Source organism: Carassius auratus, chromosome 2 (assembly GCF_003368295.1).
Source record: "Carassius auratus strain Wakin chromosome 2, ASM336829v1, whole genome shotgun sequence".
Lineage (NCBI taxonomy): Eukaryota > Metazoa > Chordata > Actinopteri > Cypriniformes > Cyprinidae > Carassius > Carassius auratus.
Genome location: NC_039244.1, coordinates 9,176,677 through 9,248,765, shown reverse-complemented (window position 1 = coordinate 9,248,765; position 72,089 = coordinate 9,176,677). Strand labels below are relative to the sequence as shown.

Genomic DNA, 72,089 nt, shown 5'->3' with positions numbered 1-72,089 from the left:
GAGGTATTCCACAAGGAATTGCTTTGTCGCGTTCAGTGGTTCTGTTGCATGTGGAATGTCAATGTTTATTGTCTGCACTGCAGTATCTAGTATTTTGCATGCATATACTAATTGATGCCGCTCTAAGTGGGGTGGGGTCAGGGCGCCGCCGGGTGGAAAAAAAAAGTTGAAAAGTAAATTTAAATGTATACTAATGAGTGGGAAAAAGATGATGTTGATTTAAATTCTATAATTGTAACCTAATGTAAAACAAACAAATAAATGAATATCTCTCTCTCTCTCTCTCTCTCTCTCTCTCTCTCGCCTTCTCTCCCTCTTGCTTCAATGGAGGGACAGAAAGCTCTCGGACTAAATCTAAAATATCTTAAACTGTGTTCCGAAGATGAATGGAGGTCTTAAGGGTTTGGAATGACATGAGGGTGAGTTATTAATGATTATTGGATGAACTAACCCTTTAACTAAAGTCAAGCAGTTAGTTAGAAATCTACAGAAGGCCCTGATCCTTTTGCAAAATTTGCTTAAGTACATCAGACCAAGACAAACATCCCCCGAGATGGAGTCAAAAACTAACAATTGGAATTTGCATTAACTCAGGTGCCAAACCTGAGTGGTTTACAACTCAATGGGAACAGAAGGTAATTTACATGGAGGACCCTGGGAAAAGGCACTCCCATTACAGTAATCAAAATATATCTTAGGATCTGTATTATCTTTTAGTCTACTTTTGTAAGATTGAGACCATTGTACCAGTCGCCCTGAGACAATTCAAATGACACCAACCATGACTGTAAATATTAGGGGTGTCACGATTTCGATTTTAAATCGAAATCGATCAAAATTAAGTCACAGTCTCGAACTTCGAATTAAAAAATGGAATCGTCAATGCTGCCACGCCCCCATGTTGTATGACGGCAAATCAATGACAAAAATAACCGAGCATTCAACTGATGCTGGCGCGCGCGCTATATGGCTTCCGCGAGAGGAAAACTGAATCGGATGCGAAGAAACGGGAGCCCGCGAGCTCATTTCAAACTCTCGCGCGCGCGTGACATGTACTCTGCGCGCAATAAAAGCCCTCGCGTGCATGCGCATTCCCCACATCCTCGCGCTCGATCATCTCACCTCTGCTCGCGCTAACAATTTAATTTTTGTCAGTCGTGGGGCGGGGCTTGCTGTTTTAGTTGTTATCTCAAATGTCATTGGTTATTCCCCTTTTCCTAAAGTCAGTATTCGACGCCTGTTAGAAAATGAGTAATAATTCACTTGACTTGACCCATGACTTCATCAGTGGACCAGATACATGCGAGTAATCATTTCTTTTGCTTGTTTAATTTATTTTTGTCTTTAATGTAATTTAATGCATTGTTTATAGAGTAGATCTTTTGTAGATACTTGATTAACTGGAATTCTTCTGATTGCTAGTGATTGCAGTCTTGTAATAAGAGATACACATATGTTACAGACTGTAATGATGCACACACACACACACATACACACACATACTGTTCATACATACATAATATATATATATATATATATATATATATATATATATATATATATATATATATAAATAAATCTAAATGAATGACAGTGAAGTGTTTAACAAGTGTTTTATCTTTAATCTTTTAAATAGATACATCGTAATATTTGAAGGTTAGTTTAGTCATTTTTTATTGTTTTTGTTTGTTTTGTTATGAACTTGAATGTCATCTTTTGTGACTGCACTTACAAAAGAGAAACTGGATGGCAGTTTATTTTAAGTTTTCAATTGACTAAAGATATAAGTTATTGTTACATTATGTTGTTAATAAAAGTTTTAAATTTGACAGTGTAATGTGGTACATTGCAAACAAAGGTCAGATATTATATTACATAAAAGTCTAGTTTGAAAAATGACAATCTGTGCTTTAAAGAGAATAAATGTAAAAATCGAGAATCAAATCGAACCGTGACCTTAGAATCGAAAATGCAATCGAATCGAGGATTTGGAGAATCGTGACAGCCCTAGTAAATATCACTTTCATTAATGTAGAATATTACACTATTGACCATTCTGAGCGAGACCAAGTGGAGGGAGAATGGGTAAGGAAGGGGATGAGAAGGAACTGATAACATATGTGAGAGAGGCGTTTCCTGTTCCTCCACTCTGTGGGGTGTCTCGATGATGCCTGTGTATGTTTGTATTGTCTCTTTCTCGAGAGATCAAAAACTAAGTGCATTAGCATGGTTTAAATCATACTTATATGACCGCCATCAGTTCGTAGCAGTGAATGAAGATGTATCATATCAATCACAAGTGCAGTATGGAGTACCTCAAGGCTCAGTACTAGGGCCGCTACTCTTCACGCTTTATATGTTACCCTTGGGAGATATCATCAGGAAACATTGTGTTAGCTTTCACTGTTATGCTGATGATACTCAGCTCTATATTTCCTCGCAGCCCGGTGAAACACACCAATTTGAAAAACTAATGGAATGCATAGTCGATATAAAAAATTGGATGACGAGTAATTTCTTACTGCTAAATTCAGAAAAAAACAGAGTTGTTAATTATAGGGCCAACTAACTCTGCTTTTAATAACCTAGAACACTGTCTAAGACTTGCTAAGTGCTACTTGATCGCAATCTTTCCTTTGAAAGTCACGTTTATAGCATTTGTAAAACTGCATTTTTCCATCTCAAAAATATATGTAAATTACGGCCTATGCTCTCAATGTCAAATGCAGAAATGTTAATCCATGCATTTATGACTTCAAGGTTAGACTATTGTAATGCTTTATTGGGTGGTTGCTCTGCACGCTTAGTAAACAAACTACAGCTAGTCCAAAATGCAGCAGCAAGAGTTCTTACTAGAACCAGGAAGTATGACCATATTAGCCCGGTCCTGTCCACACTGCACTGGCTCCCTATCAAACATCGTATAGATTTTAAAATATTGCTTATTACTTATAAAGCCCTGAATGGTTTAGGACCTCAGTATTTGAATGAGCTCCTTTTACATTATACTCCTCTACATCCGCTACGTTCTCAAAGCTCAGGCAATTTGATAATACCTAGAATATCAAAATCAACTGCGGGTGGCAGATCCTTTTCCTATTTGGCGCCTAAACTCTGGCGCCTAAACTCAACTAACATTGTTCGGGAGGAAGACACACTCTTGCAGTTTAAATCTAGATTAAAGACCCATATCTTTAACCTGGCATACACATAACATACTAATATGCTTTTAATATCCAAATCCGTTAAAGGATTTTTATGCTGCATTAATTAGGTAAACCGGAACCGGAAACACTTCACATAACACCCTATGTACTTGCTACATCATTAGAAGAATGGCATCTACGCAAATATTTGTCTGTTTCTCTCTTGTTCCGAGGTCACCGTGGCCACCAGATCCAGTCTGTATCCAGATCAGAGGGTCACTGCAGTCGCCCGGATCCAGAACGTATCCAGACCAGATGGTGGATCAGCACCTAGAAAGGACCTCTACTGCCCAGAAAGACAGCGGAGACCAGGACAACTAGAGCCCCAGATACAGATCCCCTGTAAAGACCTTGTCTCAGAGGACCACCAGGACAAGACCACAGGAAACAGATGATTCTTCTGCACAATCTGGCTTTGCTGCAGCCTGGAATTGAACTACTGGTTTCGTCTGGTCAGAGGAGAACTGGCCCCGCAACTGAGCCTGGTTTCTCCCAAGGTTTTTTTCTCCATTCTGTCCCCGATGGAGTTTCAGTTCCTTGCCGCTGTCGCCTCTGGCTTGCTTAGTTGGGGTCACTTCATCTACAGCGATATCATTGACTTGATTGCAAATAAATGCACAGACACTATTTAACTGAACAGAGATGACATCACTGAATTTAATGATGAACTGCCTTAACTATCATTTTGCATTATTGAGACACTGTTTTCCAAATGAATGTTGTTCAGTGCTTTGACGCAATGTATTTTTGTTTAAAGCACTATATAAATAAAGGTGATTGATTGATTGATTGAGATCAAAGAACTGTTGCATTTTTGAGAAATGTGTTTCCCGCACTTTCTCTCAGTGAAATGTGGGAACATATGTCTATGTTAATGCACTGTGTGTCTTTTGAGTGTCTCAGAAGATCAAAGTGTCTGAGGTTCTTTAATTCTTACATGCTTGAGATCAGTTTTATAAGATCTGCCTTTTTAGAGACTGCCAATCAGGGCTGCAGCTGGCCAAATGGGTGCCCTAAGCAGAATTGTATTGTTGTGCACCCTCCCCCCAAAAATAAATAATAATAATAATAATAATAATAATATACATATATATATATATATATATATATATATATATTTCCAGAAACTCAATTTCTAAAGAAACACAAAAATGTATAAAATGCTCCATTACCTATCTTACATTATGGTCCCGTAGAAGCAGTTTTTGTAAAATAGACTAACGATTGCGTCATAAGCTGCTGTCTCCATTTCTTTTACTGTCTATGGTTTTGGACTAGTTTTGAGAAGCAAGTGGGCAGGATTTGTTTTGGCAACCTGGCAAATCCTGATCTGAACGCACGTGCTGGAGATGTACTTCTAATTACAGAACGCCTTTACTGACGAGATGCACATGAAAATCACATTTGATTTTCTGTACAGCCCTACCATCTAGTTAAAAAAGTTTGATGTAGGCGAATTCTGTTAAATAAAATATCTTGCTTGGCATTGAACTTTGAGCTTTAGAATTTTACAGATATTATTTATACAACTAACAACAACATTACACACTACCTAAAGTTTGAAACATGGGACCACGAGGAATGGGACCTTTATGTTTTTTTTGAGCAACTGTGATGGTGCTCCCCTATGAATTGGTGCCCTATGCAAACTGCTTAGGGAGCGGCGGTACTGCCGCTAATCAATCATCCATAAGCGATTATCGCCTGATTGTGTTTGGTATCCGATTAATTGAAGCATCCCTATAATGTTTGTATTTTAATAGTTATTGTGATTTATGAGGGTATTATTCAGTAATTAAATTCAATATATTGCATTTCAGACATCATGACATCAGACATCAGTTCTTCATTAAAACTTACAGACTGCTCCAGTTGGACTCTGCGGATTTATTCACACAGCCACTTGGCACATATAAGTGAAAGTGACGTGTCATTCAGCCAAGTATGGTGACCCATACTCAGAATTTGTGCTCTGCATTTAACCCATCCGAAGTGCACACACACAGAGCAGTGAACACACACACACACTGTAAACACACCCGGAGCAGTGGGCAGCCATTTTATGGGAGCAGTTGGGGGTTCGATGCCTTGCTCAAGGGCACATAAGTCGTGGTATTGAAGGTGGAGAGAGAACTGTACATGCACTCCCCCCCACCCAGGGGCGTAGCAAGCTTTTCAAAAGTGTGGGGGATGGATGTGGTTTGTTTATAAACAATAAAAATGATGAACACATTGACAGAGGGGTACAAAATGCAGGGCTCAAAGTTCTCTGGCACTGTGCGGGATTTCCGGCTTGCAGCGTTTGGCTGGGAAAAAAATAATCCTACATTAAAAAAAAGAAAAGAAAAAAAAAATCAGAAAAGGGGAGAAAAAAACGCAAAATCAGAAAAGGGGAGAAAAAAAACGCAAAATCAGAAAAGGAGAGAAAAAAACGCCCACACAAAGCTTTTTCTCTGGTGGTATAAATAATGTAACAATTTACTGTTTTTAAACATTAAAATAATATACACTTTAATTTCATAGTTCTTCAACAGGTATGCAAACAATATCCCAATAATAGCAATTAGCATTAGTCTAAAAAACGAAATATAATACCGAAAACACTCGACATGTCAACAAAACGATTAACAGAACATCTTCCCAAACACATATGAAGCTTATTTAAAAACCTCTAAAGCATAAACACTCATTCAAAGTACCTGGAAAAGGGAGATGTAAATAACCATAAGTTCCCGCCTCCTCAGCACGAGCTGACCGATAACACCCCAAGAGAGGCGGGCCTTAAGGCAAAACAGCCAATCATCAGCCGATCACACTCAAAGCCGGTGTCAAGTTTGAGAGGGAGGGGGAGGAGGCAGCCGCGGCGAGCGCAGACACAGAGCGGTCAGAGAAACGGAGGAACGACTGTAGTAAGGCGTTTGTGCAAAACTGCGGAAAAACTGCAGAAAATGTGCGGGTGTCGAACCCTCTCACCAGGAAAAGTGTGGGTGTTAAAACCCCCACATCCCCCACGGGTGCGACGCCCCTGCCCCCACCCACAATTCCTGCCGGCCCGGGACTCGAACTCACAACCTTTCGATTGGGAGTCCGACTCTCTAACCATTATGGAGGACTAAACCTGCAAAATCAATAAATAAATACATACATCTGTGTACAAATACACATATTCATGTTTAAATACATATATAAATAATTAAACGTGATGAAAGTAGTCAAATAAATACAATAATAATAATAATGAAAATGCTGAAAAAATAAATAAATAATGCTAAACTCATCCTAAGTGTTTTCTTTTTATCACTCATTTATTTCTGAATGTAGTTCCCAATTTATTTTTCCTCTGCACAACATGCTAATGAAAGGGTGTCAACCATGGACCTGGTCGTGTCATAGCTGGGGTCGTGGCTTTCTCTCTGACAGGAAGTGCATGGTGTAAATATAGTATAGTCCACTTAAAATCACTTTTGCAGTACAACAAAGCAAAATACATAGCAAAACGTATTGTCTGTAAAATATCTGTGATTTCATAAACGAGCCAACGGAATGGCCAGAGATGTTGCTTCGAGTTTCGCAAATCTAGGGACCGTCTCTAAAGTATGTCGACTGTCCCTTTGGTGCCACTTGTACAGAGTTTGGGAGCGTGGCTTGCGCTGCACAACCAGTCAAGCTGGCTCATTCGGATGGTCCGACTTCGTTACGTGATTCAGTTCGCCCGGCGACCTCCCAAGTTCAATGGCATCATCAAGACTTCGGTGGCAGTCCGGGACGCTTCTGTCTTGCCTGAGGAGATTGCTGTCCTGCTGGCAAAGGATGCAATTGAGGTTTTACAGCCCTTACTTCATCGTACCCAAGAAAAGCGGTGGATCCTATCCTGGATCTGCGAGTCTTGAATCGGGCCCTGCACAAGCTCTCGTTCAAGATGCTGACGCAGAAACGCATTCTCAAATGCATTTAGCCCCAGGACTGGTTTGCAGGGATCGACCTGAAAGACGCGTACTTTCATGTCTCGATCCTCCCTCGCCACAGACCGTTTCTGCGGTTTGCATTCGAGGGCCAGGCATGGCAGTACAAGGTCCTCCCTTTCGGGCTCTCCCTGTCTCCCCATGTCTTCACGAAGCTCGCGGAGGGCGCCCTTGCCCCACTCTGGGAAGTGGGCGTCAAGATCCTCAACTATCTTGATGTTTCTGCGCAGATACCCGCGATCCTGAAGGACGGCGAGAGCCCCAGAGCGGTCGTGCTTCACACCGGGGTTAACGACACCACGCTGCGGCAGACGGAGACGCTGAAGAGGGACTTCAGGAGCCTGATCGAGACGGTTCGCAGCACGACGCCCGTGGCGACGATCGTCGTGTCAGGACCACTGCCCACGTATCGACGAGGACACGAAAGGTTCAGTAGACTTTTTGCTTTAAATGAATGGTTGTTGTCATGGTGTAAAGAACAGAAACTGCTATTTGTTAATAACTGGAATCTTTTCTGGGAGCGTCCTAGACTGTTTCGCGCTGATGGATTACACCCCAGCAAAATCGGAGCGGAGCTGCTTTCTGACAACATCTCCAGGACACTTCGCTCCATGTGACTAGTAAGACAATTCTCAAATAACCATTATGATGAGTTTTGTTCTAACCGCTTAAACGCTAAAGGTACTTGCGCTGTAAAACCTATTAAGACTGTGTCTGTTCCCCGAATAGTGAGGTCAAAATATAAATATAATGTAGGATCTAAAAAAAATCTTATCGTAATTAAACCAGAAAAATGTAAAGTAAATGAACAAAAACAATTTTTAAAGTTTGGGCTCATAAATATTAGATCACTCGCACCAAAAGCAGTTATTGTAAATGAAATGATCACAGATAATAGTTTTTATTTACTCTGCTTGACTGAAACCTGGCTAAAACCAAATGATTATTTTGGTCTAAATGAGTCTACTCCACCAAACTACTGTTATAAGCATGAGCCCCGTCAGACTGGTCGTGACGGGGGTGTTGCAACAATATATAGTGATATTCTCAACGTTACCCAGAAAACAGGATACAGGTTTAACTCTTTTGAAATACTTCTGCTAAATGTTACTCTGTCAGACATGCAAAAGAAATCTAATGTATCTCTTGCTCTGGCTACTGTGTATAGACCATCAGGGCCGTATACAGAATTCCTGAAAGAAGATCGCATGGAATCGATCTTACTGCTATAGATATTGTACCTCAAAGTGATGATATTACAGACCATTTCCTTGTAAGATTCGCAAATAACCTGCCTGATCTATCTCAACTGCTAATTGTACCCAAAAATACACACGAATTAGACGAAATTACTGACAACATGGGCACTATTTTCTCTAATACATTAGAAGCTGTTGCCCCAATCAAATTGAAAAAAGTTAGAGAAAAACGTACTGTACCATGGTATAACAGTAATACTCACTCTCTCAAGAAATTAACTCGTAGTCTTGAACGCAAATGGAGAAAAACTAACTTAGAAGTTTTTAGAATTGCATGGAAAAACAGTATGTCCAGCTATAGACAGGCTTTAAAAACTGCTAGGGCAGAGCATATACACAAACTCATTGAAAATAACCAAAACAATCCAAGGTTTTTATTTAGCACAGTGGCTAAATTAACAAATTACCAGACGCCACCTGATTCAAATATTCCACCAACGTTAAATAGTAATGACTTTATGAATTTCTTCACTGATAAAATAGATAACATTAGAAATACAATAGCGAATGTAGATTCTACAGCGTCTAACACTTCAGTTTCATCCATCGCACCCAAAGATAAACTGCAGTGCTTTACAACCATAGGACAGGAAGAGCTAAATAAACTTATCACTGTATCTAAACCAACAACATGTTTATTAGATCCTGTACCCTCAAAATTACTGAAAGAGCTGTTACCTGTAGCAGAAGAAACGCTTCTCAATATCATAAACTCGTCGTTAACTTTAGGACATGTCCCAAAACCATTCAAGCTGGCGGTTATCAAGCCTCTTATTAAGAAACCAAAACTAGATCCTAGTGTACTGGCAAATTATAGGCCTATTTCAAATCTTCCATTTATGTCTAAAATTTTAGAGAAAGTTGTGTCTGCTCAATTGAGCACCTTCCTGCATAAAAATGATATGTATGAAGAATTTCAGTCAGGTTTTAGGCCCCATCATAGCACAGAAACTGCACTTGTTAAAATTACAAATGACCTGCTCCTTGCGTCAGACCAAGGCTGCATCTCATTTCTAGTCTTACTTGATCTTAGTGCTGCGTTCGACACCATAGATCATGACACACTCATAGATCGATTACAAAACTATACAGGTATTCAAGGGCAGGCTCTAAGATGGTTTAGATCCTACCTGTCCGATCGCTACCATTTTGTTTACTTAAATGGGGAGTCATCTCATTTATCATCAGTAAAATATGGAGTGCCACAAGGATCCGTCCTAGGTCCCCTTCTATTTTCAATATATATGTTGCCCCTTGGTAATATTATTAGAAAATACGGAATTAGCTTCCACTGTTATGCTGATGATACTCAGCTATATATCTCAACGAGACCAGATGAAACTTCCCAATTATCTAAGCTAACAGAGTGTGTTAAAAATGTAAAAGATTGGATGACACACAATTTTCTCCAATTAAATTCGGATAAGACAGAGATACTAATTATTGGACCAAAAAACACTACACAGAATCTTGTAGATTACAATCTGCAACTAGACGGATGTACTGTTACTTCCTCTACAGTCAGAAATCTGGGTGTTATATTAGACAGCAATTTGTCTTTTGAAAATCATATTTCCAATGTTACTAAAACTGCATTCTTCCATCTTAGAAACATGCCAAGCTACGAAACATGTTATCTGTTTCTGATGCAGAAAAGCTAGTTCATGCATTCATGACCTCTAGACTGGACTATTGTAATGCACTTCTAGGTGGTTGTCCTGCTTCGTCAATAAACAAGCTACAGGTAGTCCAAAATGCAGCAGCTAGAGTCCTTATGAGGTCAAGAAAATATGATCATATTACCCCAATTTTACAGTCTCTGCACTGGCTACCTATTAAGTTCCGTATCAGTTACAAATTATCATTACTTACTTATAAGGCCCTAAATGGTTTAGCTCCAGCGTACCTAACTAGCCTTCTACCACGTTACAACCCATCACGCACCCTAAGGTCACAAAACGCTGGACTTTTGGTCGTTCCTAGGATAGCAAAGTCCACTAAAGGAGGTAGAGCTTTCTCACATTTGGCTCCCAAACTCTGGAATAGCCTTCCTGATAATGTTCGGGGTTCAGACACACTCTCTCTGTTTAAATCTAGATTAAAAACACATCTCTTTCACAAAGCATTCGAATAATGTATCTTTTTAATTGTGAGTGTAGTTGCATCTGTTCAAAGTTGCATTTTTATTCATTAGCTTGGGTTAAACTAATTTTACTTTGTTGGATCAGCAGCTATGCTAATGATGTCTGTATTTTGTTTCTATGTTTCGCGAACACCTGAGAAGAGATGATGCTGACCCTCAGAGGACCCCAGATGATGCTAACCTTGAATCAACAAACAGAACTAACAATTATTGCTAAATGTGTGACTGAATCATATAATAACTTAATTCATAATATTGATAGTTCATCGTCTAGCTGACTACGTCTTGTATTATTATTATTATTTTTTCTAAAATCCTGTCAAATGTGCACAAACTACTAGCTACTACTAAATATTGTAGAAACATAATTTTCTGTAAAGTTGCTTTGTAACGATTTATTTTGTAAAAAGCGCTATACAAATAAACTTGAATTGAATTGAATTGAATTGACTGGCTCATTATGGCCCGGTCCCGAGAGAAGTTGTGCGATCACAGGGACTTGGTGCTCCGGCACCTCAGTCAGTTGAGGCTTCAGGTCAACCGAGAGAAGAGCAACCTCTCCCCTGTGCAGATAATCTCTTATCTCGGTATGGAGTTAGACTCGGTGAGTATGAAGGCACAGCTCACCAGCAAGCCTGCCCAGTCAGTGCTGAACTGCTTGAGTTCCTTCAGAGGCAGGACAGTGGTACCACTGAAACACTTTCAGAGGCTCCTGGGGCATATGGCATCCGCAGCCGCAGTCACGCCGCTCGGGTTGCTCCATATGAGGCCACTACAGCAGTGGTTGCACTCCCAAGTCCCGAGATGGGCATGGAGCCGCAGTACACATCGTGTCACTATCAAACCGATGTGTCGCCGCGGATTCAGCCCCTAGTCGGACCTTGCTTTTCTACGGGCCGGCGTGCCCTTAGAACAAGTGTTCCGGCATGTTGTTGTCACAACAGATGGCTCCAACACGGGCTGGGGCATAACATGCAACGGGCAGGCTGCTTCAGGGTCCTGGACAGGACCTCGACTGCTTTGGCACATCAACTGTCTGGAGTTACTGGCAGTGCATCTAGCCTTACAGCGGTTTCGGCCTCTGTTGCTAGAAAGGCACGTGTTGGTCTGCACGGACAACACTGCGACTGTTTCGTACATCAACCGACAATCTCATAAATCTGGAGTGAGACGCGGCTCAAGTCGCCTTTCTCGGGGAATGGCGACTCCATCCCCAGACGGTTCAGCTGATCTGGAGTCGATTTGGGGAAGCCCAGGTAGACCTGTTTGCTTCCCACGAGTCCTCCCACTGCCAGCTGTACTATTCCCTGTCCCAGGCCCCCCTTGGCACGGATGCACTGGCACACAGCTGGCCTCAGGTTCTATGCAAGTATGCGTTCCCCCCAGTGAGCCTGCTCGCACAGTGCAAGGTACAGGTCCTGTTGGTTGCGCCTTACTGGCCCACCCGGACCTGGTTTTTGGAACTCATGCTCCTCGTGACAGCCCCTCCCTGGCGCATCCCCCAGAGGAGGGACCTTCTCTCTCAGGGGCTTGGCACCATTTGGCACCCGCGTCCAGATCTTTGGAACCTCCACGTGTGGCTTCTGGAAGGGACGCAGCAGACCTAAGTGATCTGCCCCCAGCGGTGGTAGACACTATCACTCAGGCTAGAGCCCCCTCTACGAGGCAGGCCTATGCTCTGAAGTGGAGTCTGTTCACGAATTGGTGTTCTTCTCACCGCGAAGACCCCCAGAGATGCCAGGTCAGAGTCGTGCTTTCTTTCCTGCAAGAAAGGTTGGAGCGTGGGCTGTCACCATCCACCCTGAAAGTGTATGTGGCTGCCATTGCAGCCCATCACGATGCAGTGGACGGCCGGTCCCTGGGGAGGCATGACCTGATTGTTAGGTTCCTGAGGGGTGCCAGAAGGTTACATCCTCCTAGGACACCCCTGATTCCCTCCTGGGACCTCTCTATTGTCCTGGCGGGACTTCAGAGGGGTCCCTTTGAGCCACTGGATTCAGTCGAGCTTAAGTTCCTGTCTCTCAAGACAGCGCTCCTGATCGAACTCACTTCCATCAAGAGGGCCGGGGTCCTCCAAGCATTTTTGGTAAGTGAAGAGCGCCTTGTGTTCGGGCCGGTCTACTCTCACGTTGTCCTGAGCCCCCGGCCAGGATACATGCCCAAGGTTCCCACCACTCCCTTCCGAGACCAGGTGGTGAACCTGTAAGCGCTGCCCCTGGAGGAGGCAGATCCAGCCTTGCCGTTGCTGTGTCCCGTAAGAGCACTTTGCATATACGTGGACTGCACCCAGAGCTGCATATACGTGGACTGCACCCAGAGCTTCAGAAGCTCTGAGCAGCTCCTGGTCTGCTTTGGAGGTCAGCAGAAGGGAAAGGCTGTCTCCAAACAGAGATTGGCCCACTGGATAGTGGATGACATCGCCTTGGCATACCATTCCCAAGGCGAGTCGTGCCCCCTGGGTGTGAGGGCCCACTCCACACGGAGTGTGGCCTCCTTCTATGCGCTGGCGCACGGCACCTCTCTGGCAGACATCTGTCGATCTGTGGGCTGGGTGACACCCAACACCTTTGCGAGGTTTTACAACCTCCGTGTAGAGCCAGTTTCTTCCAGTGTGTTGGGTAACAGGTAATTGGCGGGAAGGGCTGGCTCGGTGTCAAGCTTGCTGCGCCTTTCCCGCTAAACACGGGGATGTGAGCGCCTTTCTTCTCCCAGCAGAGTTCCCCGGTTGGCGTACCCTGGTCAAGCATCCTCCAGCACCCTCGGCAGTCAGACTTGGTGGAGCAGTCTGTCGCCAGGCCCAGTACTGGTTTTAGCATGCCCGGAGTTCCGGTCAGCCCCTGTACTGGGCTAGGTGTTCATATGGCTTGATTCCCTATGGGTAATCCCATATGTGTATTATTCCACGGTAAGGTGTCCCTCTTGGCAAACCCGTGTCTTCCCTTGACAGACCCGCTCTGTCAGTCTCTTCTGGCATCCGTTCCATCCCTACTCTAAGGTAGGACCTGCCTCAGAGACCCATTCCATATGTAGTACTGCCCCCGGGCCAGTCCATATCAGTATCTCCACATGTCACCTCCCTACGGGTAGGATGTGGTCTCCGTATCGACCTTTTCCTAAAGGCTCGCTTCCCCATTGTCTTGCCAAGCTGTAAGAACAAATAGGGAAGATTTGAAGCAATCTTTCTACGAAGGTTGAAATCCCTTCCACTAACTTTGTGTGGGCGGAACAGCAGCGTGGCCTTCTCCAGCAGCGATGTACTCTCCCTTTGGCCCCTTTGGTAAGTCAGTGAATTTGCGCTGGGGCTTTGGGAAGGTTACGACCTTAAGCGTAGCTTTTGTGGCATGCCAGGGCTTGTCGACAATTGCAGCGCCACAGGGTTGTGACGGTGTTCAGGTTGTGGCATTTTCCATAGGACCCCATATGTCGTTCGACATAACTCGTAGTTACCGACAGATAGGGAACGTCTCGGTTACGTACGTAACCCTCGTTCCCTGATGGAGGGAACGGAGACGTTATGTCCCAATGCCACAACCTTGAACCGGTCGCTGTTGCCGGGACACGTTCTCGGCTCCTCAGTGTAAAACCTAATGAGTGGATGCACCTGTCACCCTATTTATACCCGTTGACACGGGGAGGGGCTCAGGTATGTTAAATCCACTAACCAATTTTAATTGGTGTTTTCTCTTAAACTCAGAGATGATTGTCCTCCCAAGTGAGACCCCATATGTCGTTCGACATAACGTCTCCATTCCGTCCATCAGGGAACGAGGGTTACGTACGTAACAGAGACGTTATGATGCACACCTTTTAGATTTTTGATATTTATGAAAACAACTGTCAAATCATATATAAATATGCTGTTTATTTCACTACTGAATGGACAAAATATAATTTAAAGGCACAAAATCATTTGAGGAGAGTGACTTACAGTAACACAACCAACTGTGAAGAAAGTTAAATTATTTTAAAAACCTACTTTTATATATTCTATTCTGCAGACTCTCTAGGTCAATAATTATAATAAAAAAAAAGTAGAAAATTTGCATTTGGACATCTATTAACTGGCCATTTTATAATATGTTCTTTACCGTGTGTACCCAAAGACCTAAAATCCTAAAAAAAAAAGGACACAATGTCTCTCAAAACTTTATAAAATGATGCATAATTTCATTCTAAACAATTATGCAAAATTTAAGAGAGATTAGGCAAAAAAAAATAACACTATAATAGTTAAATGTTAAACACAGTGTTGTATGAGACATAACACTCAACTAACTATAACAGTACTGTTCATAGGTTTGATGGATACATGCTTAAACATTAAACAAATCACATTGAGTCTAAGTTTACCATTTTGTTCATACAGACACATCAGTGTGTACAATTATGCCAGATTATGATTACAGTGACTCATTAGTCTCGTTATGTAAAGTGAAAACTTTACAGTAGATCGGAAACCGACTGCTCCCTCGTGACCTTTTGTAAACTGTATTTATGATAAAGAACTGCACAGATACAGATATTCTAACAATCTATCAATAAACACACACCTCATGTCCTCTGTTTCTGTTTGGTTTCTGTCGGTCCGCTGATTGAAGAGCGGGCTGAAAGTTGAGGTGGAGAACGGTCGGATGCCGGTCTCATATGAAATTTAATGGTATATGTTTATACTTCTCATCCAACCACAATCCAATTCACTTGATCCGGATAGATTTATCTGGATATGTTTTTTTTTTTTTTTTTTTGAAAGATGACAAGCTGGAATGAAAACAAGCCGAAATAAAATAGCAGTAACGAACCTATTTTTAAAATGCAAGGAGTAGAAGTAAAAAGTCGGCTGAAAAATAATTACTCAAGTATAGATACCCCAAATTTCTACTTAAGGAAGGTAATGAAGTATTTGTACTTCGTTACTTGACACCTCTGGATTCCTTTATTGTCATTGCACAGAGTACAATGTAATTAAGTATTTTTGCTATAAAATTAAAATTACAGAAAGTTACGAGCAAACTGCTGCCAGTTTGTATATATATATATATACTTGTTGTGCCAGTTACTGTAATTTCTAAGTTTTTTTTTACAGTGTAGATATGAATTTACAGTTTATTTTAATAAATATCAAAAATCTAAAAGGTGAGCAAAATATTTTACACCTACATGAACACTTTAAAGTTAGTTTTATGACTGTAAGTAATTCACCTCAAAATGCTATTAAATTATGGCATATTTTGTGCTTGAGAACAAATAGCAATATTTACAAACAATTTGACAGTTTATTTGAATAATAATAAAAAAAAGTGTGCATTATAATTAAGACCTATAAGAAACACTTTACAGTTAGTAGTGTAACTGTAAGTCATTCTCTTCGAATTCTCTTGAAGTTAGAAAAGTGTATACCAATGTCTTATGTAACTTGTAAGATGTAAGATGGTCCCTTGTGAATGTCCACCGTCAGGAAAGATGCCTCTGGCCGTTCCATTGGGTCGTTTGTAAATGGTTGTACACCCTTTTTATTTATTTATTTATGTATGTATGTATGTATGTATGTATGTATTTATTTATTTTTCTCTGCTCTGTCTCTCAGCAAAAGTTACTTTATGTAGGCTATATTGGATTTACAAGAATTTCCTGTCAGAGGGAAAGCTATGCCCCCAGCTATGACACAATCGACCAAGTCCATGGTTGACACCCTCTCATTAGCATGTTGCGCAGAGGAAACATAACTGTGAAACTACATTCAGAAATAAATGAGTCATTAAAAGAAAAGAGTTAAGATATGTTTAGCATTTTCTTAAACATTTCCCATTTGCCCAGCAATTTATTTAATTTATTTGGCAACTTTCATCACACATTTAATTATTTATATATGCATTTAAACAAGAATGGTTTATTTATTTATTTGCATATTTATTATTTTTGTTGGCTTAGTCATCCATAGGCACAGGTTTTACACACATAGAAATCATTCAGACTGAATTCACAGTGTTGCTGTTAATACAACTATTCATTTCAAATATAGGAAACTAAATATGTATATATTCACATGTCTGTAAATGTGTCATAAAATATATTTACAGGGATTCTTCTTTTTATCAAACTGAATTTGAATTAAATTCTTCTTTCAATTAAATTGTCAATAATAATAATAATAATAATAATAATAATAATAATAATAATACATTTAGTATTTTATATTACTAATGTAATATTTTATATTACTAAACCATAATGCAGATTTAAAAATCTTGGATTTTAAACAACACAACTTTTTTTGTGATATTAGTGGTCATAATTGGAAATGAAGAGAGGAATTGTACCTTAGATGGTTGAAGATTTGACTATGTTCTTTGAAAATATTAATTTAAACCATTACAATAATAATAGTAGTAATAATAATAATTATTATTATTACAATTATGTTTTACATTAATTATTTTACATATCAATCTATCTGGTACATATGGCTTTATTGGTCCTCATCAGACAACAAACAGTATTTTTCATCACATTCAGAATAAAACTTATTTTAGGTGTTCTTAATTACAATTCTGTTTGTGCCAGAGGCTGCCTGCAAGAAGCTCTTCTGCCATCTACAGGCTAAACATTTATATTTTATGTGACAATTAATTGCTGGCACAAGCTTATCTGCTTGGGTGGTTGTTTGGAGTCTTTAAAATTTTATTTAAAAATTAATTATGTTTGTGCAGTCATTTAGTGGGATGGTTTGGGGGTCCCCCTTTGCTGAAAATGGGTTTTGGGGGTGGGTGGTGGTGGTGTATCGGAAGGGTAATTTAGCAGTGCTGATTAAAGGGGCAGGGGGCACCCAGGATCTGAAATATTTTTATTTATTTTTATTTTATTAAATTTCTTAATAATCGTTAATATTTAATAACTGCACCTCCCCCTGTTTGACATACTTTCATATAGTTTCATAAACCATGCAACTGTAATTTTCAAACAGGTCTTACAGGTTCATTCTTGTGAACATGACGTATCTTGCCCAACAAGTTATGCTGTTCTTTGCACCCTTCTCATTTTCCATGTCAAGTTTTACATTTAGTACACAGGTATGTTTAGAGGTGCAGATAACATGAAGACACATCCAGTCACTGAGATCGAGACTCTTCCTTTTCACATCAGCGTGATTTTCAGAGGACATTTTACATAAAAAAAGGGAGAGTGGGAAAACCCTACACTCTGGTTTTCGGGTTTTGCCAAAGGAAGAGGAGTCTAGTGTTCACAGAGACATTAGAAGAAGAGGTTATGAGCAGTGGTTTGAATAAGATTCTGTTTCCTCTGCTTCTGTACTTTACCATTAACTGTAAGTATAACCTCTCAGTCACTGTCTATTACAATAGTGAGGCATATAATGTAACACTTCTTTCTTATCACACACTGTAAAGAAATCTATGACATTTATCATAAAATACCAGCAGCTGAGGTTGCCAAAACTTAGGTAAGGTAAACATATTTTGGCGTGCTGTCCTGGGGGAGGGGTCCAGACCTGGAACATAGCCCGAACCCAAAGAACTCCCCTATTCCTAATTTGGGATAAAAATAGATTAGAAGTGAGGAGCTGAATTGGAGGAGGAATGTCGAAAAACTGTCGTAGGACAGGAGGTAGGAAGGCTGCATATATATATATATATATATATATATATATATATATATATATACTTGTTGTGCTAGTTAAGATGGTTAGCTAAACAAGATGCACCTGTGCCAAATTGAATTGATTATCTGATTGTGCTCCTCCTGAACCTTGTTAGTAAAACATAATTTAAATTCACACACAAGTATTTATTTAACTGATTATCTGAAGTTTTCTGATACTTACTGATCCTTTGAATAGTTTTCTGTTTCATTATTTTATACCACCCCAGTCATATATTTGTAAATTACTGTAAATGTTACTTATTTCGAAACATTTAACTGAACATTAGCATCTTTACCTTTCATTAAAGTTAACTTAATTTTGAGTTTGGCACTAGTATTAGGTTCCTGAAATGTTTATGCAGTAAATTTGAAGTTTGCTGTTCTGAAAATACGTACATTTGAACATGCTGATCAGTATTTGTGTGTGAGATTATTCTAGTTTTTTACCAAATGAATGACAAATGTTAATATTGGCCATGCATTTCAGATTCAAGATCACTATCCACAACTCTGAATGCCTCAATGCATTCTGTAAATATGAAGCACATCCTTAAATGGAGCCTTTTGCAAGCATCCTGTTCCATGGCTAACTACTCTGTGCAGTTTCAAGGGTAAGCAAAAATACCCAAATTTATTAATCTTAAATCAGTTGAATGTTAATTCAATTCAGTATCAGTACTGCACATTTCTGTCAGTCTATGAAGAAATTTATAGACTGCAAAATACAGTTTTGAGCAAGATCAAGTTTGCACTTTGATGTTACCCCCCCCCCCCCCCCCAAAAAAAAAAAAAACAAAAACAAAAAAACAGTCCTACAGGCAAAATAGTATTTAACAAGCTTAAGGTCCACCCACCACTTCAAGCATCAGGTAGTCACTGCAAAAATACTTTCTTATTTTGCCTGGTAAATAAATAAAGGTAAACTAATTTATTATAATTTATTTTAATTTATTTCACTTAAAAATATTGTCATCTTTTTAAGTTATAAAATTATTATTGTGTTAATATTGACTCTTGTCTGAAAAAACTCTCTCTCTCTCTCTCTCTCTCTCTCTCTCTCTCTCTATATATATATATATATATATATATATATATATATATATAAACTCATATCTGACTGTCAATGTAGGGAGTACGAGTTATACAATCTTAACGCAACATGGGTGGATGCATATGACTGCCAAGAGATCAGTGAAAACTGGTGTGACCTCACCCATGACTTGGCCTCCAACTCTGACTACAGTATCCGAATAGAGACAAACTGTGATGGCCAGAAATCATGGGCACAGCTACCAGCAACCTTCAACAGGAAAGACAGTTGAGCATATTTATTTTTACTAGAAAAAACAAAACAAAAAAAAAAACAGAGATATGTCTGAAATAGCTTAACTGGGTCAATTCCCATTTTTTTCTGTCTTGTATAGCAGTGTTACTGGTTCCAAAAATGATAGTAAATGTGGAGGGGGATCCAGTACAGGTGGGCTTTAGCACAACTCTTTCTGGTGTGACTGTCAACCTTAAAGTCTGGCAGGAGGGAGACGAACAGAATGTGAGAACCTTTTCAAATTTTCATTTTGTAACATAACATGTCTGATGACTCCAGTAATGAGTGCTTGTGGACCTTAGTAAGGGTTAACAATTAGCAGAGATAACTGGGGTTGGGGGCCTTCATGCCTGTGTTATTGTAGAAAACATAATGAAAAAGTGATTCACTTTATAGGTTTGAAGTAAGCCTTCGTAGATTGTAGAGCCTTAATGTATCCAATCTGTCAAAAAATTATCTGTAACTCTTAAATCAGATTTTTAATAAAAGTAAACTCAACCCTTTATTCAATCAATCAAAAAAAAAAAAAAAAAGACAGAAAGAAAGAAAGAAAAAAAAGTACAATGTCAGCAGGCAACAGGTCAATTCTTTTTTCAATGCTTTCACGTGTGGCAGTAAGTGGTCAGGTATAAGAGGTTACCAGTAACAACAGAAATCCTATAGTTGCCTATACCACCCGGAATACACCGGAACAGAACAGCCCTATAGAGGGGCACACAGGCTCGTTGCCAAAGGCAGGGTGAGAGTGAGCATGAAGATATAGACTGTAATAACAAGAATCACTTTATTCAAACATGCAATTAATAATAATAATAATAATACAAAAAAGTCTTGAATGTCTCAAATCAAATCACATCACGAACACAACCACTGAAACATACAAAATTATTTAATAAAATATAAGACAAAATGACAAAAATCAAGAGGTAAAGGGAGATGGACAGCAGAGACCCTCGAATTTCTACCCCACATTCAACACCCATGACATACTTGTGGAAAAAAAAAGACAAAATATTAAGCACTACACTGTGAACACCAGTACAGGGTACCACGACCAACCCCTCCAACTTTAGACACACAGAACAGCATAATCCTGTGCCAGTGCTTCTAACACATAAAACATGCAAAAATAACAAATGATAAATTCTTGTTGTTGGCATGTTAAAAAAATCAGTGCGTATTTCACATGAAATATGCATTAAAAATCCCTTTGAACGGGTCAGTGTCATTGGCTGCTGAATACTTTGATCAAACCATTTCTGTGAGCTTAAAGGGGTGTACCATTCATAGAATAGGATACCACCATTTAATATGCTATAGATCAGCTTATTCAACTTTTTATTTATTTTGTCTTATCGTATAGCCTATACGATAATTCAGGTTTTATGAAAAATGTTATATTATATTAGAAATAAAATTGACAATTTTTTCTCCACACATGCCTCATTTAGTAAATAAACATATTAGTGGACATTATAGCTTTAAAAGTGGTCAAACGTAAGTTAGCATCAAAACTTTAACATTTATGAAAACGGTTACAGTGAAGGTAAGCAATCAATGCAGGTTTAAGACAGACCATTGTAATCAATATCTGTCTTTATAAAATGATGTGAACTTTTCTTGTGTTTACATTTACAGCAACGCCAGTAGGCGGAGCTTATTATGCACTCATCAGACAAACATGCAGGTGGAGGTGATATTATCAATTTAAACAAATGTAAAGATGTAAACTATTTAAATATGGCATTTTATCATATATTTATTTATTGAAGACTTTTAGGTCAGGTAGTAGAACTTGATTTGGCTTTCCTGAGAGCAGAAGTATTCTACCGCTACCACCATTAAATATCCGATATTTATTTATTTATTTATTTTTATTCTTGTTGTTGTAATTTTCTGTAGTCCAAAGAAAATATCTAGATTGCAGGTTTTTTTTTAATAAAAAAATATAATATAATTTTAAATTTAGGTCAAATTTTGTGGTCTTTCCCTGATACTAGCATGAAATACTTGCATATTTTTACATGCCTTTACTGTACAGTAAATGGAATGTATTGTGTTGCAGTTTATTTATTTATTTTTAGTTTATACTTCTGTGCGGTCATGTATGCAGCCTATATCAATTAAAAAAAACCTTGAATTGAGTTCCTCAATGGGGTTAAAATTTATATTAAATGCACCAGTTCAGCTAGACTCTGGAGGTACTTGCGTTCCTTGTTTAGGGGGTTCCTTATTTACTGTTATTTTAAAAAAACTGTTCAAGCTATCCAAAATTCATTCTGAATTTAAGTTCCTCAATGTTTTGGCATCATGTAGACAAAGTTTGCTGTTCATAGTAAAATTTGCCTCTGAGAAGTATGTATTACTTTGCAGCTATATTTTTCCAAAAATCCATATTCTAATCAAAATTCCAAACATATTCAAATAGACTTCCTGTTAGTCGTAGCTGATGACTGTGAATTAGAAAATTGTCCGTCTTGATAATAACAATTTATGTCTGGAGTTTGGTGTCTGTGTCACACCCTCAGCTCGTTCCCTTAGCCCCAGTCACCATTGCCAGTCACCATCCACTCAATCTCCCATGCACCGCTCACGTGAACCGTCACCTGAATACTGATTACCTGCACCTGCACCAGCAATCACCACACCTTTAAATACTCACCTCACTCATTCACTCACCGGCTGGAATCAAGATTACATGGACGCTCTTTGTGGATCTTCTGCCTGCTTCTTGTGGACCGTATTGTGACTCTGTGGAGATTCAGATACAGCGATTAAGGGAAGTGACTCTTTGTTGTCAGGCCTAGCTTTGTACTTGAACTCACCTATTGATCAGTTCTTGAAGATTCACCGTCTGTGACCACACTTACCAGCTCTGTTGAAATCCCATGTTAATAAAGCTTCACGAAAGTACTTACCCGTCTTCTCCTCTCCTTGTGTGGATGTGACAGGATTCCAGCCCCGGAAAACAGAACTTCATATCTCCCATGGATGTTAACGCTGCTGCTCAGGGAGCGGCTTCGGACCCGTTCACCGAAATGGTGACTGCTCTCCGCCAAGTATTACAGTCAGTTTCACCACCCACCGAAACTAGTGCTACCACCACCAACAGCACGCCCCTTGCACGTCCCGCGTGCTATGCGGGTGAACCGAGTGGCTGCAGTGGGTTTATACTGCAGTGCTCACTGTTCGTCAACGCGAATACCAGTAAATTCCCCAATGAGGCCACCAAAGTCGCCTTTGTGATCTCTCTCCTCACCGGACGAGCGCTACAATGGGCGGAGGCTCTTTGGAACTCCCAGAGTCCGGTTCTATCCTCATTCGATGCCTTCACCACCCACCTCCAGGAAGTGTTCGGGATGGCTCTAACTCCTCTTTCAACCCATGATGAACTCTTAAATCTCCGCCAGGGAGCCACGGAAGTTCACGACTACACTCTCCGTTTCCGGACATTAGCCGCCACCAGTGGTTGGAACCAAACTGCCCTGCTAGCTGCATACCGTAAAGGTTTAAAGCCCCAGATCAGAAAGCAAATGGTCATTTACGACGATAATGTCAATCTCGAGACATTCATCAGAAAAACTATAAATGTTGCTCAGCACCTCTCGGCTTGTGCCTCCCCGGCTTCATATACCATCTCTCCATCAGCCAGAACGCCCTCGCCTCAACGAAACCAGGAGGAGCCCATGATCACCGACTCCTACCGCCTAGATGCCTCTGAACGGAGACGCCGCATCCAGCTGCGGCTGTGTTTATACTGTGGCGAGGCCACTCACCTGATCCACGCCTGCCCAGTCCGTCCGCCTCGCCCAATGGTGAGTACAGTTTCCATTACCCCATCTGTATCTCACATACCTCATATCAAAGCCCAGATAACAATTAACTCACGTAATCTTTCCATCCATGTCCTGGTGGATTCCGGAGCCGCAAGCAACTTCATCTCATCTCACTTCGTAACCAAGCACCGTATACCCATCACCCAGAATGAGACCACCTACCGTATCACTACCATCCAAGGATCACCGTTAGGGGGAGGCAAAATAACTAGAAGGACACACGAGCTGGAACTCGTTCTGCCCCACGGACACCGGGAACAACTGGCCCTCCTCGTACTTCCTCGCGCTACCGTTGACGTCGTCCTGGGTAGGCCGTGGCTGGCCCAACATAACCCACAAATCAACTGGAGCACAGGGGAGATCCAGGCATGGGATCCGAGATGCCAGAGTCACATTCACCGTTCACCTATCCAGAGTTCACAGTCCGAGCCACCGCACCTTCAATTGCACTCCACCTCCATAGGAAGACCTGCCCTTTACTCCTCCTACTCCAATGTGTTCAGCAAGGAACAAGCCACCCGCTTACCACCACATCGGCCCTGGGACTGTTGTATCGACCTGCTGCCAGGTGCCAAGCTACCACATGGGAAAATATATCCACTCTCCCGTCCTGAGCAGGTGGCGATGGAGGAATACATCCAGGAGGCTCTCGATCAGGGGTTCATCAGACCGTCCACATCTCCAGCTGCGTCCAGTTTCTTCTTCGTCCCCAAAAAAGATGGCGGACTTCGACCATGCATCGACTATCGAGTGCTAAATGACGCCACCGTCAAGTTCGCCTACCCATTACCACTCGTTCCGGCGGCTCTGGAGGAACTGCGTGAAGCCAAGGTGTTCACCAAACTCGACCTCCGCAGTGCCTACAATCTGATCCGTATCCGAGAGGGAGACGAGTGGAAGACTGCTTTCATCACCCCTGCCGGGCACTACGAATATCAGGTCATGCCCTATGGGCTTGCTAACAGTCCATCCATCTTCCAGAGTTTCATGAACGAAATATTCCGTGATTATCTCCACCAATTCGTCATTGTCTACATAGACGATATCCTGATCTACTCCCGGAACATAGAAGAACACCAAACTCATGTCCACCACGTCTTACAACGACTCCGAGACCACCACCTCTACCTAAAAGCTGAGAAGTGTGAGTTCCACTGCACTACCGTCTCCTTCCTCGGATACGTGATCTCTGCGGAGGGAGTTCAGATGGAGTCAGCCAAGGTAGATGCTGTGGCCAACTGGGCGGAGCCCACAACGGTGAAAGAACTCCAGCGTTTCCTTGGCTTTGCCAATTTCTATCGGCGCTTTATCAAGAACTACAGCCTGCACTCGGCCCCTCTAACATCCCTTCTAAAAGGAGGTCAACGCCGGCTGCGCTGGACACCCCAAGCTCGAGAGGCCTTCAGCCATCTTAAACACCTCTTCACCTCGGCACCCATTCTTCGACATCCTGACCCGTCCAAGCCGTTCGTCGTAGAGGTTGATGCGGCCAATCACGGCATTGGAGCCGTGTTGTCTCAAAGGTCTGGTGAACCTTGCTCACTCCATCCGTGTGCGTACTTCTCTAAAAAACTCTCTCCTGCCGAATGCAATTATGGAATCGGAGACCGTGAGTTGTTGGCCATTAAACTTGCCCTTGAGGAGTGGCGGCACTGGCTAGAGGGAGCTCAGTTCCCATTCACTGTTGTCACCGACCACAAAAATCTCCAATATCTGCAGAATGCCAAAAGACTCAATGCTCGTCAGGCTCGGTGGTCACTCTTCTTTGCTCGCTTTAATTTCCAGATCACGTATCAACCCGGTCACAAGAACACTAAAGCAGATGCTCTGTCCCGTATGTACTCCCCAGATCCAGACACCAACAAGCCTGATTCAATTCTACCACCCTCCGTTTTCCTCGCGCCTATCCTCTGGCAGATCGACGAGGAAATTCGAGCCGCCACCCTCGAGGAGCCTGCACCTCCGGAGGTACCCACGGGTCTAATGTACGTGCCCACCAACCAGCGACTCCCCCTACTGGAAAGTACGCACACGTCACCTGGCTCAGGACACCCTGGCAGCAGGCGAACCCTCTCGCTCATCCAGCAGAAGTACTGGTGGCCTAACATGGTTCGTGACGTTACCCGGTACATCCTCGGATGCTCGGTCTGCGCCGTTACCACCACACCTCGTCAACTTCCCGTGGGTAAATTACAACCACTACCCATTCCTCGCCGACCCTGGACCCATCTAGGGGTGGATTTCGCCACTGACCTTCCCCCCTCAAGGGGGTACACTACCATTCTAGTTGTTGTTGATCGTTTTTCTAAATTCTGCAAACTAATCCCATTAAAGGGTCTTCCCACAGCGTTCGAGACCGCCGAAGCCCTCTTCACCAACGTGTTCCGGAATTATGGCACTCCAGAGGACATTGTCTCGGACAGAGGACCTCAGTTTATCTCCAGGGTCTGGCGAGCGTTCTTCCAACTCCTCGGAACATCCGTCAGTTTATCTTCTGGATATCACCCTCAGACCAACGGCCAGACCGAGCGGAAGATTCAAGAGATCTCACGGTACCTCCGTACTTACTGCTCCCAACACCAGGATACCTGGAGCCAGTATCTGCCGTGGGCTGAGTATGCCCAAAACTCCCTTCGCCAAACCACTACAGGCTTAACCCCTTTTCAATGTGTTTTAGGCTATCAACCACCGCTGTTTCCCTGGTCAGGAGAAGTCTCTGAAGTGCCCGCGGTAGATCACTGGTTCCAGGAGAGCGAGAGGGTGTGGGACTCAGCTCACGTCCATCTCCAGCGGGCAGTTCGGAGGCATACAGAGACCGCTAACCGACGCAGATCGCCTAATCCCGTCTATCTACCTGGAGACAAGGTTTGGCTCTCCACTCGGGATATCCGCCTCCGACTGCCCTGCAGAAAGCTGAGTCCCCGCTACATAGGGCCGTTCACCATCCATTCTCAGATAAATCCCGTCACCTACCGCCTGGACCTACCACCACACTACCGGATCTCACCCACGTTTCACGTCTCACTGCTAAAACGTCACACTGATCCAGTTTCTCCTTCCTCCACAGAACCAGAACCGCCTCCCCCTCCAGACCAACCCGAAATCCTCGGAGACAACATCTACCAGGTCCAAGAGATCCTCGACTCCCGGCGGCGGAACGGCCACCTGGAATACCTCATAGATTGGGAGGGGTTCGGTCCCGAGGAGAGGTCGTGGATACCACGCAATGACATCCTGGATCCGGCTCTCCTCGAAGATTTCCACCGACAACACCCGGACCGCCCGGCTCCCAGAGGTCGTGGTCGTCCCCGTCGCCGCTCTAGGATGCCTGGAGTCACCCGTGGGGCGGGGGGTAGTGTCACACCCTCAGCTCGTTCCCTTAGCCCCAGTCACCATTGCCAGTCACCATCCACTCAATCTCCCATGCACCGCTCACGTGAACCGTCACCTGAATACTGATTACCTGCACCTGCACCAGCAATCACCACACCTTTAAATACTCACCTCACTCATTCACTCACCGGCTGGAATCAAGATTACATGGACGCTCTTTGTGGATCTTCTGCCTGCTTCTTGTGGACCGTATTGTGACTCTGTGGAGATTCAGATACAGCGATTAAGGGAAGTGACTCTTTGTTGTCAGGCCTAGCTTTGTACTTGAACTCACCTATTGATCAGTTCTTGAAGATTCACCGTCTGTGACCACACTTACCAGCTCTGTTGAAATCCCATGTTAATAAAGCTTCACGAAAGTACTTACCCGTCTTCTCCTCTCCTTGTGTGGATGTGACAGTCTGTAACTAAAACTAGCCCTCCCACTTTTGACAAAAGGTAGCGCTATAGAGTGCCTCCTCCACGCCCTTTTATGAGCTTTTGCCATTGTCTATCTATCATTAATACTGATATGTGTTTTCAATTCAATTCAATTCAAGTTTATTTGTATAGCGCTTTTCATGATACAAATCATTGCAAAGCAACTTTATAGAAAATTATGTTTCTACCATATTTAGTAGTAGCTTATAAGTGGTGATCAGTTTATGCGCAAATGACAGGGATTTTCGGAAAAAAAACATATATATACAAGACATAGTCAACCAGACGATGAACACTATTAACAGCAATTATAATGTGATTGGATAGTAAGTAGCAATATTTGTTAGTTCTCTATGTTGTTTCAGGTTTAGCATCATCTGAGGTCCTCTGAGGGGTTGGCATCATCTCTTCTCAGGTGTTCTGGATTAGTGTAGCTGCTGTTCCAAAAAAGTAAAATTAATTAGTTTAAAATTAATTAGTTTAACCCAAGCTAAAGAATAAGAATGTGCATTTGATCAGATACAACTGCAGTCACAAATTATGAGATGCATTATTCTAATGCTTGGTGAAAGAGATGTGTTTTAAATCTAGATTTAAACAGAGAGAGTGTGTCTGAAAATTATCAGGAAGGCAATTCAAGAGTTTGGGAGCCAAATGCATTTCATGAATATCTATTCAAAAGTATCTTTACAATTTAGCATCCCCAATGTCTTGAGATCATGTTCACCGAGTTTTGTGGTGAACAGGTGGAGTTCCTCAGAGGAGTATATCAAATTCCAGAGCATGTGTTTTTCACAAAACCCTAAATAGCCAGCTTCCTGTTGGGCGGCACTTATGACATGGAGTGGAAAAGTTGTTTGATTTGATGAGATCTACATGTGTACTGAGATTTTCATATCTATATGTGCAAGTATGTATGATATATATTTTTTTCAGTTCCCCACTTACTTTACCTTCCTCAAGCACTGACAGAACACAGACTAAGCCAGGTACGTAGTAAACTAGGAAAGTAACTAGCCAGCTAGTGATAGCTTAGTGACAGTAATGAAATGTTCAAGGTGATGATGCACAATACTAAGCAAATTTATTTAATTTAACACCTTAATGGCTGAGATGAGAAGATTTACCTCTGTACTGGGTTTTCCTTTTACCTTCTTCCTTTCTCCATTTTCGTCCCTGTGAATTTGAGGGTTTATTAGACTGCTTCATTTTCTTCATCAACTGCGCACTTGCCTAACGTAACATAATGTACTGGCGACCCCCCACGCCCCCAACATATTTGTTGCCCTAGGCAACCGCCTAGTTAGCCTATAGCAATCACCGGCCCTTCTTCCTGGTTCTAGTAAAAACTCTTGCTGCTGCATTTTGGACTAGCTGTAGTTAGTTTACTAAGCGTGCAGAACAACCATCCAATAAAGCATTACAATAATCTAACCTTGAGGTCATAAATACATGGATTAACATTTCTGCATTTGACATTGAGAGCATAGGCCGTAATTTAGATATATTTTTTACATGGAAAAAATGCAATTTTACAAATGCTAGAAGTTGGCTTTCTAAGGATAGATTGCTATCAAAAAGCACACTTAGGTTCCTAACTGATGACGAAGAATTAACAGCGTAGCCATCAAGTCTTAGACTGTGTTCTATGTAAATACATGCAGAGTGTTTTTAGGTCCTATAATTAACACCTGTGAAGAAATATAGAGCTGAGTATCATCAGCATAACAGTGAAAGGTAAAACCATGTTTCCTGATGATATCTCCCAAGGGTAACATGTAAAGCGTGAAAAGTAGCTGCCCTAGTTCTGAGCCTTTAAAAAAAAAAAAAAAAAAGATTTCTGTATGTAGCAAATAAAAACGGCTTTTGAGCAATGTTAATCAGTCTTTATTGTTTTGCATAAAAAGACTTATAAACATTCCACCCTCATTAAAAACGACACAGTTTTGATCACAAAACTATGCATTTACAAAAAAAAAAAAAAAAACATATTATTGGAAGATAGTGGGAAATTACATTTATATGCATTTCATTAAATAGTCTTATACTGTTATGATAATCAAATTTTCAACAACTCCCGACCAAATTGCATATTTTTTCTCAGTTTGGGCCACACAATATATATTTTTTAAATGATAATGATAATAACCGTAATAATAATAATACACATAAAACACTTGCAATTTTGTCTAAAGGTGTGAACAGAGTGTGTTTCTCTAACACTCACCGCCTTGTTTTCATTTGTGTGAAATCAAATTTGTTGTCCTTCCAAACTAAGGCCTAATGTAACATGATTTATGTCTTTACAGGCCTTAATTTATGTGATCAGAGATTATCCCTATAATTTTTCCATTGCTGCCCATCGAGGGAAAGAGAAGATGTGCTTCAAGGCAGAAGCACTGGTAGAAGCCGTTAACAAGAGCTCCAGCACTGACATACAGTGTGTCATCATTCCAAGTGAGTGATCACTGCAGGGTGAGATCTTTTGATAAAGGCAATTATTTTAGTAAATTGCCAAGACAACTGTGAATAGAATAGAAAACATTATAAATACAATAATTCATAATTCTGAGCTTGTAAACATCTGATTTCCTTCCTAGAGCAGATACCTGACTTTATGAGGCCGTTGATGATGGGCATTTCTGTAGTGATAGCAGTTACTGTGGCTTTTATTCTGGGATGGTTGGCAAAACATTTTGGTCCAAAGATCAAACACACTTTTTGTCAAAGGGAGACCATTCCCAATGTACTGGTAACTATATGTTTAACTTCATGATCAATACGTGTCCTGACATCTGAATGAGCTCATCTTTATTTCTGTTAGAAACTTTTATAAAAAAAAAAAAAAATTATTTAGCTCAGCTACAACTCAAGCTCATTGGAAATGCATGACTTTGGCGGCATTTCTGCAAAATGATATTATGTTTCTTCTTACACATCTTGTGTCTCATGGAAGTGGGACACAAGCAAAAAGTAAGTTATTGCTGTTTTACTTCCTCTAGTGTTAATTTCAGCTGGAAACTGCAGTGAATTGTATGCATATGTACATTTTCAGAATTTTGCAAAAATGTAGGTGCAAGCATGTTTCTCCAGTGAGCATTTCTAGATATGATGACTTACAATATCTGGAAGAATGAATACTTGATCTTATTTTATTTTCCAGTTTGATGACTGGCCAACTAGAACACCCATCCTTTTTACCGATGTTTCACTGGAGCCTACAGACCCACTTTTGCTGCTCTTCCCAGCTGAACATCAGTGCACAGTGCAGTTTAGAGGGACCTTATTGAGTGAGGTGGAATGCAGAACATGAAAAATTGTGAAATAGTATATAAAAATTATGTTTCAGTACATACCTCTGTTTTGAAGTCACAGTTTGGTACATTTTCTGTACAGCAGGGGGGATAACTAAACATTTGCTGGACTGTTTCTCTGTCTTTAAATAAATTAAAAATGTTTAGAACTGAAAATTATAAAAGTAGCAATTTTGCTTTCACATTACTATAAGATTAAAGGTCACAATTAATAAAAGAGCACCCCACTTCTCAGTGACATAATAACAACAATAACAATAATAATAATAATAATAATAATAATAATAATAATAATAATAATAATAATAATAATAATACAATTATTTAAACCACCATTTTAATAATCCTTTTTGGAATAGTGGTTTTCTGGGCCCCCTCTCTGGTATAGTGACCTCAGTCATGTGCCCGGTAGGCCCTTGCATTAATATGGCCATGAGAACAATTATTAACTGCTTGACTTTCTGCAGTATTTAGACTGAAAAGAAATGGCTATTGATATATTTTGGGCTGTTTGTTAAATTGATCAATTCGCCTCTTTATTAGCAGAACTACACTTGTGGAACATAATATAAAAAGTGTCAAAAAAGGATTTCAAAAGCTAAAACTGTTTTTATTATGCATGAACAACTGTGTGAAATGATTTGTCATCTACAAATGACAAATACACATAGTAAATAAGAAATAATTATAGTTATGTCACGTTATTGCATTCTCTGTCTAAATTTCTTTGATCCCCAATTTTAATTACTGTGTTATTCTGGTAATTAACATTTGTATTAAATGCTTAAAGAGCATGCATTTTGTGTATGTCTATGGATTGTAGGTGTATTATCTCAGTATTGGTATAAGTATACAAAACAGATATTTTTTCTTACCAAGTCATAGCTGTTATATACCTCATTTTACAATAACAAGTTCTTGAAAATATGAACCTAAAATGGGAATCTATTTAAAGGAGAAGCTATTTAAAAGAGAGGAATGGCCACAGCAATATGCAGAGTCAAGAAAAGGTTGTGCAATCTGTGAAAAAAATGTATTGTCCAGTACTATTTTGACAGTTATTCTCTTTTGAGGTAAAACAGAGAAGTTTATCAGATCATCTCAATGTATGTTTGAGAAAATCCCAAAGAACATCTTGAAACAAGATGGTGGAGGGTGAGAAAGAAGCAGAGTGGGATTTACAAGCCTGCTTCTACTGCACTGATTGTTTTGTAGAAGTATTTTTGATATTGTAGATTGTTTTTGAGGCTGCAGACACTGATCAGGATAAGCTCACTGACAACATGACATCCTACATCAGTTTCTGTTAGGACATGTGTGTTCCCACCAGGACTTATTTAACCTTCTGCGGTCCAAGGTGATTTTAGGACCCTTGAGATGTTTTGTCATGCCCTACAATTTGTGCTTATTTCAGCTACTTATAATATAATATTGGTCAATGTGTATTTTTTTTTAGTATTCATCAAAAACTGTGCTACAATATTATGTGAGCAAGATTGTTCTAAGTGTTTGCACTTTTTAAAATAAAATGTTAGTAATTATTATTATTATTATTATTATTATTATTATTATTTTGAGGGGTACAGCTGCAACAAAGTCTTGTAGGCTAGAATATTTACATCAAAATGATCTGAATATATATATATATATATATATATATATATATATATATATATATAGAGAGAGAGAGAGAGAGAGAGAGAGAGAGAGAGAGAATTATTATATATTATATTGATTTATTTAAATTTTGTAAGACATGTATTGTGATAGCCAAGGTTTATGCGAGGGAGGGACAATGGACATGAATATTTAGTGATTCACACCTGAGAGAAAAAGGGCCATCCCCTAATTGGCCATCAATGAGTCATGCAACAGTGAGGCATGTAAGAGAGAATATATGTGAGGAGATTGAAAAAGTTTTTAAATTATTTTATTTAGTAATGGGAAGTTTGGATCATTTGGATCGTTTGGATCGACTCTGACTTTTGAGTCTTATTCAGCGAATTGAACAATCATTTTTTTACATCAATGAACGGTGGTGTACAGATGTAACTGTGTTAAAGAGGACGTGCTGCTCAAATCTCGAAACACTCTTCATTAACTGCAAGCCGTTCTATTCGCCACAGGAGTTTCACTCGTTCATTCTGGTCAGTGTTTACATCCCTCCGCAAGCGCATGTGAGCTCAGCTTTACAGAAACTCGCTGATCAGATTACAGAGACAGAACAACATCACCCAGACTCTGTTTTAATCATTCTCGGGGACTTTAATAAAGCCAATCTGTCCCGTGAACTGCCAAAATACAGACAGCATGTTACTTGTCCCACAAGAGACAGTAATATATTGGATCACTGTTACACCACAATAAAGGATGCATTTCACTCTGTTCCACGAGCAGCTTTGGGACGTTCTGATCACCTTCTGGTTCATCTTATACCGACCTACAGGCAGAAACTAAAATCAGCTAAACCTGTATCAAGGACTGTAAAAAGATGGACTAATGAAGCAGAGCAGGATTTACAATCTTGTTTTGACCTCACTGATTGGAGTGTTTTTGAAGCTGCTGCCACCGATCTGGATGAACTCACAGAGACCGTAACCTCATATATCAGTTTCTGTGAGGATATGTGTATTCCTACAAAGACTCAACTAATTTACAATAATGACAAACCGTGGTTCACTGCAAAACTCAGACAGCTCCGTCAGGTCAAAGAAGATGCTTACGTGAAGGGGGACAATGTCTTGTATAAACAGGCTAAATACACATTGGAAAAGGAGATCAAAGTGGCAAAGAGGAATTATTCTGAAAAAATAAGGACTCAGTTCACTTCCAACGACTCCGCATCAGTGTGGAAAAGTCTAAAGAAGATCACCAATTACAAGACACCACCCCCCAGCACTGTAGAGAATCAACGACTGGCAGACGATCTGAACGAGTTTTACTGCAGGTTTGAAAGAACACCCATCACCTGCCCTGAACGCCTCCCCACACAACCATTCACACCCTTCACAACTCCTGCAACCAGCCCCGAATGCCTCTCCAAACAACCGTTCACACCATTAACAGCTCCTGCAACCCATCCTGAACACCTCTCCAATCAAGCGCTCTCACCATTCACACCTCCTGCATCCCCCCTCTCAGGTGGGGCACCTGCAATTCAGATCAGCGAGGATGCGGTGCGCCAGGTCTTCCGGAAGCAGAAAAGGAAAAAAGCACCAGGCCCAGATTGTGTTACACCAGCCTGTCTAAAATCCTGTGCTGACCAGCTGGCCCCCATCTTCACACAGATCTTCAACAGATCGCTGGAGCTGTGCGAAGTCCCTTCATGCTTCAAACGTTCCACCATCATCCCCATCCCTAAGAAACCCAAAATTACAGGACTAAATGACTACAGGCCTGTGGCTCTAACGTCTGTAGTCATGAAGTCATTTGAGAAACTGGTGCTGGGCCACCTGAAGGACATCACTGGGCCCTTGCTGGATCCTCTTCAGTTTGCCTACAGAGCAAACAGGTCTGTGGACGATGCAGTAAACATTGGACTGCATTATGTTCTGCAACACCTAGACAGACCGGGGACTTATGTGAGGATCCTGTTTGTGGACTTCAGCTCGGCCTTCAACACGATCATCCCAAACCTCCTCCTGCCCAAACTAAATCAGCTCTCCGTGCCCACCTCTGTCTGTCAATAGATCAACAGCTTCCTGACAGACAGGCAGCAGCTAGTGAGGCTGGGAAAATACACATCCAGCACCCGTACAATCAGCACCGGAGCTCCCCAGGGCTGCGTTCTCTCCCCACTGCTCTTCTCCCTGTACACCAACGACTGCACATCTAAGGACCCCTCTGTCAAGCTCCTGAAGTTTGCAGACGACACCACACTCATCGGCCTCATTCAGGACGGTGACGAGTCTGCTTACAGACAGGAGGTAAAAGAGCTGGCTGTCTGGTGCACTCTCAACAACCTGGAGCTTAACACCCTCAAAACAGTGGAGATGATCGTGGACTTCAGGAGAGACCCCCCTGCACCCTCCCCACTCACCATCATGAACAGCCCTGTGACTGCAGTGGAGTCATTCAGGTTCCTGGGCACCACTATCTCTCAGGACCTGAAGTGGGACATTCACATTGACTCCATTGTGAAAAAGGCCCAGCAGAGGTTGTACTTCCTCCGCCAGCTGAGGAAGTTTAATCTGCCACAGGAGCTGCTGAAACAGTTCTACTCCACCATCATTGAATCCATCCTCTGCACTTCAGTAACTGTCTGGTTCAGCTCAGCTTCTAAATCTGACCTCAGAAGACTACAGAGGGTAGTCCGGACTGCTGAGCGAATCATCGGTACAACCCTCCCTTCTATTCAAGAACTGTACTTATCCAGAGTGAGAAAAAGGGCTGTCAGAATCACTCTGGACCCCTCACATCCAGCACACTCCCTCTTTGAACTGTTGCCATCTGGTCGACGCTACAGAGCACTGAGCACTAGAACGACCAGACACAGGACCAGTTTCTTCCCCCAGGCAATCCATCTTATGAACAGCTGATAATAACTGCGAACACACTACACTTTATATTTATATACACATACACTTTATTTATCTAACACACATACTTAGTATACACTTAAATTTTACACATAATATATATGTACATACATAACTGCATTTTGTAATATACCTGCCTACAATTGTCATTTGTATATTGTCATTCACTATCTACTTATTTGTATTTTTTATTCTTTTATTATGTGTTTTATGTTCTGTCGCTGTCATTCTGTTGTACTGTGGAGCTTCTGTCACGAAAACAAATTCCTCGTATGTGTAAACATACCTGGCAATAAAGCTCATTCTGATTCTGATTCTGATTCTGATCTTTTTTTTTTTGTAATTTCATTTATTTTGTTCATTTTAGCAAAATGTAATTAAAATGTTACGTTACTTCCCCAACACATCTAGTACTTACGCAAACGTTGATCACACTACAAACAATACAAAAGTAAAATGCTATAAGATACAGAAAAGATTAATATTTTTTTTTACCTGGGTCTTAAGTCTGTGATTAGCTAACATCACCTCTTGTCTGACAAGTCTTCGGGTTCAAGTCATTCCTTAATCATGTGACAGCCCCATACGCTAAACCAGTGCAGTATGAGCCAGAAAGATAATTGATTAGAGTTAGATAAGTCCATACATACCTTTTTCATTTCTGTGCGTTCCGTAAGTGTTATTTGACGCACCCACGTTAGCCTAGCTTAGCACAAAGACTGGATGTAAATGGATAATGGTAGCATAGTAATCCCAATAAGTGACAAAATAATGCAAACATTTTCCTATTTACATGTTGTGATCTGTATAGTAACATCGTGTACAAATAACAAGGCTATATGAGACAGAGACCATTTTTAATCGTATAAATACTGGGAACTATATTCTCACTAGGCGTAGGAACACAGCTAACGTTACTTGGGCGGAGTGGCCATATAGCCTTGTTATTTGTACACGCTATGACTATACAGATCACAATGTTTAAATAGGAAAATGTTTGCATTATTTTGTCACTTATTGGGATTACTATGCTACCATTATCCATTTACATCCAGTCTTTGTGCTAAGCTAGGCTAGAAGTGGGTGTGTCAAATAACACTTACAGAATGCACAGAAATGAAAAAGGTATGTATGGACTTATCTAACTCTTGGGGATACTGTGAATAAGCTAAAGTCCTAAAAAGTCGGAGTGTTCCTTTAACAGTGTAAAAAACTCAGTATGCATGAAATAGCATTTCACCCCCCCTTTAATCACGTGACAGACTCATATGCTAAACCAATGCAATCTGAGACGGAAACAGAATTGATTCGTTCATCTCATGAGTCTTTCAGGTCGATTTGTTCCTTAATCACGTGACAGACCCATACGCTATTTCTGACATTTCTGTCACTGTGCTTTTGTTACTGTTTCTTCAGGATCTGTTGTGTTTTATTATTTTATAAATATTGTTATAAATAAAATATTGATTCATTTGTCTTTTTGACTGTCTATCAGTAAATAAACACTAGGCTATATAATAATATAATAATCTAAGCCTACAATACAAAGTATTTGTAGCCTATTTTGTCCATTTTTAATCCAATTTTAATTTTTTAATCCAAACAGCAACTAGAAAAAAAAGAAAAAAAACCAGAAAAAAATGTCTTCATCAAAGTCATTTCGCCAATAATTATAATTATTCAATAATTATAACCAATAATTATTAAAAAAATAATAATAAGTACTATTCACCCATTTGTAAGGAAGGTTGTTAATTAACTAAATACTCTACCCAATGTTGTCACGTCACGTGACAAAAGAACGAACAACCCGAATACCTGAAAGTTGAATTAATTGGTTCTATTTGCGGCCCAATACTGCATTGGATTCAAGCGAATGGGTCTGTCACGTGATTAAGGAACGACTCGACCCAAAGACTCATGAGATGAACTAATCAATTCTCTTTCCCACTCAGACTGCATTGATTTAGCATATGGGAATGTCACGTGATTAAGGAACGAGTCAAAAACCGATAGACACAAACTATGAACTAATCAATTTTCTTTCCAGCTCAAGACTGAATTGACTGACACAGGTGAATTACTACTAGCGGAACAGAACCTATAGAATATTGCGCATGTGCGACTAAACGAATCACCCCCCTGAAACGACTCGTTCTTCCCGAGTCACATTAAAGATTTGTTTAAAATTAAGGAAATGTTCAAGAATGACACATCACTCATTTTATTTACAACACAGTATAATCAAAACATACATAATGAATGTCAAATACACACTATTGGGCATACTGATCTAACCACAGAGATGTGAACAGATATCGAGTCATTCCTGAAAACAGATTGTGTTCTACAAGTGAAACAAGTAAACCATACCTGATATTTAAGTGTTTGCTGCTTCTTTCCATGGATTTGAAGAAAAACAACAATCATCATTATTTAAGGAGGGTTTTACCATATAATATCAGTGTAGTTGAACATCTGATTTTGGTACAGTGCTCTCAAAGGAAAAAAGTTTGAATAGACTCAAGTGAAAGGCTGCAGTATGCATCTGTGGTGCAGGTATGTGATCACTAAAAAAACAAACATCCAAAAAAAACAAAAAAACATTTGTGAGCATATTATTATATCAGGAGCATCTGTATATATAGATATTTTGTATTCATTCATAGTCTCATGCATGCCTTGTACTATGGTAAAAAATGACATTTTATCTGAGAAACTAATTATTGTTTAGTAGTTATAAAAATCTATTTTTAGACATGCCACTCTTTCAATAGATATATCTTGCGCGTGTGTGTTTCAAATATTTGCTGACTTTCAGTTAAAGGGGGGGGGGGTAGGGGTGAAATGCTCGTTTTTACTCAATATCCTGTTAATCTTGAGTACCTATAGAGTAGTACTGCATCCTTCATAACTCCAAAAAGTCTTTAGTTTTATTATATTCATAAGAGAAAGATAGTCTGTACCGATTTTTCCCGGGAAAACACGACCGGCTGGAGGCATGGCGTGTTGGCGGAGTTAAAGAATCACGAGCGCCAGTAGGCTTTTGCGTTGAGAGCGTTTGGAAGCTTTGACATTACCGTGAGGAAAAAACCATCATCTAAAACAAACCATGGCTAACAGTCAGATTCGGCGCAGTTTTACTCACCGCATGCGGTTCCAACACACGATCGTGACCCTTTTTCTTTGGGACTGCATTATCCTTAAGAAATAAACGATGTGCAAATCCGGCGTCAAAGTGGGCCTTGTTTGTAAAACAAGCATCTTCGAAATGCAGGGAACAAACACAAACACTTGCACAACTCCGTTGATGCTCTGTAAAAATAAACTCCATCCACTGGACCCTTAATGCTGTTTTTTTGGTAATCTATGCAGGGTTGTCTTGCCCTGGCAACCAAAAATACACTTCTTTTGTGACATTTCGCGACGCTCTTGCTCTGATCAGTGAATGTCTGTTGTGCTCTCAGTGCTTTGCTATATGGGAGCGTGCGCTCTTCCGGCAGAAGTGCCCTAGGACCCATATAAGGAAATTCCGCTCCATCTAACGTCACACAGAGCCATACTCGAAAAAAAAACTTTCCGAAACTTGTGACAAACCGGAAGGAGTATTTTTGGAACAGAAATACTCCTTCAAACGTACAACTTAATTTTTGAATCTTTGTCCATGTTTAGCATGGGAATCCAACTCTTTAACAGTGTAAAATACTCATTATGCATGAAATAGCATTTCACCCCCCCCCCCCCCCTTAATTTTATTGATGCATTTCAAAGAGATATGCACAGACAATGAGATGGCTGAAAGCACACTGTTTATTTTTTTCATTTTGCAAAAGCACAATAATTTGTTGATATTGTGAGTATAAACAAAAGTAGACCCTTTACAGATTTAAATGCTGTATTCCTCTTAACTGTATGATCAAGTATAAAGGAGCATTTTAAGTTCTTTCAACTATTATAATTAAAATCTGGTGATAAAAATTGGTGGCACCACCATCAATCTCAAGGGTTTAATGGAAAATAAGTTAAAGGCAGTTCATCATTGAATTCAGTGATGCCATTATCCAGCTCAGTTTAGTTTAAACAGTATCTGTGCAATCATTTACAATCAAGTCAGCAATATTGCTGTAAATGAAGTGTCCCCAACTAAGCAAACCGGATATGCCTCAGTTACGGGGGCCACTTCTCCTCTGGCCAGACAAAATCAGCAGTTCAATTCCAGGCTGCAGCAAAGTCAGACTGTGCAGTAGAATCATCTGTTTCCTGTGGTCTTGTCCTGGCTGTCTTGGAGATAAGGTCTTTACAGGGGATCTGTATCTGGGACTCATCTAGTTGTTGTCCTGGTCTAGCCTGACTTTCAGGGCTGTAGAGGGACTTTCTAGTTGCTGATCCACCGTCTGGGCTGGATACGTACTGGATCAGGATGATTGCGGTGACCGTCTGATCTGGATACAGACTGGATCTGGTGGCTACGGTGACCTCGAAATAAGAGAGAAACAGACTAATGCCGCGTTTCCACCAAAATTACCTGGAACATTTGTATCAGGAACTTTTTTTCCCCCCAGACCTGTTGCTTTCTGCATTTCCACCACGGTGTAATGTACCGGGAAGATTAGGCAAATAGTCTGGTGAAGTAGGTCTGCGCGTGTTTCTCAATACAAAGTGCTCTGATTTTGGACGTGCATCCTCAGTAGTTCAAACTTTGTGCATTTGACTCGGGAGTGTGATGTCCGTGACAACCAAAATCCGGTAAATCTGCAAACAGCAGCGTACTTGATAACTTAAGTCAGCTCACCATGGCTACAGCAATTTTCATCTCTGTAGGTTTACAATAAAACGAAATAGGATATCAAATACCACTGCCTCCTTTCTTTTTCATTTAAACATAATAACAGCTGCAGAAATGTACTTAGTTCAGGGATATGTGTGTATTACAATGAAACAAAATATTATATAAATTTGCCTTTTTTATTTTCAGTTTAACATATAGATAAATTGAATACAAACCAAAGATAACCTGTTAGATTTACCCAAAACGAATTATATTTTATGTTTAACCACTAAACAGACATCAAAGCCAGCGGCACAAATCAGAAGGTCTGGCCGAGGTGAGGCTGCTCTCGGGGGATACATGAAGACTGAGCTCCTGCTGATCGCGTGGAGCTCACCGACTCCCAGATCGGCGAATCACATTTTTAAATAGGAGCTGTCTTTATAAATAAACCACAGATTTGATTTTTAAAGGGGGGGTGAAATGCTCGTTTTCACTCAATATCCTGTTAATCTTGAGTACCTATAGAGTAGTACTGCATCCTTCATAACTCCAAAAAAGTCTTTCGTTTTATTATATTCATAAGAGAAAGATAGTCTGTACCGATTTTTCCCGGAAAAACACGACCGGCTGGAGGCGTGACTTGTGGGCGGAGCTAAAGAATCACGAGCGCCAGTAGACTTTTGCGTTGAGAGCATGTGGAAACTGTGACTTTACCGTGAGGACAAAACAAACCATGGCTAACAGTCAGATTCAGCGTATATTTATTATCCAGAATCAGATCCCGAGGCTGAAACTGAACGAGAGCAGCAGCAGCAACGACCCGCTCCGAGCGGGCTCGAACCCCGTTCTCCGGCATGGGAGGTGACGCACTAACAAGGAGGCAGAGATATTTTAAGCAGTTTTACTCACCGCCTGCGGTTCCAACACACGATCGTGACCCTTTTTCATTGGGATTGCATCATCCTTAAGAAATAAACGATACGCAAATCCGGCGTCAAACTGGGCCTTGTTTGTAAAACAAGCGTCTTCGAAATGCAGGGAACAAACACAAACACTTGCACAACTCCGTTGATGCTCTGTAAAAATAAACTCCATCCACTGGTCCCTTAATGCAGATTTTTTTTTGGTAATCTGTGCAGGGTTGTCTTGCCCTGGCAACCAAAAACACACTCCTTTTGTGACATTTCGCGACGCTCTCGCTCTGATCAGTGAAGTCTGTTGTGCTCTCATTGCTGTGCTATACGGGAGCGCGCGCTCTTCCGGCAGAAGTGCCCTAGGACCCATATAAGGAAATTCCGCTCCATCTAACACAGAGCCATACTCGAAAAAAACTTCCCAAACTTGTGACAAACCGGAAGGAGTATTTTTGGAACAAAAATACTCCTTCAAACGTACAACTTAATTTTTTAAACTTTGTCCATGTTCAGCATGGGAATCCAACTCTTTAACAGTGTACAAAACTCAGTATGCATGAAATAGCATTTCACTCCCCCTTTAAACAACTACATTCTCGCCTGAAATACTTTTACAATTACATTTCATCACACAATAACAGTAATATTTTGAAAATTATCAGAATAAATGGTGGTTGAACTCAACCAATGCTGCGTGAACTCAACCAATCAGGCCAATCAGGATGTTTAGAGCTCAAGTCCCACCCCAGAAAGTTCCGGAACTTTGAAAAAGTACTACCTCGCCAGCAGGGACATTCTGAGGGGCATTTTTTTTTAACCAGAACTTTATTTAGTTCCTGGTTCCTGCGGTGGAAATACACCAAGTACCAGGCCAAAGTCCCTAGTTCCTGGGTAAAGTTCCTGCGGTGGAAACGCGGCATAATATTAGCATAGATGCCATTCTTCTAATGATGTAGCAAGTACATCAGGTGTTATGGGAAGTGTTCCCGGGTCCCGGATGTAGAATTTACAGTTTTAGCTATATGAAGTTTGCACAAAACTAAATAATGATCTGAGATATAATAGCTTGGCTGCATAATGTCAACACCATCAACATCAATTACATGTGACGGTATTAAATCTATAGTATGAGACGTATTGTCTAACCCTGACAGAGTTCAGAATGTTTATAAATGCTGATCCCAATGCATCTTTTTCATTATCAACATGGATATTAAAATCACCAACAATTAAAACTTTAACTGTAGCCAGCACTAACCCAGATGTAAAAATAGCAAACTCTTTAATAAAGTCTGTATGGTGCCCTGGTGGCCTGTATACAGTTGCCAGTACAAACATCACAGGTGATTTATCATTAACATTTGTTTTTCTGGATAATGTTATATGAAGCACCATTACTTCAAACGAGTTATACTTGAAGCCTGCCCTCTGAGAAATCCTGAAAACATTGTTAGAAATTGAAGCGACACCTCCCCCTTTAACTTTTGTACATGGCTCATGTTTATAACCATAATCTTGGGGGGGTAGACTCATTTAAAATAATGTAATCATCAAGTTGTATCCAGATTTCTGTCAAACAGAACTCATGTAGATTATGATCAGTGATCATATTATTTACAAAGGTGCTTTCGTAGAAAGTGACCTGATATTTAATTAACCAAGCTTTATCATTTGTCTATCCGTATTGCATCTGTTTTTTATTTGTTGAACCTCAATAAATTTGTTACTCTTAACCACGGCCCGGTGAAACACACCAATTTAAAAAACAAATGGAATGCATAGTCAATATAAAAAACTGGATGATGAGTAATTTCTTACTGCTAAATTCTGAAAAATCAGAGGTGTTAATTATAGGACCTAAAAACTCTGCATGTAATAACCTAGAACACTGTCTAAGACTTGATGGCTGCTCTGTCAATTCTTCGTCATCAGTTAGGAACCTAGGTGTGCAATTTGATCGCAAACTTTCATTAGAAAGCCACGTCTCTAGCATTTGTAAAACTACATTTTTCCATCTCAAAAATACATCTAATTTACGGCCTTATGCTCTCAATTTCAAATGCAGAAATGTTAATCCATGCATTTATGACCTCAAAGTTAGATTATTGTAATGCTTTATTCGGTGGTTGTTCTGCACGCTTAGTAAGCAAACTACAGCTAGTCCAAAATGCAGCAGCAAGAGTTCTTACTAGAACCAGGAAGTATGACGGTATTAGCCCGGTCCTGCAAACACTGCACTGGCTCCCTACACAGCAAAAAACGTTGGGTTGTTTTTTTTAACCCAACCGTTGGGTTACACATATTGGGTCAATGTGCTGGGTTATCTCAAAATTTGTTGGGTAATTTTTTTTTTACGTCGTTGGGTTATTTTTAGTTTTAACCCAACTGTTAAATATGTTTCCCGCTTTACTCCGGTTCAAATTTTAACAGTACAGTCATAGACTCGGCGTCAGCGCGGACATCAGAGGCAACCTGCCTGATTATGAAGGGTAAGTAACTGTTATAACATTAAGTAAGGTGTCTGATACGTTAATTATTATTTTTTTATACGTTAAATAAGTTTTTATTCCCTTTAGTCCGTTTGTTTCCCCCAGAGAAGAATCCTATTCCTGTTTAATCGCCAGCATTAATACATTAAAAAATTAGCTGCAAAATTGTTATGCATCTGTCAGAATACCCTATAATTACAACAATTTCTCTTATGAAGCTAGATTGATTTACATGTTTTTTTTTTTTAAATGTGTTGTACTAAATGTGTTTATACTTATGTTTTAGACAATGGACTTTTACGTGAAGGAAAATTTGCAACAATATAATTTCTGCCGGTTAACTGAAACATTTCAAGGTAAGTAACCTATGTAAATTAATGGTACATAAGTTTTCAATTTTACTTAGACCTATGACTTCCAAAAATTATGAAAAAAGACAAAATGAGGTGAAATAAGTGTATTGTTGCATTCCATCCAAAAAACTTCCTTTCATTTATAGTGTACTTTTGTTCCTCCCTACAAGTCCAAATCAGTCAAAGGGTAAAGGGTGGTCAAATTTACTCACATTAGCTGCAGATATTGCCACAAATTTTCTGGAGGGAGTGAAAACTGATTTAGTCTGCGTCTTAGTGCAAATGATAGTAGATCCCCACAAAGACTGTAAAAATGTAAACTGTAAGCTTATTTTTTTATTTTTTTAATTGTGCTTTCTGTACTTTTGTCATTTAAAGGCCTTCGTGCAGAAATTGTCTTTAAACCCTTCCTGCCATCTGCACCATACCACACAAATGGAAAATTGGTGTGCACATCATACACGGAAATGAAGCGATCCTTCATTGACATTCAACCTGTAAGTAAAAGCAAAACTTAAAATTACAGTGCCCTGTGTAATCAAGTCACCTTTATTTATTTGGTATAAGACACACGTTGTACAATGCAAATCGTTCCAAGAAGAGATAATTTTTTTTTAAATGATGACAGAATTTTAATTTATTTTAATTTACTTTAACCAATTTTAATTCGCTATCGCTTTTAACTCATTTAAATTCACTCATTTGTAAAGTGAGTGTATCAATGAAATATCATCACAATGCATGTTAACTGAACTTTTTGTTTTATTATTCTTTTAAGGTTGGCACTAATATATAGTGCTGTACATGAATCACGAGACAAGCCAAAATCCACATGTCCTGGTGCTTGGTGACAAGGAAAACTGGTCCTTTGTGACAATGAAAACTGGAACAGAAGACAATACTACAAGCAGTCGATCTGTGTTTTAAACTTTTCTTTGTATATGACATCTACTACACTGTAAAAAAAAAAAGTTTTTTCACAGAAATATACTGTATTATTTTACAGAGATTTTCTACTTTTTTAACATTACGTGTAAATGTAATTAAAATATAGAAAAAAACTTTTATTAAAAACATTAACCATAAAATAAAAGTAATAATCTTTAAATTCATATAATGAGAAATTATATTTTTTTTTACAGGATTATTCTTTTGTTTAATTGGCTTGAATGTGAAATTACATGAAATTCTATGTAAAAAGACAAAAAAATTCACATATTTAAAACTAAGACAACTATTTGTTTTTTTACTGTGAAACCTTAAATTTAAGGTAAATGTATGTAAAAAAACAATCGTAAAAAAACGGTAAAAAGTCTGGCAGCAAAGTTGCCAAACACTTACCGTCAAATTACAGTAAAAAACCTTACGTTATTCTACGGAATAATTCTGTATTTTAAATACAGATATTTACTGTAAACATTTTCTGTATTTTTACAGTTCCACTGCTGAAGAATGAAAAGAAAATCTCATTAAAAAATGTCTGTAGAATGTTAAACAAATGAATAAATCTGCATAGAAACTGGAAATTATTGCAGAAATACCTTAAAATTATACAATTAATTAAAGTCTTCTGTTTTTACACAGTATTCTTTGGTAAATTCATAACATAATCAATTACATCCACAAGAATTCCCCGTCAAAGTACAGATTTTTAGATGTAAAACACACAAAAATATACATAACCTTACAATACCGTATTTTAAAAGCTTTAGGTTTTTATTTTATGGGATTATCAAATCTATTAATATTAAATTCCTGTTAAATTTAGTTTTTGAACTGTAGAAAAAATAAGATCACATTATAATAGCTTGCAAAGCCATATTTTTTTATAGTCATTACTTTATATAAACAATATTTGACAGTAATTACAAGCATTTATCCAATATATCTACATAACTTTTCCCATTAATGTATGGGGTTTACTTTGAATAAACATACTTTTATAGTAATTAAAAGCAACTATCCAATATATCTACAGACTGTTCTCATTAATGAATGAGGTTAACTTTGTATAAACATTGTTTTATAGTAATTAAAAGCAACTATCCAATACAAATACAGACTTTTCCTATTAATTCAAGGAGTTCATTTTATATAAACATTGTTTTATAGTAAATAAAAGCAACTATCCAGTATATCTACATTACTTTTCCCATTAATGTATAGGTTTACTTTAAATAAACCTGACTTTTATAGTAATTAAACGCAACTATCCAATTTACTCTTAGTACTCTAAGTTTAATTACTCTTTAAACTTACTTAAGTCAATTATGGACAGTGGTTCCACACAACCAAATTGTGTTTTGATAACATTAATGGAATTTTTTGAATTTATGCAAACTCCTTGTGTTGTGACAACACAATTGAATGAGGTAGAATCTATGTGAAATAGTAATGTCCAACCAACTCAATTTATTAACTTTGCTTCAACTTAAACCGGTTAAGTTAACTCGACATGTTTTGGTTTATTACAATCTAGGCAAATTTGTTTCACTCTATCAACATGAGGTTTGTTTCAAACTACTCATTTCAATTATGGACAGTGGTTCCACACAATTAGTTCTAGTTACTTTAACACAATATTTTCTATTTAAAGTTACTCCCTTCAACAAAGCATTTTTTTGTGTGATTTGTCTTGTAATGAGACAAAAGACAAGATGTCACAAATGATCAAAGTGTATTTGTTAAACAAGCAATAAATAATTACACACAGTAAAATACAGTTTAAACCACATTACAAAATTACACAAAATAGCAAATAAAATTCTAATTGGCATTCATGGGCAACCAATCAAACCTTATTCCAGGAACAGGAACTGGCTCCAGAAATAACTTCTTCAGTATTCCAAATGTGTACCTGAGTTCAGGAGGGTTGCTCAAGTTCAGTCCATATATCAGTCCCAGCAACATGGTTTTACAGACTGTAAACTGCTATAGGTCCTGAAGAACTGTATCCTTTAAAACTCCAACATCTGCTGGACTGTCTTCAATGATGCAGCTTCAAATATATTCCCACGAGTCTCCTGGATCACCTCCTGATTGCTGCCAACGTCTGTATCCTAAAAGGATGGAGAACTCAAATTATTGTGTATTAACTTTAACAAATCATTTATTAACCTTGAAAAAAAAAAACTCACCATATACTCCATACTGCTAGGGTCTTCACTGGATACTTCAATTTCATTAGTCTGAAGATGAAAACAACAAAATTTAGACTTTGTTTTTTTTCTTCTAAAATTACATAAAAAAAAAGTCAGTCATTCATCTTCTTATGGGAAATCCAGGCAAGCAGTCAAGATGGGATTCTCACAAACATTACAGTGGAAAATGATACACACATCTGGAGCCTGTACGGTAAGCAACAGAACTGGAATGTTCCCAGACCCAGAAACATAGTAAGGACATCAGTAAAACAGTCCACGTCACATCAGTGGTTCAACCATAATTTTACAAAGCTACAAGAATACTTTTTTGTGCAAACAAATCCAAAACAGTGACTTTATTCAACAATTCTTCTCCAAATCGCATCTTCCACCATTATCAACAGCACGTAAATAAATCATGCGCATGGTGCTGCTGACCTACAACACGCATGCGCTGAGCCTTGATTACACGCAGAGGAAAGCAATGTTCATGCCTCTTGTTACTGTCCATAATGGCGGCATATGTGATTTGGAGAAGAATTTTTGAATAAAGTCGCTATTTTTGTTTTCTTTGCACAGAATGTATTCTTGTAGCTTTGTAAAAGTGTGGCTGAAGCATTGATGTCACATGAACTGTTTTACTGATGTCCTTACTATGACTCTGGGAACATTTCTGTTGCATTGCAGCCTTTATGGAGGTTCAGAAATCTCTCGCATTTTCATAAAAATATTAGGGATTCACCAATTGACCAGCCATAAATCGGAAACCGGACGGTTTTTGCTTAAAATTTGCGATTGGTAATCGGCCAGTCTTTGGAATTTTTTTCGGCCGATTTTTCCGGAAGTGCGCCCGCGTGCTCCGACTACATTACTTCTGTGTGAAGGCAAACACGTCCCGGGATTGATTCCAGCATTGAACCCGGGTCGGGGACCTAGTAACATTGCTGGGTTAAATCCCGGGACGAGCGCTGTGTGAACAAAAGCCAGATCTAATGCCATGTCGTAGTGATGACGCACATTATCATGCGACTCTTTTAGCAGCTGTTTTGAAGGAAGATCAACGTTCACTGAAAAAAAAGTGCAAACTGTATGAAGCAGAGATCAGTTAGTTCCTCACTTTCCACGGTGACACCGAGATAGTTCGCCAGATTCAGTGAAAGTGCCTAATGTTTTCGACTCGTACATTCCACGTCACGCCCTGATGTCACGTGTCGTTACGAGACCTGTATTTGCCAGAATCACAATGTGAAAGGGGCTTTATTGAGTTTTTCCTCAATATTGGACTGTAGACTGTGGACTGTCCTTCCTTCTTGTTTGTTGCTTAAAGATTTTCAGTCCAAAATCGTCCAGTTTGCTTGTAAAAAAAATCGGTATCGGCCATGTAAAATAATGATCGGGGCATCCCTAAAAAATATCATAATTTGTGCTCTGAAGATGAAGGATGGTCTTACGGGTTTGAAACGACATGAGGGTGAGTAATGACATGTTTATTTTTGGGTGATCTAGCCATTTAAACACACCTGAACCAGCTAATCAAGGTTCTTGGGAATTTTAAAACAATAAAAGTCTTACCTGAAGTTCCAGGCAGGTGTGTAAGAGCTGAACTCCACAGAACACTGGCTTTCTTAGATCAGGCCTGGACACCCCTGCCTTACATTAAAATAAATCTATCAGTTTGTAGTAATACCACATATTTTGTATTTATTGTATTAATTAACCTTATCTTATTATATCTGTCTTTTTTTGTCAATTTCCAGTGGCCAGTGAGAGAATAATGTTTTAATACAAGGTTGCGTTGAGGGCAGTTGTTCTTACCTGTGTAGTGGGCACCAAGAGGGTTTCATTAAGGACTCTTCTTCAGTATGCAAACATCTTTGTAAGTTTTGCAGTCCGGATCAAGTTTGGCAAAGATTGTTGATTCTGATGGGCCTATGGTAATTCTGTATGTCTCAAATTCTGCACAAATCTGTAAACACATGAAGTGCAATGTGTTACAAAAAAAAAAAAAAAAAATTGAACAGCAAAAACCAATTCAATGATCAAAATATTAAATGATTTATTTGTGTGAGTAATGACTAGTGTCATGTTTACCATTCCAAAAATGAGGACCTGATTACATATCTGGAGCATATGTATAATGTGAACAGCTCAGAGTAGTATCTGGTTTAAAGTCATTGTATGACCACACCGCCATGTTCATAAACAAAGCTTCAAATACTTCCACTGTGCTGAGTCAAGGGTCTCCAAACTCGGTCGACATCTCATGGTTAGACATTTATTGATTATTTATCTTTTTCAATTAGTTAAAATATACATATAATAACAAATAAAAAACGGTAATTACTTCCACTTTTGAAAGTCATTATGTATTACTAATACAATTCATTTATACAAATATATTTGGCACACAAAATGAGATAAGAGAGAAACTCCTATTCGCCATTTGATTAGTTATAGGAGGAAGTAGCTGAATGACAAATCATTCTGTCTCTTAACATCTCTTATTGTAAGCCATATGTATAATATAAAGTAAAGGTAAGTGATAGGACGTTTTATTTTTGGATAAGCATTTGATTAATAAATACAATCTCTCTTAAAATACCTTTATTGGGTTATGGTAATCAAAACAGTTTGTTTTGATTTAGCGCAGAACTAAAACTTTAATGAAATATTTCCCCCACTTATAAAATGATTTTATTATTAGCTAGCTCCACACTGGAGAGCTGCTTTATAACAGGAAATCAAGTTATAATTCTAGCGACACTGACTCTGTATTTTCATGTTTAATATTGAAAAGCTATCGATTGCATAAAGGACTGTTATATAAATAAACGTGACAGGACTTTTCTTTACTGGAGTGCCTGGAGAACCTCAGAGTTCGTGCAAACATCCACATCGCTGTGTTTTTAAGAGCTGCTTTTACATCGCGGTCAGTTTTTTGTTGTGTTCATGCAGTTATTTAGAGGAAGGCATGCAGTATATATTTACATATTCATCCAAGGTTCGGTTCGGATCGGATCGGCTCGGTTTGCCTCAAACTGAAGTTCTATCTTCTTCTTTAGAATTGATTCAGGAGAGTGTATTACAATCTTGCGCTACAGCGCCACACTGGTCAAACTGCATTATTGCAGGCTTTCAAATTAGGCAGATACGAGATCAAACCACTAACGTTACTCAAAAACATTTGCCGACAATTTTATTTTTATCGTCGACGTTGTCGATAATGTCGAGTAATTGTTTCAGTCCTAGTGTATATATATACTAAAGTAAATACATTACAGAGAGTCGTGCGCTTTCACATCTCCCAACCGCTCAAAATCATCTATTAACGGTGCAATAAACCGATTACACAATACTAGACTGCAAAACAAAAGCTACCCAAAACAGAAACTCTAAAAGAAATTAAAGACTTTGACTTAACACAAGAAAAACTTTACATTGTCTTACCTGACTGGTACCTCTTGCTCCCCTCTGCACCATCATCAAATGCGTTGGAAATCGTCACTTCCGGGTTTTTTTATTTTTTTATTACGAAATTAAACCCTTTAAAGTCAAGTGCATTTTAATTTACCCTACTTGTCAATAAATTAATAGATTTTTTTTTGCCCAAATACTTATATATAAATAATGATATATATAAATGAATATATATAAATGAAAATCCTTTCACCTTTTCACCTAAAAATTGGTGCAAAGAAAACATTGATTTGATGTATCTGTTTTAGTCCAAAAGTGCATGGTGCACATGCCCAAGTCTGTGATAAACTCATGAGTGAATGTTTATGATTGTACAACATCCCACTATATGATAATCATGTTTTGGTCAGAGGAATGATTTGGCAAAAGTACAATGCAGCCAGTTCACCATCATGCATAGGCCCACTCCCGTAACTTAGCCTAAATACAGAATGACAATACCAGTCACCACAGAGGGCATTTAGAACAGAGACAGCCAGAGCGCAAGACAGCCTGAATGGAATAAAACAAGCTTGCACTACCCTGACATGTCATTAGTCATTAAAACAAGCCATTAATGGCCATCTTGCGATCTTCATCCCACTTTCACGGAGTCCATGGGCCCTTGATCCCCAAAGTCTATTACAGACGCTGGCATGGGGCTCTTTTTCCAGTACCTACTTTGCTGGTGTCTGTAGTGTCTTATAAACTATGGCTTCTGATGTCAGTTACATGGCATGCAGACAGGAATGAAATTAGCACCTCACACCTATCAAATACAGGGTACATTTAAAACTTCCAAGTCCCCTGCCACCAATGCAGAAATATACAATTAAGAAATATTATTTTTCAGAAGCAAAGATAAACTTTGCTGGCCACATCAGCTTAAGATTCAACAAGTGCAGATACAAGAGTGATAGATAAAAAATATATACATAAAATAAAAATGAAAAAAAAAACAGCTATGTAGGCTACCTTTCATGCACATATGCTGTAAATAAAAATTGAACATAATAATTACTGTGTGTTATACTACAGACACAGATCTAAAATATTGCCTTGAAAGATGGATGAATACAGAAGGAGGTATTGTTGCACAGTGTAACTAAATATACAGTTATTGCACAGCTTAAGTCTAATATAAAATTCTTAAATCAACAATAGTCAGTGATTGTTTATGCATCATATATACAGTGTTTCTACTGTCAGGCACTGACTCAATGTTTACAATTCTGAAATGTTCTGTAAAAAATTCATAAAAAATGGAGTGGCAAAAATTTTCAGCCCCCACCCATGGACTGTTTGAGCTGCTGCTGTCTGGCAAGTGGTGCTGCAGCCTCAAGTCTCTGATCATCATGCTTTGGGACAGTTTTTCCGCAAGACAACCAGGCTCAAGAATGCTGGACACTAACCTCCTAATGCCTGTCTGCCTGTTGGTGTGAAAGGACTCTTGAATCTTGTGTGCTGATATATCCTCTTTTGACTTGGCTTTTAAGGACATGGTCCTTTTTGTCTGTTTGAAATGCTGCCCTGACAGTGTTTTTCTGTTATAGTATATATTGACCATAGACTATATTGACACATGTCCACTTTAAAAACGTTGAAGCATTAAGACACAAAATCAATCTATATTCAACAAAATTCAAGGCCCTCACTGCAGTGAAATCATTAGGCCTCGGTTGATGGGAACAAACAGCCACACTATGAATAAAGCTTTAAAATAGGGTGCTATATATTTTTAATTTACAATAGGTGAGCAATGTGTGAAAGACTAGGAATTTATTCTGGGGCTCAACAGTTCAACCAAGGCTCTTGTAGCATAAACTTGAGCTTTGGTAAACTAGGGGTGAAGGAATTGTAGACATTAAAATGGTTGAAACATTACACAACCGTGTAAACAAACATCGTAATTGTTTTTCTAGTCTCTGTGCTTTAGATATCACTAAAGGTAATTTAATATATTTACCCAGCCGGCACATGACCTACCTTCAATGTTGAAATTTGATTGAAATAATGTCAGTTGTTGTTTCAACACTGAAATAACGTTTAATGCTACATGGTTGAAAAGGTTAACAAAAACACTTCTAAATCAACGTTGAATGAAAACATTACGTTGTTTCAACATACAGATCTTGTTAAAAAAAATCAACGTTGATTTAGAAGTGTTTCTGCCTTTTAACATATTATTATGATAATTAATTAGCATTTAATGAGTTTTGGATCATAACAGCTCTTCAATGTATATGTTAAAATATAATTATTATCATTATTAACAATAATAGTTTCACCCTCAAGAAAGCAGTGCAGCAGAAACCGTTTGCCTTATGTGATTTTGTGTGAATTTACAATTGTTCTGCTTGCCTAACAGTTTACATTGCATTATTAAATTTTTATTCACTGTCATGTCATTTGACCAATTAATTAAATAATAATACAGACTGCAGTCTGCAAATAAAACTTAATACACAGCTATGTTAACTCGCGCAAACTATTGCTATTGTTATTGGTTGTTTCGCCGTTTTACTTTGAGCATGATTGGTTTATCTGTCTGTTTTCCAGGAAACCGTCCAATGAGAATGTGCGCGGCTCTGCGCGCCCAGAGCGGCTCTGTGCGCGCCTATTTTTAAATTTGAAAATATGTCCTCTAGGTTGGAGCAGCTGCTTTGCGTTGATGACTCGGTCAGACCTGGATTATTTTATATCTGCCTGTTGAATTCTTACATTTTGAGCGAATTTTAGTTGATATGTCAATGAAGAACAAAAGCTGGAATGTGAACAGAGGAAGGGGTTGTTCGTGGTCTGTAAATACTGGCGATATCAGGTGAGAAAACATTTTTCAGTCCTTAACAGTCTAACGTTAACGTTTAGGGACACGTGTAACTGTCATCTTAACGTTACTGCAACCTCGTAGGATAAATAAGTTATCTCTGTGTGTATTTGTACTGCTTCACTATTAGCGTAGCGATATTAGCACGTATTTCATGTGTTAGTACCATCTGATATTGTTGTGTTTTGTTGTTGGTAAGTTAACGTTATGTGTTTCTGTTGTCAGCTAACGTTAGTTTAAAACTCAAACGCATGAGAGGTAAAAAAGTGTGGGAATGAATAAAGTGATAAAACCGTCATTTATTCTTTAGAAGTATGTTTACATAACATCTTCAAACACTTATTAACGATATTGAAAAGATATTTGTTTACTCTTCTTTTTTTTAGATCAAGCATTGGAATAAGATTTTTATCGGGGGAGGACACCCAACAGAAAGATGTGATGTGAAAGAAATGATTCACCAACGTAAGTCAATTTTACCCACGTACTGTTCGAAAACCTACACTAGGATAGTATTAAGTATGATTTTCATACTGTTACTGATAGAAAGTCTGAGTAACTTTCTGTCCTTTTGTCTTTCTTCTGCTGAAGTGGCGCACTGAAACGGGAGATTCATGTCACCTTCATCAGTTCTTTCTTTAATCACTGGACACCATTAAGGGAAAGACCCTCAGATAACAGGATAAATGGGGCTGCAGGTAAAATTATTTGATGGGGTTAGGGTTATTTGATTTTGATACCTATTGGCTTTTTTGTGCTTCCCTTGCTATGATACACATCTCTGATGGGATTGCCATGCTTTAAGTGTATGTTTACATTTTTAATCATGTAATAACTAACAGTCTCAAAGATGACATTACTCAGTTCATGTTGTGTGAATGTTATAATGGCAAAGTTTTTACAATTTAAATCAATTTCATATAAATAATATACATATTTACAGTATATGTTTCCTCACAATGTCAAATGTGCTTGTTAAGTGCGGCAGCTTTTTTTTTATACATTTTTACAATTTTAATATGTAAGTTAACATTAACATTGTCGAGTCAGCAGGGCTAACGTTAAAACTCGCCGTTTGTAACGTTACGTTATGTATTAACCTTATAAAAGTCTTTCTAGCTTTAGCAAATGTAACATTATGCCGGTCCTAATAAAGTTAAAACATTATTAACATTAGCCCTGAATGTGAAACATGCATCAGCCATCATAACGTTAACGTTAAATACCTGTGGTTGACTAACATTAATTTAATAACGTTAGCTGTTAACTTAACGTTACATATTTTGCCTCTTGCAAACACCTAACAGTTAAGTTAACGTTAAATAAAAGGCTGTTGCAGGCTGGGACCTTGTTTTATACAGTCTATAGTTTAACTTAGTTAACGTAATGTTAAGTTAGGACCTGACAAAGACTTGTCTCAGTCGCAGCTCGTTTTTAACTTAACGTTAGCAGTAGCACATTCAGTCAGTTAACATTAACGTTAGCTTGATACGAATACTATTAATCTAGGAAACGTTATAATGCTATGTTGCTCCTACCGTTAAAGTAACGTTAAATTACTGGTAGATAAAAATTTTACCTGTAACCTGCGTGTAACGTAACTTTACCTCCTAGTTATACACATGCCTAGATTTTAACTTTCTCAGCTGACTAAGTTTGTTCTCCTTTATAGTGAACCAGACTCATCGTGAGTGAAAATAACGATTTAACATGAAATTTCATGTCCTCTTTATCCATAGGTTTTGACAGATTGGACTAGTTAACTTACTTCAACAACTTCTGGGTGAGTGTTTTGACAAGTAAGTTGCTGAATTAGTGCTGGGCGGTTTGACCAAAAATTTATATTAGACAAGCTGAATCCCTTAGTATTTTTAAATGCGCCGCTGGCGTGTGCAGTGTAAATGACGGGTAAAGGGTCTGTCTGAAACAGTGTCGTGTGAAGCAGCGTAACATTCATTCCGAACGTTGTGTAATTAAATACATTGGTATCGCGGTATATTAAACATTAAAGGGGGGGGTGAAATGCTATTTCATGCATACTGAGTTTTTTACACTGTTAAAGAGTTGGATTCCCATGCTAAACATGGACAAAGTTTCAAAAATTAAGTTGTACGTTTGAAGGAGTATTTCTGTTCCAAAAATACTCCTTCCGGTTTGTCACAAGTTTCGGAAAGTTTTTTTCGAGTATGGCTCTGTGTGACGTTAGATGGAGCGGAATTTCCTTATATTGGTCTTAAGGGCACTTCTCCCGGAAGAGCGCGCACTCCCGTATAGCAGAGCAGAGAGAGGCTGTGCACAGACAATCATTGATCAGAGCGAGAGCGTCGCGAAATGTCACAAAAGGAGTGTGTTTTTGGTTGCCAGGGCAAGACAACCCTGCACAGATTACCAAAGAAAAAACAGCATTAAGGGACCAGTGGATGGAGTTTATTTTTACAGAGCATCAACGGAGTTGTGCAAGTGTTTGTCCCCTGCATTTCTAAAAAGCCCAGTTTGACGACGAATTTGCGTATTGTTTATTTCTTAAGGATGATGCAATCCCAACGAAAAAGGGTCACGATTGTGTGTTGGAACCACAGGCGGTGAGTAAAACTGCTTAAAATATCTCTACCTCCTTGTTAGTGCATCCGCCTCCCATCGGAGACCCGGGTTCGAGCCCCGCTCGGAGCGAGTCCTTGCTGCTGCTGCTCTCGTTCAGTTTCAGCCTTCACAGCTGTCACAGCTTCCAAACGCTCTCAACGCAACTGGCGCTCGTGATTCTTTAGCTCCGCCCACACGTCACGCCTCCAGGCGCTCGTGTTTTTCCGGGAAAAATCGGTACAGACTATCTTTCTCTTATGAATATAATAAAACTAAATACTTTTTGGAGTTATTAAGGATGCAGTACTACTCTATAGGTACTCAAGATTAACATGATATTGTATATCATAACGAAAATATACACCGGTTTTCTGTATGAACCAGTTTACCGCCCACCACTTCGCTGAATTTCATATTTAGATACTACAGAATGCTCAAGCAAAGACATTCATTATCTAACAAATCAAATGCTTTGTTCAATAGCAAGCTTAACAGTAACGTTAGGGCCATTTTCTGGAAGAGAAACCCACTTGGACAGGTAAGTTAACATTATGTGTGCCATTTTAATGTTTGTACATTTGTCCATATGACGTTATAAGGGGTTTACCACATCTTTCTCACCCATGTTATGGTTCATATTCTGTGTTCAGTTTGACAAGGATCAAGAGACCAAGGACCAGGTGGTGAAGGCTGAACCAACAGACCAGACAGCTCTCCCACAGCCAGCCTCTGAACCTGCTCTACAGTCTGAATAGCCCGGGTGAAGTTAAACTCTCCTTTGCTGGTGACCCAGATGGCTGAGAACATGTTAGGCTGGTACCCTGGAAGCTAAGAGGAAAGTGGCAAAGGAGCTCGCAGGCGAGACTGATGATTGCAGAGGAGCTGAAACCCACAGAGAACATGGGTCTCAATGAACACAAGGTGAGGATTGTATGGAAATCCAGCTGGTTTATTGCTGTTATGTAATAAGTCTGATAATATACATTTTCCTTTTTCATGGGATGATGAAACATTTAGTTGGTGCTGTGGTCTAAGTTACCGAATAACTTTATCCAGAGCAGACTTATCTCGGTTATGTGGCTTGGGAAAGGGTAAAAAAATACACACCGTCACCCAGCCTCTCGGGATACCTAGTGTCGGAGTTGCATGTACCCCCATGCACACCGTTTGACCATTTTAACTTAAAATGACAAGAAAAAAACATAAATACTCCACTTTTCTTGGAAATAGGCTCATTTTACAACTCCCCCAGAGTTAAACAGTTGAGTATTATATTTTTTGGAATCCATCCAGCCAATCTTCGGGTCGGGGGGTCCCACTTTTAGCATAGCTTAGCATAATGACAAAACCATTTGCATCTCTCTCAAAAAAATGATAAAACTCAACTAAAGTACTTGACTTTTATTTTTTTATTGGAGGGATTAACTATTTTGATAATAGTAATTCCTCATATAAAACATATGTTGGTTCCAGTTTAATACATGTGAAGATTATTTACCTTTTCTATTTTTTATTTTACTTTATAATAGGGCTGTGCGATATGGACAAAAAAAACCTATCACGATTTTTTGAAAAATTTTGCGATTTTGATTTTAATCACGATTTTGACACACACAGACATGCTTTACAGTCATAAATGCATTCAGTATAAATTTGAAACATATTTCCAAAAGAAAACCAATGAGAGATTTATCAAAAAGTTGTAACATGCCTCTAGAACAGACAAAATAAGTCAAAATAATAACTAAGTAAAGATGTCAAACAAAGACATACGGCAAAAAAATAAAATAAAACCTATGTCCAAGGTTTTTTTGGTTTGTTTTTTTGCCATGCATTGATCATAGAGCTCATTGTAGCGGTGCTTCAGGTGTTGAAATAGATTTGTTATACATTATACAGGTTCACACGTACTCCGTTTGCAGTGCGTATACAGTATGTGTATGCGGTGCAGAAGCAGCAGCGAGAGTGCATTATTGTAACGCGAAAGCACATTAAAATAATGCTCGAGCGCGAATCTCTCTGCTCGCACGGAGATTTCTTTTGCTCTGTCACAAAACCAGACGCGAGTGCTCCGATACACGCTGCTTTCGCCCAGAGAGAGTGTGCGCACTTAAAATGTGTCTCCTCTCGCTAAAACTGTATCCTGTGCACTCACAACTCTCTCTATGCTCATATGCTAGATATTAATTATTTTTGCACCTTTCCATATCTAACATTTTCCGTTCACATCTTCGGAAAAAATATGCATCACAGACAGAGTGTGTGAACCTGGCATTAGGCTTATGCCCAGTCTGTTTTGTTCTCGCACTCCACTTAGGTGCGCTGCATTCTGAATGGATCGGATAGCATACTGCAGGAGGTCGGGACCGCGGAAAATCGTGCTATAAAGCGATTTAGAAATTGCGCTCGCTCAAATCGTGATTTTATTATGATTTCGATTAATTGCACAGCCCTACTTTATAAACTCGGCAAAAATAACAAACTATTCCATTTGACAATGAATGAAAATTCAAAAATCATGACCCATCTCTAAATTCAGTAATTGTACTGCGAGTCAGAATAATTAAACTCAGTCTTTTGCCAAAGGTTTGTGCCAAAATCACACTTGATAGCAGTCCGTTTTACAAGTGGTTTTAAGATTTTGTTGATCACATTTACAGAGCACCTTGAACCCTTTTAATACTTAACCCCTTAATGTTTCTGCATTAGAAGCATTAATAGAGGCAAAGTTTGTTCATGCTCAATTTTCATTCAAGCTCCAAACTGCAATTATTGTTAAGCGGCAACCTAATGGCTCTGCTCTGGCGATGCTGTGAGGGTTGCCATTGTGTGTAAATTGAAAACAAATCAATGTGGCCACCACTTATATGTTGGAATTTTTACAAGAATGAAACATCTGATCTATTTTTCAGATCAAGGCCTGGTGAGAGCCACTACAGAGGATCATAGCCATCATTGGAATTCTGAAAGGACGTGGGTGAATATCAATCTGCCAAATGAACATTCACATCTGTATATTAATAATGATTATATATGAACTTGTTTGTTTGTTACTGGAAAGAACTTAGCTTCTATTGCTTTTGACTGAAGGACTTGACCGTGTTTTAAGCCTATGTGCATTTTCTAGATGTTGAGCATGAACAGTACTTTAAAACAATGATTTACTGGGTGACTTTTATGGCGTTTTTCCATTACCAGTATCAGCTTTGGTCGTGCTCCATTTTCCATTGCAGATCATACCCAGAGATAGTACCCCTCGATGCAGATGGTCGTCATAGCAAGGCCACACACAACTGCCGCGACGTAATGTTCAATGCGACACACACACCTGCGACCCACATACAGCTGTCTCTTGATTTAAGTTAAAACCTTTCAGCATTACTCAGAATGTAAAGACAGGTACTTAAAGGTGCTCTAAGCGATGCCGGGAGTCGTAACTTCTTGTTGACGTTCGAATTATTGTCAAACAAAACGGAGGCTAGCTAGATCCTCCCTCCTCCTCCTCGCACTAATCCCCCAAACCCCACCCCCAAATCTTTCTTGGTACTTATTGGCTGGAACAGTTTGTTATGTTTCGTGGTGCGGGTGAGCCCAGTTTGTTTTTCTTGTTGTTTGTGGAGCCTGTGGTGTCTAGAAAGACCGCGTTTTTTTACAGTGTGTTCAGGGGACAGGCAGCTAGCGGATAGTGAGGAGATGTTTGCTGGATGTGACAAAAAATGTTTTGGCCTAAAAAACGTGTGACATCACTTAGAGCACCTTTAATTAATATAACATTTAATTTAACTAAAACAAATATAAAAAACATGTCTAAGTCTTCATCAACACGTCATACTCCTGGAAAAGACCCACATAAAGCTAATATTTTAAAATGATTAATATCCACATCACTGCTGTATTTTTCAGATGTAAGATCAAATTTAGGGGAACAAGCCTGCATCCCAATGTGCACACTATCCATCCTAAATAGTATATAAGAAAATACAGTATATATTTTTTGTACAATAGTTGTTTTTACAGAACATCTCTGCAGTGAATGTTTTTGTTTAAATAATTCCAAGGATATGAAGTAGATTATTATTTTAACGTTATTGCATTGCATTTCTACGTAGGCCGATTTTTGATTCTTTTGACTTTTTTTATTCCGATGCGAGTGATGTACCGTTTTTACACACTTATCTCATTAAAAGGGGAAAAGTCTGTCCATCTTAATTTCTGAAAATGTGTAACATTTGAGACCCCAGCTCGGTCACATTCATATTTCATTAATGCTAATTACATAACTTGCAGTTCAGAAAGGAGTTACTGTGCATTCACACCAGACGCGACTTGTGCGAATAAAGGCCAATTTATACTTCTGCGTCGGGTGCGCGTAGTAGGTACGGCGTAGCATACGCATTGACGTGTACCATACGTCGTACCCTTCACCATACCCTGACGCACACCTCCTCAAAAATGTAACTACCCGTCGCAATGACGCGGACTGCAAGATCTGTGATTGGTCGGCTTGGTAGTATCACGTTTCCTCCTACGCATTACCGGAATGATCTTCCGCACTCTGGACCGCCCGCCATTTTTAAATTCCGAAATTCAGTGAAGAGCCAACATGGAAATGGACCAAGTGACCGAGCGATTATTGAAAAAGTGAGGAAATACAGCCATCTGAATGACTCTTCTTCGGGAGATTACAAAGACTGCCAGATGGCAGCGAATTCAGTCGCCATTGTTCGTAGAAGCCTGCAAGGATCGAGTAATGTAAACACAGTGGAACCCGCCTCTTGTCAACTAACGTTTCGGCGGTGTAACTGCAGAGCAAAACAGACATATGCAGAAGTATAAATGCTCACGACGGCGTCGCCTACGTGCGTAGCATACGACATACACTACGGCGCATTATGCGTCGGTGCGTAGCCAAATGTGTCGTCCTAGTTTTTGATACGCGACGCGCCGATGCACGCAATACTATGCGTTGTCGGTGTGGGCGACATTGCAAGTATTGTACATTAATTCAAGTATATTATGTTTACAGAAGAAGAAAGTTTGAATACAATGGCTGTTGAAGAGGAAAAATTATGCGAGCTTATACGTATAACATACCACCGCCTATCTCTGCGCTGCCTTTGTTGCCGCCGATGTAAAATCAGCAATAAAATGCACTCCTCTTCAGTTGTCATTGTGATCTGAATATCACATGACCCGACTCTACTAATATCACCCGACTCTACTACCCCGTAGCGTGAGCGGTGTATTGCATACGCGCATCGCCCGTGACACTTGCGTCCACTGTTTAGACTATGAAAGGGAGCGAGTCGCTCGCATTGCTTGCTCGCGTTGACTATGTAACGGCCCTATATCGTGCTATTCGCGCGTAGTTGGATGCTTGAACATTTTGAGTTTAGACACTTCATTCGCGCGTGAAATGAACTTCACAACAGATGCGAATTCACGTCATGGGGGGGGCTTCTGCCGGTTGAGTTCACGCAGCATTTTCAACCACCATTTTATTTGGATAATTTTCAAAATATTACTGTTATCGTGTCATGAAATTTAGTTTTAAAAGTATTTCAGGCGAGAATGTAGTTGTTTTAAACTCAAATATGTGGTTTATTTATAAAGACAGCGTCTATTTAAAAATGTGTTTCTCCGATTTCGGAGACGAGCTCCACACGATCAGCGGCAGCTCAGTGATCATGTATCCGCTTAGGGCTGTTTCCCCTCGGCTAGACCTTCTGACATGTGCCGCTGGCTCTGATGTCTCTTTAGTGGTTCAAGATAAAATATAACTCATTTGGGGTAAATCTAATCTTTGGTCTTTATTCATTTAATCTAATGTTATATATACAAGCAAGATCCTTTTTATTCCTGTTTCTGTAAAAGTATGAAGAAGTATCATACAGCTCCGGGTATGCACATACAGCGATGATAAGTTTGTCCTCCATTGTTGTTTCGGATTTGCTACGTCGTAATCACGTCACTACTAGAGTAAGCTCCTGATTGTTTAACGAGGCGCGAAATTTTGCCAAAGTTCAGATTTTTCGACTCGTGAATTTCGCCCGACTTTGAACATTGAAATCACTCGCGCCAGACGCTCTATTCACGTCTGGTGTGAACGCACCATTAGAACTACCGCTTGAGGTGTAAGAAACACTGGGACATGCCATTATGTACAGTAATAGTACGATTTGATTAGACATTTGAACTTAAATTGAAGTGTTCAAGCCATTAAAGGGTTAGTTCACCCAAAAATGAAAATTCTTTCAGTAATTACTCACCCTCATGTTGTTCCAACCCCGTAAGACCTTCTCTCATCTTCGGAACACAAATTTAGATATTTTTGATTAAATCTGAGAGCTGGATCAATCCTCCATAGACTTCTATATGCTGGCCCAGAAAATGTATTAAAGCCATCGTTAATATAGTCCAAGTGACTACAGTGGCTCAATCTTAAGTTTATAAAGGTATGTGCGCTGGCTGAATTAACATCACTTTTATTCATATCTTTCACATCTACTGCAGTCAGATTCACCGTGTTCACTCTGAAAGGAATCACTCACATGACTTAACATTTTTCTTTCGAGGGGAAATATACATCTCAAATGGGGATCTGCACTGAATGGATGGGACATTGCTGTAAAATGTCAGAAAAATGTATGTATGTATTTAGTGAAAAAGTTGTTGATGCAAATGCACTTAACATAGACCTTCCAGTTTGTGTACATTCAAAACACCATATACTAATATGGAATGTGTGGACATAAACTGTAATGTTGCTTGTAATTGCTGTCAAATAATGTTTATATTAAGTGAATCCCATGCACTATTAAGAAAAGTCTGTAGATATATTGGAGTTGCTTGTTATTACCGTCAAATTATGTTCATATAAGGTTAGTCTCATGCACTTATAACGAAGGTGTCTATAAATCAGAGTTGCTTATTATTACTGTCAAACAGTGGTTATATAAAGTAAACCCCATGCCGTAATGGAAAAAGTATGTACATATATTGGACAGTTGCTTGTAATTGCTGTCAAATATTGTTTACATAAAATAAACGTGTATTTTTACATATAATGGATAATTGCTTGTAATTACTGTCTATTAATGTTTATCTAAAGTGAACCCATACATTGAGTATATGTCATGTTGATATATTGGAAAGTTGCCTTTAATCACTATAATATATTGTTTATATAAAGTAAACCCTTGTACATTAATGGTAAAAGCATGTAAAGTTATCGGAGATGTGTTTATAATTACTGTCAGGTGTTGGTTATATAAGGTAAACCCCCATATATTAATTGTAAACGTATGTAGATATATAGATATATTGGGAAGTTGCTTATAATTACCATAATAAAAATGTTTTTATAAGGTAAAGCCCAATTCATTTAAGGTACAAATATGTAGAAATATTGGAGGGTTGCTTGTAATTACTACAAGTAATGTTTGTATAAAGTAAACCCCCATATTTAAATGGTACAAATATGTAGAAATATTGGAGAGTTACTTGTAATTACTGTCAAATAATGTTTATATAAAGTAAACTACCGTATTTAAATGGTAATAGGATTAAGAAATATTGTAGAGTTACTTGAAATTACTGTCAAATAATTTTTATATAAAGTAAACTACCGTATTTAAATGGTAATGGTATTTAGAAATATTGGAGAGTTACTTGTTATTACTGTCAAATAATGTTTATATAAAGTAAACCACCGTATTTAAATGGTAATAGTATTAAAAAAATATTGTAGAGTTACTTGAAATTACTGTCAAATAATGTTTATATAAAATAAACTACCGTATTTAAATGGTAATAATATTTAGAAATATTGGAGAGTTACTTGTAATTAATGTCAAGTAATGTTTATATAAAGTAAACCCCAGTATTTAAATGGTAAAAATATGTAGAAATATTGGAGAGTTGCTTGTTATTACCGTCAAATAATGTTTATATAAAGCAATAACAGTTAAAAATATGTTTCTTAAACTTAATATCACAAGATCTTATTTTTTTTTGTACAGGATATAACCAATATTTAACAGGAATTTACTATAAATAGATTGAATAATGACATAAAATAAAATTTTAAATCAATCAATATACTGGTATTGGTAAGGTAATTATACAACATTTTCTGTATGTTTTACAAAGAAAAGTCTTTGCTTTGACAAGGAGTTCTTGTAGATGGATTGGATTATCTTAAAAATATACCAAATAATACTGTATTAAAACAGAAGTCTTTGTTTTTATTATGTAATTTTAAGGTATTTCTGCAATATTTTTAAGTTTTTATACAGATTTATACATTCGTTTAACATTCAACAGAGATTTTTTTTATGAGATTTTTTTTCCTTTCTACAGCAGTTTGACTGTAAAAATACAAAAATTGTTTACGGTACATATCCGTATTCAAAAAACATAATTTTTCCGTAAAATTATTGAAGGTTTTTTACTGTAATTTGACGGTAAGTGGTTGGCAACTTTGCTGCCAGACATTTTACCGTTATTTTACGATTTTTTTTTTTACAGTGTACCCAAAGCCCTCTGCTCCCATTTGAGAGTTTTTGGAACACACAGTCTTTAATAGTTTCTTCAGCACACTGTCTCCTCCTTAAAAACGTTGTATTTAATAATCTGTAAAATACTTTTTTATTTTATTGATCATCAGTAGGTCCAGCAGCTGGTATATTTTTATTATTATTACTTGATTTTATGATTATTTTTTGTTTTATTATTGTATGTTAGGTTCATTTTATTTGAAAGTCGTAATATTTGCCAAGTATGGTAACCCATATTCGGAATTGGTGCTCTGCATTTAACCCACCCTTCGGGTTACAGGTCCAACTCTCTAAACATTAGGCCACAGCTGTGAACTGTATTTGTGTGTTTTGATATGAATATGAATTGACACATTTGTACATCTTGAAAATGTCAGTTGTATTTTTACTAGGGCCGGGACTTTAACGCGTTAATTGAGATTAATTATACAAAAAATAACGCGTTAACTAAGATTAATTAATTACAGGAAAAAAAAATCCCAAAAAATTGGATGAGTTTCGGCGGACCGATTATACTGGAGCACCAACTAGCGTTCGCATATCACCGCAGCACATCGAGTCTCAAGTATCAGCTAGCGTGGACTTTACACTTTATGTTGAACTATGTATTATTTTGTTGGTGCAACAGTTTATGTTGAACTCTTTATTCTTTTGGCCAAGGTTATTGAGAGTTGGACTTAGTATGTTATGGCCTCTGAAGCAACAGAGAGATGTTTTCTAATAGTCAGTGTTTCCAATGTTCTGAATGTAATTGACAGTATTGTGTTTTACTTAAAAATCACTTTACAGAAGGTTCCAGCACCTATAAGCTTCCTGAATTTCTGAAATGTACTATTTCTAAATTGTTTCTAAATATGCTATTGCTACACTTCATGGCAAAAATTGCACTGGTCTGCTAGACTTGGCTGAACAAAAATAAACAATATTTTGTTGCTTAAGCTTATGTAGTCAGTCATTATTCAATGGTATACTATAAATCCATGTGAAAAAAAATTACTTCTCACTGTTCCCAGGTCAAATATTTATATGCGATTAAAATGCGATTAATTTTGATTAATTAATTACAAAGCCTCTAATTAATTAGATTAATTTTTTTAATCGAGTCCCGGCCCTAATTTTTACACATTCTTGTACATTTAAATAAAATATTTTAAAATATATTTGTAAATGTGTTATTTGCATATAAAAATAAAATCTGTAATTTACAACAAAGTAGTTTCAAAATATGGTTGTATTAAGTCATTTTTCATAAAAAATACTGATCTTAATTAATATAAATAATTAACTCAACTGTTGGGTAACTTTTAACCCAACAGGATTTTAACCCAATGGGTTGGGTTGAAATAACCCATAGATGGGAAGGTGCTATACCAACCCATATTTGGGTTACAGGTCGGGTTATTTTTAACCCAACATTTTTTAGTGTGTATCAAACATATGAAAATATTGCTTATTACTTATAAAGCCCTGAATGGTTTAGCACCTCAGTATTTGAGTGAGCTCTTTTTACATTATAATCCTCTACGTCCACTATGTTCTCAAACTCAGGCAATTTGACTCAGGCAATTTGATAATACCTAGAATATCAAAATCAACTGCGGGCGGCAGATCCTTTTCCTATTTGCAGTGTTAATTTCGTTGACGAAGACTATGACGAAAAATATACGTCAACTAACCTTTTTCACGGATGAAAACGAAATAAAAACTAAATAAAAAGTCAGATATGATGACAAAAAAAGTGACAAAATATAACTGACACTTTAGTCAACGAATAAAAATGAGACGAAAAAACATGGGAGGGACGAATGGAGAAGAGATCCAATCAGAGCGAATCTTTGAGGGTAGGTTGATCTATGCAGAAGCAGCTGAGCCATTTTAAAAAGCTGGGGCAAATGCAAGCGCAACAGCTAAACAAACACAGCAGCAGTTACACAGAAAAGAGAACAAAGATGAGTTTGCAGAAATTCGCATAGTTTCGAGGACGTTTTCATAACAGTTAAGTTGTTTACACAGGGAACTACACTGCGACCTTTTGAAATGCCATTGCGACCCAAATTTTTATGGGGTCGTAAATGTATCACTGATTATTTTTGTACCTACTTATGTGTAATGCTATGTTTTAATATGAGCATTTATTAAAACAGAAATGTGTATTTTAAGAATACGTTTTAGAACGTGCTCCGAGCATTCAACACACCAAGTTGGCTTCAGTCCCGCGATGCGGGAAAGTTGAACTGAGCAGCTGGTTACTCGCGCAACACTGAACCAAGCTCTCCTTCAGGACGTTTGCGTCCTCCTGCACCTGAACGAACAAATACAAATCACATTTTAAATAAACATAAGAAAAAGAGCGAAAAGTGAAAGAGCTCAATTCAGCAGCGCGGTGTTCTGGTGTTCAGGGAGCAAGCAGAGACGCGTCTCAAAGTCTAATTGCTTTTGTACCGACAACAAATACATACTAAATATGTCGAAATACCCGTCTTGGAAGGTGTGTTCGAAAAAGTCTGTAGTTATGTCTTCAGTGAAAGTAAAGAGTTGGAAAGAAATCGGATGCGTATCTTTATAATGGATGCATTTGTCTCTTAAAGTGACCGCGCCTAATTTACTAGCTCTGCTGTCAGTGTCTTTAATGTATGAAAATGAAAGTAAATCACTCACTGCTCTTGATTGAATTACTTTGTAGTTTTAACAAGAATTTATCCAAAGTCAATCCAAAAATCAGATAGAATAGATTATATTGTTTTACTAGTGACTAAAAAATAATAATAATAAAAAAATTATTAGGGACCTGAGCATGTTTTGCTTAAGTGTTTCTTTCTTTAATTGCTAATGCAACCTTTTCACACCACAGACTGAACCAAATTAAGCATTGCATCAGACATTATCAAAATGAATTTGTTGTTCTGACACAGTTTAACCCCTGAGTTATTGTCATATTTTATTACCAATTTCTAAACTACAGCAAATAAACTGTGATATTGTAAGAAACGTTGAAGGTGTCTGAATACATTTTGGTTTGATTGTGTATTTTATTTTACAGTGTAGACTATGCAGTGCTATTTTAAATGAACAAAAACAAACTTAAAAAAATGTAAACTTTGTGTAAATAGCACAAATAAAGAAATAGAATGAACATACAATACAAATATAATATAGGTGTTTGTCTATTTCAATAATACTGTACTTCATCTTGAAAGAATGTCATATGCATTGTATATCATTCAGGATGAATGCATATCTTTTTCAGAGAGCATGTATATTTTTCATTGAGAGCAGGCCTTATGTTTATTTTATAAATACCATTCCATAACAGACTGATGGAAACATTTAGTCAAGTCAACTAAGTTGACTTTGTTCTACTAAAAAAAACCAGACTAAGACTAAAAGACTTAAGACTAGACTAAGACTAAAACTATTATTGATATTTAGTCGACTAAAACTAGACTAAGACTAAAACATTTCAGATGACTAAAATGTGACTAAAACTAAATGGTGTGTTATTCAAAAGACTAAGACTAAGACTAAATCCGAATTTGCTGTTAAAATTAACACTGCCTATTTGGTGCCTAAACTCTGGAATAACCTACCTAACATTGTCCGGGAGGCAGACAATCTAGATTAAAGACCCATCTATTTAACCTGGTTTACACATAACATACTAAAATGCTTTTAATATCCAAATCCATTAAAGGATTTTTAGGCTGAATTAATTAGGTAAACCAGAACCGGGTACACTTCCCATAACACCCGATGTACTTGCTGCGTCATTAGAAGAATGGCATCTATGCTAATATTAGTCTGTTTCTCTCTTATTCCGAGGTCAACGTAGCCACCAGATCCAGTCTGTATCCAGATCAGAGGGTCACTGCAGTCACATGGATCCAGTACGTATCCAGACCAAAGGAAACATATGATTCTTCTGCACAATCTGACTTTGCTGGAGCCTGGAGTTGAACTGCTGGTTTCATCTGGTCAGAGGAGAACTGGCCCCCCAAATGAGCCTGGTTGTTCCCAAGGTTTTTTTCTCCATTCTGTCACTGATGGAGTTTCGGTTACTTGCCGCTGTTGCCTCTGGCTTGCTTAGCTGGGGTGACTTCATCTACAGCGATATCGTTGACTTGATTGCAAATAAATGCACAGACACTATTTAAACTGAACAGAGATGACATCACTGAATTCAATGATGAACTGCCTTTAAACCCCTTTGCGTGCAAACATCGCTGACGGCCCCAGTTTATTATTGTTTCACTTTCACAGCACATTAAACATCACTGTCTTACTTCATCTGGACAAACTGTGCATCAATGGAAAGTTTAAAGACTCAAGCTTCGATATTTGACCAATATTTTGATAAAACATTGTTGCAGTGACAGATATTTAGTGATTTATGTCAGGAGTGCAAAATAATAAATCCGTATTATGCCACATTTTGAATAGAAATTCACAACTCACTCATATTCAGTCACGTCAAGAGCGGTTTATTTGTGTTCACATAGACTCACTGAACAGCGTCAATAAGGATTTACAGACCAAAGATGCATATCTGCGGAGATATATGGATATATTTACTGATGTTTACTTCATATTTCTTCAGACAGAATCGTCATTTCTATTCATTTTCCACGGATTTACGCGATCAGATGATAAACAGTCTCTCCCAGCGATCTGTGTGTGCGTGCAGTAGTCACAGCTCGTGCGGTGTGTGACTCAGACTCTGATTGGGGCTTTCAAACGTCAATCTTAGAGTTTCATATCTGGACACCGCCCCATCGTGTCACATGCTTCCTGCACACTTCCTGGTAGTTATCTGGCCAAAACAACACTGAAACACCTCTGTACACACAAAATATCCGAATAATAAACCCGCGATTACGATAGTAAAGCTTGGTATGAGAATTTCTTGAGATCTGGGGCGTTTTTATAAAAAAAATCGAAAATGTACATCGGAAATGCTAACTTGTGCAGCGATGAAAAAGGCTACAAATAACATATTTTTACAACAGTAAACTCCACCCCTGATCGCTAAAGGAAGTTATTATAAACACTCGATCGGGGTTTAAAGTGAGTTTTGAGTAAAAGTGTACTAATAATTTCATAAATTGTCAGATGTAGCTTGATGCTAACGATAGCACCAATGCTACTAATAGCAGGTGCTTTTCTTCTTCATAATGCATTTTTGTCTAAATAATTCATGTAAGGTCGTAAGAAAATGTTTTGTTGTATTTTTATAGTAAGACTTTTGATAAATAAGGGCTAAATGCAAAGAGAGACTGAAGTGAGATCGCTGCTTTGTTGCTTTGTAAAGCCTGAAAAACCACAATCAAGGCTAATAAAGGTGGAATAAAAACAAAAGAATAATGATAAAAGAATAATGCGGATAATGTGTCATACTTGGCGGAGGTGTGAAAGAACCGTTTGGTGAGAACAATACAATCATGATTCGGGCAGTTTTCAACAGTGAAACATACACATGTTTACATGTGAGATCTTACAGAGATGACAAGGGCCATGAATCAATCTGATTAGCCTTCTCTAAAAACACACATGACATGGCCTTAGAAAATATTTCATAAAATTCACAGTTTTACAGATTCGATTATGAAATTTTTTATGAAGTCTTGGAAGACTTGTGGCCTTAGCTACACTGTGTTTTCAAACTCATTTCCTACATCAACATTTTTTTAAATACATTTAAAACATATGTTTTTAATATTTTTGTTTTTATGTTTGATCTTATATATCTCTATTATCATAACAGTCTGAGTGATTCTGATTCCTGAACAGTAAACTTTAAAGTGTCAGCTTTGTGAACAAAGGTTGATTATGTATCTAGTCAGAAAGAATCATGAGCAGAAACCTTTTTATTTTGGGTATGTAATTTCGGTCTCCATGCCAAAAAAGGGGGGTTACTAGTAAGGGGTTAACTATAATTTTGCATTTTTGGCACACTGTTTTCCTAATGAATGTTGTTCAGTTGCTTTGACGCAAAGTATTTTGTTTAAAGTGCTATATAAATAAAGGTGACTTGACTGTTTTTTGTATTTTCTAGTTCGGTTAATAGACTCTATAGTGTGATATATAGGTGAAAGAGTCTCTATGTGCTGAGAATTAACTGACTAATGTGATGTGAGGTGGCTAGCAGACGGTCGGTTTAACCAGTCTGTCTGCTTCCTGACCTGGGCCCCAGTTAGTAAGTTCAAACTCTAAGACTATGTGCCATATTTCTAGAGAGAAGAGCGGAGGGATGAAGACCATCTCTTTTTTAATAGGTCAGGTCTGCCCCAAAAGCTTGTCCAATTGTCAATGAAACCTATGTTATTCTGCGGGCACCACTTAGACATCCAGCCATTGAGTGATGACAATCTGCTATGCATCTCATCACCATGGTAAGCAGGGAGGGGACCAGATCATATTACAGTGTCTGACATTGTGCTTGCAAGTTCACACACCTCTTTATGTTATTTATAGAGATCTCTGACTGGGAAGTCGAACATCATTAGTGCCAACGTGAATAACAATCTTTATGTATTTACGTTTAGCATTAGCCAGCACTTTCAAATTTGCCAAGATGTCAGGCACTCTGGCTCCCTGTAAACATTTGACTATGGTGGCTGGTGTCTCTATATTCACGTTCCATACAATAGAATTGCAAATAAATGGAGCACTTTCTTCAGGTTTCTCAGTGGATGCATCACTGAGTGGGGAGAAACTTTTTAATGTTTTTATCAGAATAGAAGAGTGGTGTTTTGACCCCCGACTATGCCACCTCACTGTCACCCTGTTACCATGCTGCGATGGCTCTGATACTGGAACCGAACAATGTACAGGACTCCCTGAGCTAGACGCATTCAAAGCCATATCTAGAGCCCTCACATTCTTACTGTCCTCAATTAAAGTTTGGATGGTTTCTCTAATTCTGAAATTAGACAAGCCGTATCTGATCACCACACTAATCGTTGGCACAAACAGGGAGCAAGACCCAAAGGAACACGAGACATCAGATTGTCACGAGTTTCTCGTATTGCTTGTAAATACTGGTATTCTACCACCCCCTATACATCTGGAAAACAGATTTCAAGCATTAATAAATGTGGGTGAGGAATCCCCAAATGTATTTAAACATGGATCTGATCAGCCAGCAGCAAACACTGCTACTAACAGGCGCTCAAGGACGAGCAGACAGCGGCTTTCAGCTCAGAGCGCAGCCGAGCCAAGGACTCTGATAGTGGGTGACTTTGTTATCAGAAACATCCGTAGCAGGACTATAACAACATGCTGCCTTCCTCAAGCAACGGTCTCTGATGTGAACAAGGAACTTCAGAACATTCTGATGAAGCACAAGACTGCATATCAAATTATCATCCATGTGGGGAAGAATGATATTCGGAAAGAGCAGTCAGAACTCCTAAAGAAGGACTTCATTGAACTCTTTGAAACACTTCAAAGACTCAAAGTTCAGTCGTTCATCAGTGGACCACTCCCAGCAAGGGGAACAAATATGTTTTCACGGTTGCTTGGGCTGAACACATGGCTACAAAGATCTTGTAATATAAAAGGAGTAAATTTAATCGACAACTTCAATCTTTTCTGGGGCCATAGACAATTGTTTAAACAGGATGGCCTCCACCCAAACAAACTTGGTGCAAGAGTGTTTAAGGACAATATCTACTTCTCCCTCCGTCATCCTTCAGCAGAGTGTGTCAATCCATTAAGCACACACACACCGGGTCCGAGTCATCATGTGGTTGACATATCCCACAAGGACACTGATAACACCACGCAGCCAAAACAAGCACTGCTGATAGACACTTTCCCTGCTGAGCCCTGCCCACAGAGCTCCTCACAGACAGACTGTGATGTATCAAAACAGCTACAAGATTCACCACCCAAGTACGCCTTTCTGGAAAACAGCCAGGGAAGCCAGGACAACACATCACAGCCACCGGA

The 72,089-nt window shown here is 38.8% G+C and overlaps 1 protein-coding gene and 2 long non-coding RNA genes across 4 annotated transcripts; 2 read left to right on the top strand and 1 right to left on the bottom strand.

Moving 5' to 3' along the window:
* The first annotated feature begins 17,601 nt into the window (after positions 1–17,601).
* Positions 17,602–32,021, top strand: crfb16 (cytokine receptor family member B16). Its single transcript, XM_026282142.1, has 7 exons — positions 17,602–17,891; positions 18,714–18,837; positions 19,356–19,543; positions 19,651–19,775; positions 29,509–29,656; positions 29,800–29,951; positions 30,363–32,021. The coding sequence occupies exons 1-7, from the start codon at positions 17,834–17,836 to the stop codon at positions 30,510–30,512; spliced, it is 945 nt and encodes a 314-aa protein (XP_026137927.1). The 5' UTR covers positions 17,602–17,833; the 3' UTR covers positions 30,513–32,021.
* Positions 32,022–46,255: 14,234 nt separating this feature from the next.
* Positions 46,256–50,014, bottom strand: LOC113110639 (uncharacterized). The gene is made up of 5 exons (XR_003293185.1): positions 49,710–50,014; positions 48,537–48,687; positions 48,294–48,371; positions 46,716–46,766; positions 46,256–46,637 (listed from the first exon to the last, which is right to left on the bottom strand). It is a non-coding gene; the product is annotated as an uncharacterized LOC113110639 (long non-coding RNA).
* A 2,785-nt stretch (positions 50,015–52,799) lies between these two features.
* LOC113114969 (uncharacterized) lies at positions 52,800–68,021 on the top strand. 2 transcript variants are annotated; one of them, XR_003293817.1, is made up of 7 exons: positions 52,800–52,998; positions 53,391–53,469; positions 53,596–53,702; positions 54,744–54,787; positions 56,235–56,505; positions 58,497–58,561; positions 67,962–68,021. It is a non-coding gene; the product is annotated as an uncharacterized LOC113114969 (long non-coding RNA). The 2 variants fall into 2 exon arrangements; XR_003293816.1 differs by lacking the exon at positions 67,962–68,021 and having other exon boundaries at positions 52,801–52,998; positions 58,497–61,148.
* The last annotated feature ends 4,068 nt before the right edge of the window (positions 68,022–72,089 follow it).

Excerpts from the sequence above, each read along its gene's own strand:
- crfb16 (XM_026282142.1), top strand. The coding sequence starts at position 17,834 with ATGAGCAGTGGTTTGAATAAGATTCTGTTTCCTCTGCTTCTGTACTTT. Across the intron at positions 18,838-19,355 it reads TACTCTGTGCAGTTTCAAGG|GGAGTACGAGTTATACAATC; the intron begins GTAAGCAAAAAT and ends CTGTCAATGTAG. Across the intron at positions 29,657-29,799 it reads ACAGTGTGTCATCATTCCAA|AGCAGATACCTGACTTTATG; the intron begins GTGAGTGATCAC and ends TTTCCTTCCTAG.